The sequence below is a fragment of the Lampris incognitus genome, chromosome 1 (assembly GCF_029633865.1).
Source record: "Lampris incognitus isolate fLamInc1 chromosome 1, fLamInc1.hap2, whole genome shotgun sequence".
NCBI classification, from domain to species: Eukaryota; Metazoa; Chordata; class Actinopteri; order Lampriformes; family Lampridae; genus Lampris; species Lampris incognitus.
Genome location: NC_079211.1, coordinates 139,163,036 through 139,234,270, shown reverse-complemented (window position 1 = coordinate 139,234,270; position 71,235 = coordinate 139,163,036). Strand labels below are relative to the sequence as shown.

Below are 71,235 nucleotides of genomic sequence, written 5' to 3'. Positions count from 1 at the left end.
GTAAATTTCATTTGTATGTGTATACAAAATGACTAATAAAGAGTATTCTCTTCTATCCTACCATTCCCTCAAGGTATTTCATTATAGGAGAAAAGAAGTCTGCTTTTTTATGAGATTTGATAAAGCTGGTAGCATGCTGACATAATGTCTCGTCTTATGACGAGAAAGCGGCTTCCGGTCTTTCCGATTCCCTCAACCTTTTCGTTTTAAAATTGATAAGGAAAAATACCAGAGGCACAGCCGGGGTGGTTCTGCAAGAGCCATCGCCGAGCTTCGTAATGAGTCCCCTGTTGAGCAGCTCAGCTCACAGTGGGTGGGACAGTGTGGTGGATTGTGTCCAATTTCCCCTATGTGGATGGTGCTGCCATGCTATTTTGGAAGGAATCAGTCGTCTACCACCTAGGGGTGTCGGATAGAGGCATCTGGGTCAAACATGGAAGAACATGTGATGGTTGGTGTACGCACAACACACGTAACAGAAACAAGAACAATTAGGTGACTCAAAAAAAAAAAACTGTGCTGCCGCTCTGATGATGTTGCAGTCACTTCTAAATCCTGATACACGTAGACGGCTGAATCCCAGCGGCGAAACATCTCACCGTCACCTCACTGAGAGGGTGCACGGCTGAGAGAGAGAGAGAGAGAGATCCGAGAAGGGTGGACACGAATAGCAGTTGTGCATATTGTTCTCAGGGAATAGAGAAACAAGGTCAACTAGCTGTGTGTTTGCATTTTACCTTAATAGAATATGTGGTAAATATGTAAAGTTATGTGCTTGAAAGGGGTATTTAAAAGCTTTAAAATTAGGCAGTTGGAAACAGCAGACGCTTGGAGAGATGGTGTTCAGAGATACTGGCACGGCAAGTCTGTCGTGGTGTGCCAAGAATGTTTAGTGGGGGGAAAAAGAGGGAATGGGGTCAGTGGTCCACGCGAGTCCTTTTCCTTTAACCCGCCATAAGTAAGGCATCTGTCACAGGGGTGCCAGGTAGCTCCAGAGAACTAGATGTAGAGAAATAGAGACGAATGTAGAGATGGACGTAAAGGGAGAGAGCAGGAGGAAAAATTATATCAAGAAACAAATATAATCGGGCTACTTACTTAAAATACAACATGATCCCATGGTCATTTCTAGCTCGGGCGGGTGAATACAGGGAGAACAGGGTATAATTATGCCCGTGTATGGTGAGGAGAAGATTGGAGGGATTTAAGGAAAAAGTTTAGCGGAAAAATACGGAGAAAGAAATAGACGCTGAAACTGTCCATTTCTTTCTCCATATTTTTCCACATATTAGAGGGAGAGTGAAGAAATACAGAAATAAAATCTAAGTGGCATCCGGGTAGCGTAGCAGTCTATTCCATTGCCTACCAACACGCAGATCGCCGGTTCGAATCCCCGTGTTACTTCCGGCTTGGTCGGGTGTCCCTACAGACACAATTGGCCGTGTCTGCAGGTGGGAAGCCAGATGTGGGTATGTGTCCTGGTTGCTGCACTAGCGCCTCCTCTGGTCAGTCGGGGCGTCTGTTCCGGGGGGAGCTGGGCGGAATAGCGTGATCCTCCCACGCACTACATCCCCCTGGTGAAACTCCTCACTGTCAGGTGAAAAGAAGCGGCTGGCGACCCCACATGTATCAGAGGAGGCATGTGATAGTCTGCAGCTCTCCCCGGATCAGCAGAGGGGTGGAGCAGCGACCAGGATGGCTCAGAGAGTGGGGTAACTGGCCAGATACAACAAGGGAGAAAAAAGGGGACTAATCTAAAAAAAAAAATCTAAGAGTGCTTTAATCTGCTTCTTCTTCTTCTTTTTTTTGCAAGATGCTTGTAGAGTGTTGAATAGAAAAGTGTATATTTTGCACAACATCATATAATACATAGTGTTATTTCAGATAAACAGTCATGAAGATTAAAAAAGAAAAAATGAAGTAAAATGAACCAGTGAACAAGAGTGTTTGTTGGAGGGAGGGTGAAGCGTTTGGGGGAAATAGAGGGAGAGGCTTAGGGGGTGAGGTGAGAGATTGTGCACGGGTGACATGTTGTGTGGTTGGACGTACAGGGGTGAAGTAACAGGGAAAAGTGACTGGGAGCTTTTGGACACACAGCCAACCAGACAGACAGCTCTCTGCAAGCACGGCTGCACCTGTTGTTTTTCAGGGAAGAGCCACATAGAGGAGGTCAGCGCCGAGAGCCGGGGGGGGGGGCAGCGTGAGTGTGGTATCAAGGCACTTTGTGACTCAGGAGAACCTGATCATGCAGACGGAGAGGGAGGCTGGCAGGGTGAGAAAAAGAGCTAGAAAGTTGGAGAGAGAGAGAGAGGGAGAGGAACAGACACACACACACAGAAATAGGCACACAGACACACAACGAGAAAGAGAGCGAGAGAGAGAAATAGACACCCGCACACACACACACACACACAAACACACAGAGTGAAAGAGAGAGACACTGTGAGCAGGCCAGCGATTTGGAGAGCAAGCTGGGGGAGGGGGGCTAGACTATGAGTCAGCCGTGGCTAAAAAAGGAAAGTGAGTGACTTCCATCAGGGTCTGGCTAGATTAAACAGGCCAAGTGGTGAAACAGCACTCCGCAAAATGTTAGGGGACAAGTAATGCTAACGTAAGGCTCTTATAGAAGACACACCAAGGTCCCTCTTACATAACCACGCCACACACGCTGTCCTGTCATCAGGTATCGTGTTATGTATGGATTACGAAACAAAGTTGAAACCACATTTTAAAAAAAAGTTTCCTCATAAAAGGAAAACACACTCGTGGTGGCTCTGGCTCTAATATCACAAACGAGGGTTTCTCCTGAATCGAGTGCCTTAGTCAAACAATTTATAGATGTAATATCTTTAGAAACCCAAGCCATAGCATACAGGTCATGATTATTGGATTGATTATTAGATTATTATTAGATTATTACAGATCATGATTATAGCATACAGATGATGATTAGTGCATATCTATTACTGCAGATGCATTATCACTGAGCACTTGACAAGCCGTTTACTTGTCGCAACCACAGATTTCAGCCAGAAATCTTTTTCAATCCGATCTGATTTGTGCAATTTGTAAGGCCACATTTCAGTCTTCTTTTTTTTTTGTTCCTCCTTTTTCTCCCCAGTTGTACCCAGCCAATTACCCCACTCCTCCAAGCCATCCCGGTTGCTGCATCACCTACTCTGCCGATCCGGGGAGGGCTGCAGACTACCACATGCCTCCTCCGATACACACGGCGTCGCCAGCCGCTTCTTTTCACCTGACTGAGGAGTTTCGCCAGGGGGACATAGCGCGTAGGAGGATCACGCTATTCCCCATAGTCCCCCCCCCCCCCCGAACAGGTGCCCCGATCAACCAGAGGAGGCGCTAGTGCAGTGAACCAGGACACATACCCACATCCGGCTTCCCACCCGCAGACACGGCCAATCGTGTCTGTAGGGACACCCAACCAAGCCGGAGGTAACACGGGGATTCGAACCGGCGATCCCCGTGTTGGTAGGCAACGGAATAGACCGCTATGCTTCCCTGGCCGCCCCCTCAGAGTCGAATTCTAAACACTAAATCTCCAGGCTGTGGTGTAAATCTTTGGTGTCATAACCAGGGAGGAGGAGTGTTGCGTAGACGGCCATGTATCTCCCACCTTCCTGTAGCTCTCAGAACTCAGCAGAGCTGCCGGCATCGCCCATCATGGTGGGGAAACGGTGATATTAGTTGTGAGTTTACTTTTTTTTTCTGTACGAGTTATTCGTCAGGCCTGATATTTGTCAGAACTGATGACGTCAGTCTCTTTCACTTGGTTATGATAACAAATACCACATCCTGTCCCCATGCACTGTCTTTTCCATAGCTGTCAAAACCACAGCGGCTTCTGCAAAGTTTCTCCCACACATCTGGCAGTGAGGTGAGAGGTAAAATGGAGACTGTCACAGGAGGGAACAGTATCAATGCAACAAGGGGCTGCCCATCACAGGCAGCGGGGGAGGGGGGACGGCGACAGGAGGAGTAAGCCAGAGAGGGACCTGCCTAAATGCAATCTGCCCTGTCAAAACTGAACTTTTGGTGACTCGTACTGGCGGCTGGCCGTGGAGATGATTTTAGGGAGATATAATCAGGCTTGACAAAGTCTGCTGTTTACTGCTGCTGGCTGTGAGCAAGGCGTGTGGAGAGGAGCACGGCTGACATCCTAGTATCTATGCAACCAACAGCAATGGGATTTCTAATCCTTTGCAGCTTGCACCACACAAATCATCACGCTTGCTAATCTACCAACAACAAATGTCAGAATTTATATCAATCTCAGTTGTGTATTGGCAAGAGTAGAGGGTCTGGTTGCGACGGCATCCATAAGATTGGATTCATCCAGCATTCCATCACGCGTGTCAGAGAATAACTCATGAACCAGAGCTGTCGAGATGCACTTCCACCCCATTCTGCCCAGTGTCTTTCTCTTTTTCTGTCACCTCTCCCTTGGGCGGTTCAGATGACACCGTTTCATTAATTTTCAATAACTTGAACATGAGCTCCCCCTTTAACTGCTTCTATTTTGGCCACGGAGAGTGTATAGGTGCGGGCTATACAAGTCCACACTCAGCAGTAGTAACAGCAAGGTCTTTTAAAACTTTGTTGCGGACATCTGAGCAGAGAGAGAGAGAGAGAGAGAGAGTGTGTGTGTGTGTGTGTGTGTGTGTGTGTGTGTGTGTGTGTGTGTGTGTGTGTGTGTGTGTGTGTGTGTGTGTGTATAAAGAGGGGTGGGGATGGAATGTTGAACATGCCGGGATGTTGGTATGGCGGGGTTGGGAATCCAGGCATGGGAACATTACAGCGTGTCACTGAGACTATTGGGTTCCCCTCTATACAGCACTCAATGAAACATACCAGCCTATAAGGGCCCAGTGGGGTTATTTTAAGGGGCTTGCTATTAGCACCATCGCTTTAATTACTCCCAGCCTTAACTCCAACAGCTCCAATGCTATTGTTAGCTATTGCACATTTCCATCCTTTTATGAAAATCAGTCTGGTTTTCTCAGGGTACCGTACACATGACACACCATACAAGGGAGAAAAGACTCTGGGATTTATGGATTAGATGAAGAAGTTCTGGCATCTGGTCGGATATGTACTGCATACAGCCTACAACAGCTGTATGGCAGCTGCCGTTGACGTACCCATATTCATTTGCATGTAAACAGCCTCAGCAGTGATTTAGGCCCTTGTATTGCAAGCCATAACAAAAACAAGAAGAGGTACTGATATTTTTCCAATGTCTGTTTTTCTTTTCTTCTGCAGCAACATGGAAGCTGGCCAGAGTAAGAAGGGCCCTGCTCTGTCTCATGGTTGGCCATCCTCTACTTCAGCTTCCAGTATGTTCTGTTCAGGTCAAGTAAACAACTTGTTCCTAGCAAATTTGATGAAAATCAATCTCTACCTGTCGGCTCTGAGGCCAGTTCCAATTGAAAAAAAGAAAAGAAAAGGTGTTTCTGTCGCCGGGTGGAAGAGCTTCAAACTAGTATGAACCGGCCACTGTGACTGATCATGAAGAATCAAATACATTTGAAAAAAGGGAACTGTCCTTCACACTCTCCCTCTGTTTTTCTCTCCCTACATGTGTGTGTGTGTGTGTGTGTGTGTGTATTTATGTAAATGTCTATCCACCTTGCGTGCAAGTGTATATGTGTGTAAGGCATGAGATTTGCTGAAAGTTTGAGAATTTATGTCTAATGAGGAAAGTGTATTTTGGTATCTTTTTCCGCATCCGGCATGAGAAGATGGCGGTGCAAATTCACGTTTGCAGCAGCCTCACCCAGTACCGGTGGGGGAAGATAGCGGCACGGATTTACATTTGCGGCGGCCTCACCCAGTACCGTCCTTGCAGTGTCCTTGTCTAAGTTTGTGTCTTCGTTTGATGGCTGGGAGAGCTGGCGCTGGATCGGCAGGGAGAGCTTGGTCTGCTGCGTCCTGTGGGCCCAGGGACCACGGCCCTGCCTGGAGTTGTGCTCAAAGAGGAGACACTGAGGGCGGTCTAACAGGACGTGGAAGCGGGGCAGACTAAGCTAACTGCTAGTACATGCAGACTGGCAGTTCCGATAACACTGAGGGCGGTCTGGCAGCGGCCTCGCCTAGCGTTGACTGTGTTTTTGGTGGCATCGTGTGAGGAGTGGGGAGGTGTATCGAAGGTGTCTGGCTGGGAGAGCTGGCGTTTAATTGGCTGGGGGAGCATGGTCTGCTGCGTCCGGTGGGCCCAGGTACCACGGCCCTACCTAGAGCTGCACCCAAAGAGGAAACACCAAGAGCGGTCTGACAGGTAGAAGAAGCAGGGCAGGCTAGGCTAACTGCTAGCCCATGCAGACCGGCAGTTCTGACAGTCATCCTGGCATTCACTCTCTTGAATAATTTTTTTTTTTATGGATACGTTAATTCATTCATTCATCTTCAGCCGCTTCTCCGGGATCGGGTCGCGGTGGCAGCAAGCTAAGTAGGGCACTCCGACGTCCGTCTGCCCAGCAACGCCCTCCAGCTCCTCCTGGGGGATCCCAAGGCGTTCCCAGGCCAGATTGGACATGTAGTCCCTCCAGCGAGTTCTGGGTCTCCTCCCAGTTGGCTGTGCCCGGTAAACCTCCAAAGGAAGGTGCCCAGGAGGCATCCTAATCAGATGCCCGAACCACTTCAACTGGCTCCTTTTGACGCGAAGGAGCAGCTGCTCTACTCCGAGCTCCCGCCGGATGTCCAAGCTCCTCACTCTATCTCTAAGGCTGAGCCCAGACACCCTACAGAGGAAACTCATTTCTGCCGCTTGTATCCGTGATCTCACCCTTTTGGTCACTACCCAAAGCTCATGACCATAGGTGAGGGTTGGAATGAAGATTGACTGGTAAACTGAGAGCTTTGCCTTGCGGCTCAGCTCCCTCTTCTCCACAACGGTCTGGTACAACATCCGCATTACTGCTGATGCTGCACCAGTCCAACTGGATATGTTGGATATATGTGTTTTTGTAGGTTTTTTTTTTGTTTTTGTTTTTTTGGTGGTTTGGATGTCTGTGTTCTTGCAGTTTGGATGTGTTTTTGTCTTTGTGTTGCACTGCTGTGGGCTGGGGGAAATTATATCTCGTTTAATTTCATGTGCGCAGGTGCATGGAATGAAATGTCAAATAAACGTTCCTGATTCCTGATTCCTACTTGATGTAATCTCTCAACTGATATGCCTAAAAACCCAATGCTGACATATGTTGATTTATCAAATTAATCCAATAAAATCCCACGCCATGTGTTGAGTCTCACAAAGAGAGAAGAAATGTCCTGTCTGGATTGGATCGTGAGCTTGGTCAGGGAGGTTATTTTTATTGAAGTCATGCTACAGAGCCTGTTCTCCGTTCATGGATGATACAGTACAGTGAAGCTTAATGAGGCACACCTAAATTCCTTTGGTAATCATAAGTAAACGATGGCCCTCCGAGTCTGTCAATTATTTATTCCGTCAGCTGTTGAGAGCAGACTGCCACTTTAAGTACTCGGGCTTTTTGACTTGCTTCTTTTCCTGGAACTCAACACTTCTCCTCACCTCCAATATAATTCACCAGCATGATGTCGTAAAAGTGCAGTTCACCATAGCTTTACAACACAACAGCACCAACAGCAGCTGTAGTTTCCCTTATCCCGTTATCGCAGCGTGTAAATCATTTCATAAAATAAAGCGAACCACAACAAATAATAAAGTCGTTCAAGTCATTAGCATAAGTGCACATATCTTACTTTTGACATCATGTTACCTGACCTTGTGATTCTGCTGGCTTGTTGTTTCAGTAGAATGCGTGGGCTTTTACCGGAGCTGTGTGCAGTGCTTCAGTTCTTGGGTGTGTGTGTGCACTTCTATTATGTCACAGTGATGATGTGGCACTGGCCAGCAGGCTTACAGGGGCCTCTGTCCGGCCCCTCTCCATCCATGCCGAACGTGCCTGGTCACAGCAAGCTGCCGAGAACCTCTGGAGCACAGGGGCTTCTGGGTAGTGGGATTAGCCAGTGAGAGGAAACAGCTGAGGCCTGTATAGCGTCAGCACTAGTTAATCAACACTTTCACCACACACACACACTCAAAAGTACAAGCACACAAACACACACACATACACACATGTTGCCCCAACCAAAGCTCACCCTCTCTAATCCCTACCTCCTTTATTCCACTCCTAGGGGTCAACCACTCACAAAGACCTGGGCCCACAAATGTCAAAAGGACCAGGCGAGGGGTGGGGTGGGGTGGTAGCTGAGGTGTGGTGACTGGAGGGATGACAGAGGGGGACAAAATGGGGTGATGAGTCATCACCGATAATCAAAAATACAAAGGAACCGTTACAAAATTTGACCAAAATTAGTTAGATGTCAAATTTTAGACATCAAAACACTGACAGGTATTGCGTACATTTAGACTGTTTTGGAAAACACAACAAGCACTACAATTACTGTGATTGGCGGTGGAATTAAAACCGACCGCTTTTTGCAGAACAGAGGACATTAAGAGGGCAGAATACTGCCATGGTCATTATTCAAGAGACCGACGTTGTTCAGAGAGGATTCCAAGCATAGCATCTCAGTTGACATATATGACATACAATATATTTGTTCAGTTGTGAAGTGTTATAATCAGTCCTTTTTTCAGTCTGATAACTACCCAACAAATCAATTATTATGAAACAGGCACGATGCAGCACATAAATCAATTTTCTGCAATGGTAATTGATAGATTGGCTGCGTCACAGATGGCAAAGAGGTCATGTGCACAAAAAAAACCCCTACAATACTACCAGTGTGAGAAGCCGGAAATATGAAACAAAAAAATTATTATTCATATTACATAACAAGCGCAAAAGAACTTTATAAATGCGCATCAAATTGTACATTTGCGTGATGGATCAAGAAAAGGATTGTGACACCGAAAGGCTTATGCTTGGTGTCGGACATATCAGAATCATCCATCTTTGAAGTGGCCGTTGCATAAAAGGGACTTAACACAATGAAGTGAAGCCTTGGGACTGTAAGAGTCCCAGTCTGAAGCTGAAACCAGAAGTAAGGCTTGTGCTGACAGCCCTTTCATCACAGTTTAGCAACGGGCCAGCATGTTCCCTTCTTCTGCATGCGTGATTCAGGAGGGGTCAGTAAATCATGTGTGTTGCTGTATGTTGACCAGCTGACGTTGCCGGCTCGCCTTGTAAATATCCACCTATGTCAGGTTTCCCCATCTATTCTCGGAGCGGGACATTGTAACTTTTCACTCACGCATCTGTCCAAAAATACAGCTTGTTTATCTTCCGCAGTAATGAGACTGATTTATCACACTCCATATTAACATGACAACATATATTATATGCACTAATATTCAAACAATTATGTGCAAATAATACTAATGTTGTCTATATTTGTTTACAGATTGTACAAAGAAGTGTCTTAAAAAAGTTGGACTGCTAGCAACAGAAACCACGACAGGTAAAATGATTTCCAATTTCACTGTTTACTTAAGATATTGGATTATGCTTGACATTTGTTTTATCTCAGATGAATTAGTTTCACCTGTTCTTTGTCGCGAGTTGTTGGTAGGCAGTATGAGACGCCATAGTGCCCATTAGCTATAAGGAAGCAACTACAAAATAAGTTACCTTTTGTCATTCAGAGACCTCCCCCCTTTTCTCCCCAATTGTATCTGGCCAATTACCCACTCTTCCGAGCCGTCCTGGTCGCTGCTCCGCCCCCTCTGTTGATCCGAGTAGGGCTGCAGACTACCACAGGCCTCCTCCAGTACTTGTGGAGTCACCAGCCGCTTCTTTTCACCTGACATTGAGGAGTTTCATCAGGGGGATGTAGCACGTGGGAGGATCACACAATTCCCCTCAGTTCCCCCTCCGCCCCGACCGACCAAAGGAGGCGCTAGTGCAGTGACCAGGACACACACCCACATCTGGCGTCCCACCCGCAGACACGGCCAATTGTGTCTGTAGGGACGCCCGACCAAGCCCGAGGTAACGGGAATTCGAACCGGCGATCCCCGTGTTGGTAGTCGGTGGAATAGGCTGCCACGCTACCTGGACACCCATAATGCAGACACTTAGATGTTGAGACACATCAGCAGATCACTGAGAAAAGAAAAAAGGAAACTTTTGGATCAGATCTTTGCTGTTCCACTCCACTTGGTTCAAACAGAGCTTGTCTGCTGTGCATATAGACAGACGACAGAAGCACGTGTAGTGTACATCTCCCTAACTTTACCTCTGCCATTCTGACCTGAGCAGGTCCCCAGAGTTAACCTCTGACCTCCACAAAGGTCATGGCCCCTCTATAACCCCTGGAGGATGGCGGTGGTCTGGTAAGTCTCAGGTCCCTGGTGTCTACATGTCCACCATCTTATATATTGTTTTAAGTCTGCTCACTGTGATTTCAACCTTAAAATGACCCTTGACCCAAATGAGATGGAAATACCCCCTCACGCTCCCAAAATAGACAGTCTAAGTAAACACAAGACAAGGCTGGTGTCACACTACTCATGTAACACTACTTAGCAGCCTTCAGCGCTTTGTTCACTTGAGGCTATGCCTGCATATGTAGACAGAATCCTGATGTACCTGTGGCACATCTCTTAGACCTTGTAGGACTAATCTGACAGAGAACATTTCTATTCTGAAAGACCTCAGGCTGTTGATCTAAAAACCGATAATGTAACCGAACAAGTAGCAATGGCTCAGTGATCTGTTCTCATAAGTAGACCTCAAGTATGTGCCCTCAGGTTCCACTATCATACGAGTACTGCAGCAAAATGAGGTGCAGTTTTTCATGTAACTACTAGGGGCGCTATTGCACTAATTATTTGAGCAGCGTTTGGGCCCTGTATAGAGACAGCGTGTCCTTAAAACGAAGTGATGCCATGACCCAAATAAAATAAATGGCATGATTTATGAATTTCAACTTAATTTTGAATTTGTATGTATTTGATTTTATTTGATTTGATTTGAATGTAAACTACAACTACGTGACTACAGCAATCCAGATATAGCCACCTGTAATGCATTTGGACATACCATAATAAATTCATCATATTTTGTCTGTTCGCTTTGCAAAATATGTTTGATCTTATGCAACAGTAAAGGAATTTGCATCAGAGCCATTTTAATTTAGAACAAGTTTATTCAACTCAAAGGAACTAAACAAAGATTAAATCGTTCAGAACATATATTCATAGAATATCTATACATGAAGATAATGAACAATACTAAAAACAACAAAAAAAAGAAAAATAAACAGGACATACAAATGGAGAACAAAGAAAACTGAAATGAGTAATATTGCACTTTGTTTCTAGAACATTTCAGATCCCCTCTCGATTTTTTTCTTGACATTTCAGTTCCTGTCTTTAACCAAGTCAGGAGTTTAGCTTAGCTTTGACACTGGACTACTCAGAGGCCCAAACAAATGGACTATGGAATCAACCCACCTGAAACAAATTTGTAAGCTTATTCATTATAGTAGAGCTTTGATACAGATTCCCTAAGATAAAGTCCAAAAAAAAAAGAAAAGAAAAAAAAATGCAAACATCAGAAAGTGATTTTTGTCTTGGAATAGCCAGTTTGTCTACTGCTCCATCGTAACTAACAAACAAAGTAACTAACAAACTAAGTAAGTGGTTCTAAGAGTGGGAAGGGTGCTGATCAACAGCTAGTATTCCCCAGGCCCCAGGGTGCTCAGAGAGGCGAGACAGACTAACTAAACAGCATCGATTGTTTGACTGGAAAGCAAACTATATCAATGCCCGAAAAGAACACGAAAAAAAGCCCAGTGAGCTCTCGTCAGCTTTGGACATAATACACAATCAAAAAGGCCTGTCCAGGGATCATCATTTCTTTGAAACACTCGGTTTTAAAAAGGACTTTTTTTTCTCTTCCCTTTTTGTCCTTTTGAATAAACATGGAAAGGTCTCAAGTATACAGACATATACAAGTAAATGAAGGAAAAAAAAAAAAAGGGAGAGGAGAACAAGAGTAAGGTTGTTATTAATGTAGACACTGAAGAATGAAGAATCATATAATCAGGTCTATTCTGTGTCAAGGCCACTATGATAAGATCACTTTCAAAATCCGCAGTTCACCGATTACTGTCAGAAGCTGTATATTTTGAAGTTGCCAGCTGGATCACCTTAAGAGCGTGCAGACACACACACACACACACAAAACACAAACAAAAACTTGTGGTAGCCATGTTCAAAATGTAGGAAAAAAAAGCTTGTCACTGATTTTACAGGTTGAACGCAGTTATGTCCTACACAACACTGCTTGGCTGAAGACTGTCTTCAGCATCAAAATGTTACGACCAAATGTTTTTCCAGACCTTCACCATTGAATACCATTTTCTCCGAAATGTCTTATCAAAAAAAGTGCTACTTAACTTTTTTTTTTTTTTCCTGACGATGCAAAACCCCTGTTCCAGCTGGTCTATTGTGTTGAATGAGTTTGAAAACCAATGTATTACTCATGTCAACCTAACACTAACTTGTTCTGGCCAGTTTGAACCGAGGTTTCCGCAACGTTCCCAGCCATTCACTTGTGCTAGGCTTCTTTACTAATGCAAAAGTCATTTCCTGTTCACCTTCCCGTTCAGTTTTTTTTAGTTCTAGCATTCTGGCTTCACTGGTCTGGCAAATCTAACAACTGGTTTGACGAATTGGGCAAGTGCAGCGGGACAAAAAGGGAATGTCATTCGTCTCAGAAAGCTGCCTTGCGTCACTGTATATGTCTCTTCTCTCTTGTTTTGGTAGCGTTTTTTTTTTTTTTTAAGAAAAGGTTTTCGTTATTCTAAACAGTGCAATTTACAAGGAAAACCGTTACATTTATTTCTTTTTTTCCAACCGTTTGGCAAGTGAGAAGACCACCTGAGACAATGCTTTGTAGGCAGTAATGTACGCCCGAGTTGCCCTGAGATTATGAGTAGAAGAGCTGCAGGCAATTAGGATGAGGGAAATCCCTCAACGGTAATACCACTCTTATCACTTACACACAAACATACATACAAAACCACACTTTCCTCTATTCAGGTACAATCTGAGTGGCAAATGCACAGCTGCAACCCTCCTAGTCCAAATCCAGAGTAACAGCAATACAAAGGGGAAAAAAAAAATTGGCTGAAGGGCATTGTATTTTTGGAGCTAAATACTAAAACAAGACATGGAAGCCACATTTTGATCCAAGCTGAGGAGGCAACATCTGAACGAACTTCCAGGTGGAGATAGTGTGCTGCAGGTGTAAAAGTCCTGTGTAGTTATTAGAAGTCATCAAGGAAACGTCATAAGGAGAAAAAAAGGAACATATTAAACAGCTTAGAACAAATTCAGTGCATTTTTTGTTGTTTTCAGTCACTTTTAAAAAAAAAAATCAAATCCTGTTCTCTGCGATGGTCAAAGTTGTGCGGATAGGGAGTTTAGAAGTTAAGCTTGCAGTCTCTTATATTCTTAGTCCAGCGCAATACAAGGCTGAAACCAAACTATTAGTGATTTTTTTTCCAATTCTCATCAAATGGAGCCACACAACTCAAGCTAATATAATGTGCAAAACAAAATCCCAAATCAGGCAGGAGGCTAGCCTTTGCTCCATTGTTGACTGCTGCGGCTGAGTACTTTCAGACAGACTAGGGTGGTTATAATGTTATTGGTTGTTTCTCTCTTCATCCTGTTTTCTTTTCTTGATTCTGCTCAAGTCCAGACATGAATAGTCCTCCCCATTTGTGTTGAGAGCCATGTCCTTATGTGCCATTGGTACAGAAGAATCAAAGATTGAAGTAGAGCTCGGCAGATGGAGCCCTGGTAACTCTTCAACATCATCTTTAAAACTACTACCAGGGCCGTCTCCACTACTGGGGCTTTTCTCACAGAATGACTATATGTTCACCCTTCCCCTAAACCCTCGGGCAGATTAACAAAGGAAGGAATTGATGCCCCAAACTACTGCCTTCCTGTTCCTCTCATCTGGGAGGGTTTGGGAGGTGGGGGGGGGGGAGGATTTCTTTCATCCAGCCCAACTCATCATAGTTCCAACTCTTTATGTCGGTTGTTTTTTTTAAAAGTTACTTTGTTTGTATGTTTTCTCTCAACGTCGACGGCAAAGTGCCAGCGCTGTCGCCGGGGAAAAATGAACAAAGCTTAACGTTGGTTGCTTGGAGGGAAGTTCTTGGAGTTCTTCGGGTTGAACATCAAGGGTTACCTTCAGCGCGATGGACAGGAGTCCAGCCTGCGCTCCTCTGTGTGGCTGGCATGATCAGGGTTAGGATCAATCTAAGGTAAAGAGTGTGAGGGGAAAAGAGAGGATTTAGTCATGGAAAAATTGCTCATTTAATTTCTAACCTCCGATAAATGCGATGCAGCACTATGACAATATATTGATTGTTACTTTGAAAATGCGCTGAATGCAAGATATATTGTTAGGTAGTACAAATATATATTTCCTTAAGGTGATGCTTACCTCAGAATACAGAGGAGGGGGTTGGAAGCGAAACTCATGGATGTAGGCAAAGAGAGGTCCATCCAGCTCCTCACGAGCTGAGGAGACATCAAGACTACTCTGTCTCTGCTCTTCAGTCACAATCTCTGCATAGCTTGGAGGAGCTGAAAAGGGAGAACAAGCCACCAGTTAGCACACTAGTGGTGTGCTCTGACATGAATTTAACAATGACTCCCAAAACCCAGTTTTATATGTTAGGTGCCATGTAATTAATACCAAAGCAGGGTGAGATCAGGTTTTGTGTGTGTGTGTACATGTTTGATAACCTACCTTCAGGCCTTTCAGGGAGAGCCATACCCAGCCAGCTCATGGTCATGCTGCACTGGCTGCTAACGCTTGAGGTGCGGGAGCCAAAAGGGTGGAGAGGGATGGTGCCGATGACCAGGGGCAGGTTAAGGGAAAGGTTTATCGCCCCAGGAATATCTACATACACCTGAGCAAATAGGTGGAAAACACAAGGTTAGCGAATGGGCAGATTTTATATACAGATATAGCTAATTTTGAAGTGGCACATGTGGTAGAGAATTAAGTATCTTTCTCCTCACGCTTAAGATTAAACCCACCACCCACAATTTGGCAACGTTTTTCAGATCTAGTACATAGGGCCATGCTAGTGAGATTTATATGGTTTTTCAGTAGTTCCATTATATGTGGGTCAATCATATGAAGTCTTTAGTGTACCCACGATAGGAACAGTGTCCTTGTCCGGGTTGGCCAAGTAACAGGGTAAAGAGGTCATTAGCACCTCTAATGCAGGTATTGCCAGAGAGATTCTGGGCCAATCCTCTTAACAATGTGTGGACATAACACCTGGCCAAATCCCAGGAAGGGCTTCTGAAAGGCTCACTGAGGGAGCCGGGCCCTTTATTGGCATGATATGAGCTCGCTAGTAATTATCGATTCCATTCAAGTAATGATACTACATAACAGTCAGAATCATTTTGATTACATGTGCCACTTATCTATAGAAAGAGGCAAAATGAATAAAAATACAAAGAGAGAAAGCAAAATAATAAGTCAAGTAATTGATCCCTTATAAATGAGAAAAAGAAGAGAAGAGGAGCCTGACTAGCCAAAGACGCAGTGTCAAGCTACTCACCATAAGGGAGTATTCCACTCGGATAATGCTGCAGTCCAGGATGGAAGGGGACACAGGGGGGATCTTTAGCATCTTGCCGCTCCATGTCTCCGTCTTACCAGAGGACAAAGACTCTCCGCGCAGGTTTGCTACCAGTTGCTTGACCTCCTTCATCTTTCCTTTGGCATAAAAGGTCTGGGTCTGGTAGATGGCTGCCTTTGGCACCACCATGCGGGAGGAGCAGTTTTCGATCTCTGCAAAGATCTGGATCGACTCTCCTACAGGGGTGGAATGTTTTACAGAAAGGTTAAGCCAGTGTATTGCCATCTAAACTTATCTATCCACATAAAATAATCCTCATTTAGGATTATCTTGTGAGTGTGTGTGAGTTTAGTTATCCATCCATCCATTATCCAAACTGCCCATCCCACTCAGGGTCATGGGATGCTAGTACACCCTTATCTATGGGGTCTGATAATTTCATTTATGGAACTTGGAAGTGATAACACATTTTATTGCTCACTATTTGTGACTTTCTTCCTCACCTGGGGTATATCCCTTCCTTTCGATTTTGGCACTTAAGGAGATAGGACCTGAGGTGCAGAACCAGCAGCAAAGTGTCTTGTCTTTTGTGCCTGCCTGTGGTGACTGATTTAAAAACAAAAGGAAAAAAAGCAGACATTAGCCAAGCACCAGGTATTCCTTTACCTTTTTTTTTTTAACTCCCCCAGTCGGTAACAGGCCCCGGACTTGATTAAAACAAGTGATTAGCTAAACTTGAATCTAATGGATTAATATTGTCTTTTGAGTTCAGATCAAAACAAAGTATCTGTCGAACACTTTTTAAGAGTATCCCATTAATCTTGAATCTACAATTTCAGACTTCCGAATTCACCTAGACACTGATTCTCCAAATCTTCTGGGTATAAAACTCAACACTGATGACAAACTTTCAGAAATATAAGGCAAAACTAACTAGCCGCGACCAGGTGCATTATTTTACGATAATCTTTACAAAGTTTGCTGGTAATTTTAGGAAGCTACTGCGCCTTGAATGAGTCATACTCATGACTCAACTGACACACTCCCTGCTCCGAGGGCCAACATAATAACAGATTAATGGAGGGAACATGAGTTGCTGTTGAGGGAAACAAGACAGCGCAAATGCTTACCAGCAATAATGGAGTGTTGATGTCAATGTGTTCAAAGACTGTGAATTCCTTCTTGGTCTTCATTGGGAGGAGCCATGGCCTGTGGAGTTCTGCCTTTACCCAATAGCGCACACTGCCATGCTTCCCTTCAAAAGAGGTAGCCAGAGGTCTGCAAGAAAGGAGGTAAATGGAGAGAAAGAGGGGAAAAAAGCAGGTCATAATCCAAATTCAGTTGGGGAAACAAATGTAGTCGCAACTGCAGGTTGTAAATGTGGATAGTTGGAAACATCCATGTTCCTGGCTACAGCCGACTACAGATATTAGGACATGGAGGACTAAGACTGCTTTTGAATCAGACGTCATTGCTGTGGAGTAGTAGAAAGACTCACGTCTGTGGAAGCTCAAAGCTGAATGCATACTCATGTCTTCCTGAATGGATAGTGGTGAGTCCCTCCTCAGAGTTGTCATCATCTGTAAGACAAGGAGGAGAATATTCCAAACACTTGTATACTGTACCTGGATAACATGTTCTACGAAGGCATCTGAAAGTCATATCAAAACACAGGGCAGGGGAGACAAGAGAGGATAGATGGACTTTATTATCATTATTATTATCTGTTAAAAATTAAATACATCACACCCACTAAGATGGAACGAAATCGGTACAGGCTTTTAACATTGAGGAACAAAGAAATACAAGCCCCGGGGAAGCTGAACACAGGCCTATTTATTTGGTGAAACGCTTATGGCTATTAAATGTATTCCCTTAGAATTGATTAATAATAAAATCATAATGTGGATTAAAGTGTGCATTAGGATCATTTCACTTAAGGCAAATAGTGCCATCTGCATCAGGAAAAAAATAAGCATTGCGTACGGGCCGTTTAATAGAAATGTATTTAAATTATTATTTTTTTCCAAATTTGTATTTCGAAGAGAACAGGCCGTTAAACGAAGTCGACTTCTGCCAGCTCAGCAGCAGCACCCCTCCCACACCCCACCCTCCCCTCCCCGCCTTAGCAGTCGCACAGCCGTGTGGTAAACAACTCCATGGCTGTCAATCAAACGGCAGACTTCAGCAGGAGGAGACCGGCCTAAACCGGCGCGAACAGCTTCCCCAAGCCGGTCTCCCTCATTACGCATTCACTGTGCGGCAGAGGGCTCACTGAGAGGAACGCCCCCCAATGACACGACTCGTGTAATGCAGCGTGGACCACGGAGCGTTTCCTAACTCGTTGATACACCACACGTGGGAATAATCGTAATCACAAAATCCTAATCCCCGATTTAGAAAAAAAAATTACCCAACGATGTGTGCATTTATATCAAACGAGGTCTAGAGTACGTTGCACGAATACGGCTACCAAGATGCAAAATGACACTCGGTGCCTAAAATGTCAAATCTCATCATCAACCTTGTCTTTATTTCCCCCCGAGCACATTGAGAACAAGGTGCCGAGCCTGACCCCCCCTCCTCTCTTATCAATTGCTAAACCGTGCAATTACGGTTGTGCATGAACCCTGTTAACCTAACGCCTTGGGAATGAACCAACAAAGGGGATTTGCTTTTATCCGAGTATAAAGAGAAGCACATTTGGGTGGTTTCGGTCCATCTAAGCCAGCGCTCGGTGCTTTCAACAAACATAGCTGAGCTGTGAACGGCGATCATACCAACGAAAAGTCTTAATTGGTATGCCTCAAGTCTGAGACATCCTCGGAATGAAGCACCGTTGACTTCAGGGGATGTTTGACGTTTTTAAACCACTTCCAACCACTGCGGCAGTAGCCTCCGGGCACCTCCAGCAGCCCCGACTTTAACAGGTCGCTTGCAAAGTTGCAGCCTCTTCTGTCACTTTCTGCAAAAAGCATGATGTCATCGCCGACACACGAGCACCTCGACCAATGAGCGCGGCGGACAGAGAAGTCCCTTCACCCCCTTCCCTACCGGTTTCTGAACAGGATTGAACCGCTTTGAACAATGGGTGGAAACTTAAGAAAAACTACAAAGAAACACCCAGTAGAATATTGCTTTACAATACACTTCCACGTAAACCTTCGACTGCACCAAGGTAAAATGCGTTTTCGACCGAAAGCGAGTCTCGAAGAGGACTGCAATTTCATTTTTCCATAAAAAAACAAGAGAGTACGCCATGGCTGTCATTCATTCAACGACTGACAAGAGAAACAACCAAACGCCTCTAAAATGGCCAATGTCACAATCCACGTCGAAGGATCATTCCAAAGAATGTAAAATGGCAACCACACGAGTCTTCATTTTATTCGTCTCACTGCATTTAATGTCACCCCGCGTCCAAGCTGGACAGCAGCATCAGACGGAGCTGACGGAGCAGCGAGCATCTCTCTCCCAGGTCAAACTTCAATTTCTGCTTAAACGACACACGCACATGCCGGTGCCTTACCTCGCTCGTGTCCAATTAAGATGTCTTTGTGGTTTAGATATTCCACTTCTTCCGTGTAGTTTTGCGTGTAGGCAGTATTGGATCCAGCATTTCTCGATTCGGTCCAACGAACTTTTGCAAATCCCTTTGCGTGGATTTTGAGAGATTTCACGCGGATTTCTCCCGTGACTTCGATGATCACCCTCCCTGAGACGGAGTCCCCGCTTGAGAAGACGGGGACGTTGCTGTCATTGAGACAGTCGTAGCTCACTGTGAAGCTCTTCACCTTTCCTAGCACCATGGTGGAAAGAAATAGGCTACGGAAAACCTAAAAATGAAAAAAAGTCTATGAAAAAATAATCTCATATGAAAAAAGAGAAGGGAAAAAAAAGGATGCAGTATTCAGACACTGATCAGTATCTCTGCCCTGCATAAGCAGTAGGCACGATCAGTGCTTTCTTTGCCAACAGTTCATTGAGATGTTGAGGGCTGAATAACAGCAACGGATGCTGTTATCACCGACCTCTCTGCGAGCTGGTCTCCAGTCAAAGACAAGGAGCTTCGGTCGTTCCGGCTCACTTTAAGCGACGCTTTGGTGGAAAAACAACCCAACGCGCATGCGCAGGATTTCACTGCCCCCACCTTCCGTCTTCTGGCCCAAGGGAGGGAGAGCTGTGTGGCAAACGGCCAGATGACAGTTTGGGCTATGCAACTCTGCAGACATCCCAAGGCTAACCGTGCACACAACATAACAAGCCGTTTGATGGAGCGCAGTAAGCAGTCTGGACACCGTCCATGTTAAATATAATAATAGTTCTCTAGCGGTCGATGATCAGATTAGAGGCTCTGATGTCATCGCATTTGCATTTCCATTTGGGTGCAAAGTCTGTACGTTCACTTGCTTATTATGCACCCACACCCATACGTAGTGTTTCACATGCAACCTCCAACGAGCACTGCATATTCTGCAGATTCTTGTAGTAGATCTATATTTGAATTGTGATGCGTAGGGGGGATACGTGCTGACAGTTGATGTGGGCTGTATACACGTTGGAAAAGATTAGGCGTGGTGGACGGTACCCGCCCATAAAAACATCTACCACGTTTTTTGTTTGTTTTTTTTCCTGTCAAGAATAAAACTGATCATCTCAAGCCGGACACAAGGAAACGAACGGGGTTGAGGCTTGTCATTTTGTGTTGTAGCAGTCACCGCCACATACAGCAGGCGAAACCCCGAGGCTTGAAGCGCCCCCCCGTGGACGACAAGGCTTATAACATGCCAGGCCCTTATTACCTGGTGAGATGAGGCCCACAGTCGGCCCAGGATAAACAAACACAAAACAAATAGGATTCGGAATAAATCATAAAAATAGAGAAAAACCCCATAGTATGTAGGGGTGTCTTGTAAATAAGTTCAGTAAATGTAAATGGTTAAAGATGACAAAAAGCGATCGTTTTCTCTTACCTGTTGAGACAAGTCATTTTGTCCAAAAATATGACCTGAACTCCTTAGCCACATTACTAAATTAAGATAGCTGACGTCATGTTGGCTAACAGAGTCAAATCTAATGGCGCGTGTAAGGTATTATGAATGCAAACAGCATTTCTGTTTTTGTTGCTTGTCGTCATGTCGGCTCTTGCGGGAATAGTTTGTAGTGATGTTTTCCCACTCACCTCTTTCACCCTGTCAGAAAGTGTAATGGTCTGCCTGCCCTACCCAAAGCCATCCTCCGTTTAGCAAGAAAGGTTGCAGGTACCTTGTATGGCAAAAAAGGTTTTTTTTCCAGATACCTTAAATGCTGTGTGCACCTCAAACTCTCAGAGATTGTGTATAGAAGATAATAAATGAATCAACTTGTGATTATAGCAACTTTGACAGAAGATATCTTCTTCTTTGGGATAGGTTAATATTGATTCCTTCTGGTGTTTGCTGAACACTGTAACCTGAAAACGAATGGCACACTGATACAAAAGGCATCGTACTCCGAGATCAAATATCGCACTGCTATTAAAATCAGACTAGAATGAAAGCAAACTTGAATTGAAAACACAACAGCTAATTCATATACACAGATCAGCCAAAATAACATTGCTTATCTCATTACAGTGGCACCTGTCAAGGGGTGGGATATACTATTAGGCAGCAAGTGAACAGTCAGTTCTTGAAGTTGATGTGTTGGAAGCAGGAAAAATGGGGCAAGCATAAGGATCAGAGCGACTTTAACAAGGGCCAGATTCTGATGGGTAGAGGACTGGGTCCGAGCATCTCCAAAACGGCAGGTCTTGTGGGGGTGTTCCCGGTATGCAGTGGTCAGTACCTATGAAAAGTGGTCCAATGAAGGACAACCAGTGAACCGGTGACAGGGTCATGGGCGCCCAAGGGTCACTGATGCGTGTGGGGAGCGAAGGCTAGCCTGTCTGGTCCAATCCCACGGAAGAGCTACTGTAGCTCAAATTGCTGAAAACGTCAACGCCAGCTATGATAGACAGGGGTCAGAACACATGGTGCATCGCAGCTTGCTGCGTAGCTGCAGACCAGTCAGACTGCCCATGATGACCCCCGTACACCACCGAAGGCGCCTACATTGGGTGTGTAAAGAGTAAAGCACCAATACATGGCTACAGGTGGTCACATGATTACATGAACTTCACTATGAATTTAGTGGCTCAACGATGGCACGCACATGGCCCCATTATTGCTCTGCTGCTGCCCTCTAGTGACAATGTTGGTGTAAAGTCGTGATTCATTTAATTAAGTCGTAACTCAAATTTTTCAATTATATATTTCTATTTAGTGCTATTCACGTATGAAATACAATAACAAAGTTAAGATTGTCAGCAGTTGAACACAAATGTACCAGCAAGACGTGTGTTGTGCTGGCAGCTCTTACAAACTCTGACTCAGTATGCCATCCAAAAGTTGAAATGCACAGAAGGTACTTGTAGTTCAGGTATGTCATCAGGTTACTGCTGAAAGTATAAAGGTATATTTCTGAAGGTGCGCAGTCATAATCTCACCCATTTTTAGGCATGATGAGACCCTGATGGGGAGAAATCCTCCACCTCAAATGGCCCCTCTATTAAAATTCTGCGGTGACTCAATGTCACTCTCTATCTTCTATAAGACCTGCAAATGTTTTATTTACCAATACTTGCTTGTGCATGAGGTGTGTGCATATGCCACGAGCACTCACGTGACTGCACCCTATTGGTCTTCTGACGAACCAGTTCCCACCCCAAACCCACCTTCTGGCATTTTTCTGCGGAAGTCAATTTAATTTGTGTAGGCCAAACTCACAAAGTAGTCCTGAAGGGCTTTACAATCAGCACAACATACAACATATGATACCCTCCATCCTTGGACCCTAGACACGAATGAGGAAAAACAAGAGAAAAACCTTTATTAGGAAAAAACAGGCGAACCCTCAGGAAGGTGGTAGGCAGAGACAAGCACAAAACAACTGTGGAGTTGAACTTTAAAAGTCAGTTCCTAAAAATAATGCAAGTACAAAAAGGGGGGGCGGGTGCACTTTACGATGACCATAGCCCGTCTCTCTAAATGTCGGAACACAGACTTGGCCCTAGTGCAATTACAGTCTTGGGAGGTGTAAAGAAAGACACCGAGGTCTGCTTGAACTAGATGTGGTCTAACTGCTTCACTCAACCCATTCACATGGGTCACAACACACATACACACACACACACACACACATCTTCCAAGTGTACCACCATTAAAATAACAAAATTATATCAGAAAAACATATTTACATACAGTATCTCGGGTTTTTCATCTTTTACCATTTCCTTTTTTTACTATAATCATCTGCAGTGTTGGTTAGTATTACTGCTCCAACATACATTCTGTACATCTGTACAATATTTAACTTCTGCACATTTTATTTAACATGCCCGATGACTGCTGGAAATAGGCTCCAGCATCCCCACGACCCTGAGAGCAGGATAAGCTGTTCAGATAATGGATGGACGGATGTTCTGATCCAACATCCTGTAACATTGTGATTTCATTTGTATCCATATCTGTATGCGGTTTTTTTAATCTTCCTCTCATTTTTAACTTGACATGCCCCTAATTTTGTCATGCTACTTTTGTGACGTTTCATGCCCCTTTTGCTTTTTTCTATTTTACATTTTTAGTCGTACCCTTTTCACCTTACTATATGAAACTAAATGCTCCTGCAGATTAATCAACAAATTGATATGATGTAACTTGGAAGCAGACCGATTACAAGATATTGTTCCTCAGTATAAACAATTCAGTAAAATTATCATGACTCCTTAAGCCATTCATCAATAGCTCTTTCATTGGCTGACACGTCTTTCTGCCAGTCCACATGCCACCGGAGGTTTGCAATCACCTGGCTGTAATTTCTCCCCAGACTCTGGCGCCAGGCAGTAAACTGCTGACGGTTGTAGTGATGTACAGCTTCAGAGACTCTTGGGTAGTCTATGATGTTGCGCAGTAGCTTGTCCAGTTGTGTTCGGACAGCTGGAACTTTGAGCACCACGTCATGAAGTTCTTCCCTGTCCCGTGTAAGGTCTGAAAATAAGATTGAGGATATAAAAAAAAATCCAAGAAGCCCGTGTGTTGTGTCTTTATTCAGATTATATGAAGAATTCTGTTCCAAGATGTCCACAAAAAATTACTGACAGCAAACAATTAAGAATTAATGATAGCTTGCAAACAATTCTAAGTTTATTTTTTTAAAGTGCATGTATAGGGGTTTGGGAATCAACTCGGGCATTTTCCCAATTTTGGTCAGTACAGTTGGTTACCACAAAGTCCTGTTTAGAACCATCAAAAAGTGTCTCTGAAATGAATTGTGATATCGGGAGAGATACTCACCAAAAAGCTGTGGAGGGACACTTTGACCATCTGCATAGGCAATGTACTTCCATCGGCCGGTTCTTAGCATGTATGTAGATGCATTGGCATTACAGCCATGGTATTCACTTAGAATCCAACTTGGATGTAGCTTCTGTGGCTTGTCACTAGACTTGGACAGCAGGGAAACGAGGGATTGGCCACTGATATTACCAGGTACTGAGATGCCTGCAGTCTCTGCAAAATTAACAGCTTTGGTATAATCCAGTGAAAATGTCTGACATACCTTTGTAAATTCAAGGGCATTTTGAACCTCTCAATACCTAGCCAATTTGTTCTGAATAGTATGACTTTTTCCAGACATTTTTATCTACGGCTGCAGAACTTTTCAATTTTTCCCCCTCACCTAGAATAGTAGGGTAGAGGTCGACAAGAGACACAACTTGGTTGACCTGCAAACCAGAAACCAGCCCAGGGCCCATGAAGAGCAGGGGAACATGAGAACTGCCCTCAAACATGGACATCTTGTAGAACTGCCGGTGCTCCATAGCCAGTTCTCCATGGTCGGCTGTGAAGATCACAACAGTGTTGTTTAGCAGCCCAGTCTCTCTCAGTGCTGAAAGTACCTGACCTGGAATAAGGGAATGAGAAGAGAAACTGAGACACAGACAGAAAAAGATGGTGCTCAAGAGAAATTGGGGTGGGGGGAAAAAAACATTAGTTATACTTTCTAGTAATAGTGCCAGAGACAATAACAGTAACAATAATGATAGTAGCAGGATAAAGCAGTGATAAAAAGGTTGGATCTCATTGCTGTGCATATAGTTGGTGACTTAACAGTGCGTACCAACCCAGCATGGCATCTGCTTCAGCACACATGGCATAATAGAAGGCTCGGATGCTTTTAACCTCCTCCTCAGTGAAGTGACCACTGCAGTTCTTGGTGAAGGTGGAGTAGTAGTCAACGGGGTGCATGGCAGACTCAGACAGCCATTTTGGCATAGAAATGAGATCGGTAGATACCTAAGCATACAAAAAAAAGGTTTGGTGTAAATCTTAAAATATACTGCTTTGCATACAGCAAGAATGTTGCAAATAACTACTCCACAACTAAAACCAATTTTCATACGACTTTCAGTGTAATTTCACAACAGCTGAGAACAAGGAAGAGGGCGCCGGTGAACAATGAAGTACCTTTTTCAGCCAGTGTGGGGAGGTACGGAAAGTGGATCCTCCTGCGGTGGGCCCCAGGGAGTCAGTTCTGTAGGTATGAGGCAAGTTCAGGCCGATATAAAGGGCGAAAGGCTGAGATGGAGATGCAGCTCTGTTAAATATCCACTGGGTGGCCCTGTCAGTAGTTTCCCAGTCTTTTGTCATGATCCGCACGGTTGATGCATTGCCAACAAGCTCCACCACAGGCCTGCCTTCTTGACGTAAGAGGAAGGGCACATCTCGCGTCCAGGCCTCAACACGATTACTGAGATGGTGGTATACACAAACATGAATATCCAAAATATGCATACAGAGGGACACCATATAAACACATACACAGGTACTGGAAAGTGTCACATGATAACAGGCGTCCAAACGTCTTAGGCAGGAGTATAATTATAACATTGTAGAGATATTTTAAACACATAATACAGTCTTTTACTGCATTTTATCAATGAAAGTTCACTTAAATTAAATCAACTAAAAAGAAGAAAATTGCACTTTTTTAATAAGCAGCTTCTTGTTGGCCACTTGTGCCCTCTGTCCAGATTTGTGAGACCTGCCTACCTGACAGAGTGACTTCCAGAAGTATAGTCCAGCTTGCCCATCTGCTGTGTATGATACCCACTCTCCTCCAGCACGTCCATCCATGTTGTGGCATTGGCATCCAGGCACTTGTAGTTGTTCCATGACTGAGTCAAATGAACAAACTGGCCACTCCACATTGCTAAGAAATTAATATTCAACCTTTATATAACCAGCAAGTCAATTCAAGAATGACAATCTCGTTGTCAAGGGGGACCTGGCCAGTGAAAGGTTTTACAAACAATTTTGACACATCGCACTACAGGTAAGGTACAAGTGAAATTACTACTGGGCGGTACAGAAAATATCATCAAAATAATAATAGGGAATTTCATATATCTATTATATACACATTACATAATTTGCTTACATATGCAAAAATACCATACTTAAAAATCCAACTGAGGTTCATCACATTGAAATGTTTAGTAGTAATGTAATCAAACCAAAACTAGTTTTCAAATAAGGTTCTCACAGATATTTCAGACCTCACTTTGTGAGAGATTTTAGATGATAGAGATTCACTATCATTCACTTAGACAACACAATCATGTCTCACGTTATGACAACATCCAAAATCTCATCCTGACACACTACCATTCAGAGGCGATAAGTGATAATACTGAATTATTTTCCAGCTTTAAGTCAATATATGTGAGGGATATTAAGACATATGTGAAGGTTTGCACATTCAGCGAGTAAGGCCCAGGTGGGCCATCCACACAGTAAAGCTAGATATCATAGGGATAAAGGGAAAGCCCTGCCTGTTAGTGTGCAACTAGCTGGGTGTTATTACCTGCTCTTGAGGGGCAGCAGATGGGTGAGTTGGTGTAGGCATTGAGGAAGGTAGTGCCGAGCTCTCTGAGGTAGTTGATGTACGGCAGCCGCACAACCCTACTGCCGGGATCAAAGGTCAGCCGTCCATCCTTCATTTAAGAGGAAAATGGCATTTATTTGGTATCCTATACGGTCGAGCAAAATCAGTGTCATATATAACAATAGCAAAATTGCTAACATTTATAAAATCACATTAAACAGCATGAGCTTGATTAGTGAACCACCTTTATGCGGTAGTCGAGTAAGGTTGATTTAGCAAACGCTTACAGTTTTAAATGTGAGGACCAGAAGTGGCACTTACAAACGCATCCGACATCACCATGACAAAATTGGGTTTGGTACGGTTATCACACGTGCAGTCGCCGCAACGTTGAGACAGCAGAAGCAAAGCGAAAATCAAGAACATGTTTCGACACTTATCCAAAACAAAAACAAATCTGACTCGTTTTATTAAAGCAAACGTGAACTTTGAATGTAGTTTGGCGTCAACGCGACGGCGGAACACGTGACGTGAGTTGACATAAACGTTCCGGTTTTGCTTTCAAAATAAGAGGCCTCACGATTTTTGCCCACGTAGGCGGAACGTTCAAATTGGACGGAGGATTTCAAAGTGACAGCCAGAGATTCTTAATCCTCATCTTTCGTCGATTTCTTGAAAATGTATCAATCAGATTAGTTGGTTTATACTCTCTGTGATTACAATTGTGCACCAAAAATTCATTTTACAAAACTTTTTTTTTAATTGTTCTCGAGCAGGACTGACTTTAGCAAAGAATTCGTAAAGCATTTTTAACTATGCAATTTGTATACAAGGTTGGCAGTCCCTTTACAGAAATCTGTTTTCACAATTTGTGCATTTTTCCCTCAACAGTAGTCTATTTATTGTTTCTTTCTTTGTTTGTTTTTTTTAACAAAAACTAAAACTACATTTGCCAAGACTGGAAATATCAGAAGCCCCCCCCCCCCCAACAATTGCAGAACCAATAAAATTACCTATAAGTCACATACCTGTGTTCAAAAAGGTGACGGTTGTCAACTTTGGCAACCACTTTGCAGGGTTTACTTTTCAGTCAAGTAACCCCAAATTCTTATTCCGCAATGATGTTTGTCTGCTGCTTTTGTTAAATAATGACAGTGACTTCTATACAAAATATCCATCGACTGATATCCCCTTAATCCAATTCATGGTTGTTGGGGACTGGAGCGTATCCAAACAGGTACTGACTGAGCAGAAGGGAGACACCTTAAAGTAGTCTCTAGTTCATCTTTGAGTCAACACATAGGCAATTTGGAGACTCCGGTTCATAGAAGACTGTGGACTTTGGACTGTAAGAGGAAGCCTGCACAAACAATGGGTGAATATGCAAGCGTCACGAAAATGGGCTGGAAATTGAACCAAGGATCCTTTTGCAGTGAGGTGACAGGGCTAACCACCATGCTTCCCTTATATAATGTACACTACATGGCCTAAAGTATGTGGACACCCAAAAACCACACCCATATGTGCTTGCCGAACCTCTCATTCCAAAACCATGGGCATTCATATGGAGTTGGTTCCCCCCTTTGCTGCTATAACAGCCTTACATTCAGCCATCAGAGCATCAGTGAGGTCAGGCATTGATGTTGGGGAGAAGATCTGGCTCATTGTTGGCATGAAGATCTGGCTCATTGTTGGCATTCCAATTCATCCCTAAGGTGTTGGATGGGGTTGAGGTCAGGACTCTGTGCAGGCCAGTCAAGTTCTTCCACACCAAATTTGGAAAACCATGTCTTTATGGGCCTTGCTTTGTGCACAGGGGCATTGTCATGCTGAAACAGGAAACGGCCTTCCCCAAACTGTTGCCACAAAGTTGGAAGCACACAATTCTCTAGAATGTCCTCGTGTGCTGTAGCATTAAGATTTGCCTTTATACATACATACATACATGTATACATACATGTGTATATACATAGTGCCAACTTTACAGTTGGCATTATGTATTCAGACAGGTGGTGTTCTCCTGGTATCCACCAAACCCAGATTCACTCGTCAGACTGCCAGACAGTAAAACCATGATTCATCACTCCAGAGAGTGAGTTTCCACTACTACGGAGTCCAGTGGCGGTGTGCTTTACACCACTCCAGCCCACGCTTGGTGGTGCGCATGGTGATCTTAGGCTTGTGTGCGGCTACTCAGCCATGGAAACCAATTTCATGACGCTCCAGATAAACAGTTATTGTGCTGATGTTGCTTCCAGAGGCAGCTTGGGACTTGGTAGTGAGTGTTGAACTGAGGACAGATGATTTTTACTCACTTCAGCACTCACCAGTCCTGTTCTGTGAATGTGTGTGGCCTCCTGCTTCACAGCTAAGCTGTTGTTGCTCCAAGACATTTCCACTTCACAATAACCTACTTTTTTTGTGTCTTTTTACACAGTAACAGACTTACAGTTGACCAGGGCAGCTCTAGCAAGGCAGAAATTTGACCAACTGACTTTTTTTTAAAGGTGGCACCCTATGACAGTGTCACATTGAAAGTCACTGAGCTCTCCAGTATGATCCATTCTACTGCTAATGTTTATCTAGAGATTGCATGGCTGTGTGCTTGATTCTATGCATTTATCAGCAATGGATGTGGCTGAAATAGCTGAACCCACTAATTAGGAGGGATGAACGATGTTTCAAAACTCAATTCAAAAGGACATTTTAGGACTGACAGGGCAAACACACAAGGGCCTAAAACCAGTACTTGCACCCTACCTGTGCATTGCTATGAATTATGTTTTGTGCTGATAGTGGTTTTGGACTTACTTCTCCATGGATTGTCACCTTGTCATGATGGAGAAGTATGCGTGGTCCGGAGACCCTGACGGCAATGCCATCTGGAGCTATGCTTCTGGTAGGGTCACCCATGGCAGTAAGGTCAAGGGGGAGGTCCCTGACAAAGAGCAATCCAACCAAGACCTCAACGGTGGAACAGACGGAGGATGATGACTGACTTCAGGGGAGCATCACAATGGCTAGGAAAGCGGATGAAGGCTGCAACAGAAATGGGCCCCCAGTTGTCTTGGACTCCATGCCACTGGATCCTGACCCAGATCTGTCAAGGACCGTGTGGTGGCTATCTGTGCACCAGTCTCCCCACGTTAAACAAAGTCATGCACATGTGTCCTTCAGAGGACAGTCATACCCGCTTCGAGTGACCACCGATGATGATAATGATGATGATGATGATGGTTTTGGATTTGAGGTTATGGTGGGTAGACATAGACAGAACTACGTCTGTATTACAGTATGTTTCAAAGTTGTTTGATTTGTTCTTGACCCAAAGTTATATTATTCATTTACTCATAAACATATATTTTGGGATTTGGATGTTACTGCTGCTGCCAATGATTATTATCGTTGCTCCTTTTTTTTCTTTACGTTTTGTACTTCTGTCTGCCCACTACTTTACATGCAACCTGAAATGGAGGCGCGCTTTTATTTTGAAAACGAAGGGCTCTTCTTCCACGTCACTCGATGAGGAAAGCCAAATTGCCGTTTGCGAACAGTTAAATGGTTGCTGATTCAGCAGGGTGGCGCATCAGGGCAGGTTGCTTATCGTAAGTACTTACTAAATTAGTCAATCACGATCGATAAACGTTTTAAGCCGATTGCCGTCTGAAAGGAAGCAGAGGCTAACAGCGGCTAACGTAAGCGACAGTTAGCTGCATGCTAACCTAGGTTATTGCTTGCTACCTAATTAAACGTGAACGTTAACTTTCATGTCAGCTGGCGCACAGGGCGCACTAGTTACGTCACCTGTCTGTAGGGAGCGTTGACAAATAAACACTGGACAACAAACTTTTTTCAAACGTTTTGCTTCCTGGGAAAAAATAAATAAATCGGAGATCGCGATAGACAATGTCAAGCTGAACACAAAAATAATTTCAGAATCGATGTATCACGTAGGAATTTGGAGAAACATTAAAATAACTTCTATTGAATTTAACACGTTTAATCGCATAATGAAACCCGGTCCAGAAAGTAAAAATCCTAACCGTGTCTTTACTCCACCCATGTATTAAACCCGCTGATTTGGGAAACTAGTCGGTGCAATCTGATGGTTTAGAACATGGGTGGAGTAAAGACACGGTTAGTGTTTTTACTTTCTGGACCGGGTTTTTCCCACCTCTGCATATTGTGTTAGTTCCACTGAGCTTAAGATGTTGTGCAGCGGATTTTCATTTGTACTCGGCATCTGGTGCCTTTCGTGTCAGTGTCCAATAATAGTCGGCCAGTATTGATGGATTCCAGTTGCCCTGATGCATCTTTTCCATGGTCGCAATGTCCTGGTGAAACCTTTCACCGTGTTCATCCCTGACTGCACCAAGAAGGGAAGGGAAGAAGTCCCAAGTTGTGAATGCTGAATCCTCAGACAACATTGATGAGCTAACAGACGTTGTGTGTAGCTATAATCTGCTTTTGTACAGACAATGTGATTCCGACCAAGGCTGTCAAGATTTTCCCTAACAACAAACCATGGGCTTCATCGGCCCTTAAGGGTCTGATTCATCAAACGAAAAATGCGTTTAAAGAGGGCAGTGATACTGTAGTTATGGAAACAAAGAAGGAGATCAGGTCAGAAATCAAAAAGGCTAAACTGGTACAGAGATCAAATAGAAGCTGAGTTGAGCAGCAACAATTTAAGGGTAGCCTGGAAGGGTATGAAATCTATGACTGGCTGTAAAGACAAAGGCAACAGGAACATTGCTCTTGCTGGTTTTAATTCAGATAAAACAGTTGGCTGATGAGTTAAACAAATTTTACTTAAGATTTGATAGTCATGTCTTCACAGATAAAGTGAATGCATTAAAGAACAGCACTAGAGCTCCCCCAGCGTTGACTGTTGATATCAAAAGTGTGGAAAAACACTTCAAAGTCACCAAGTCTAGCAAAAGCCCTGGATCTGATAATATCTGTGGCCAAGTTATTAAAACCTGTGCTGAACAGTTGTGTGGAATCTTTCACACCATTTTCACACTATCCCTTCAGCAACACAGGGTCCTTAAATAATAGAAACATTCCACAATTGTACCAGTTCCCAAGACTAAAACCCCTGTGACATTACATGACTATAGGCCAGTAGCGTTGACACCTCTAATCATGAAGATATTTGAGAAGCTCATTAAAAACGAGGTTTTATTGCAGGTGGAAAAATCCCTTGATCCACTGCAATTTGCATACAGGCCCGATAGGGTGTACAAGATGCCATGCACACTATTAAATTTTCTGTACCGCCATCTTTAGGGGACAAATGCTCATGCTAGGCTGTTGTTTATAGATTTCTCCTCAGCCTTTAACACGATCCAGCCACATCTGTTAGCAGAAAAGCTAATTCATCTCTTCAAACTGGATCATAATCTAGTTGGCTGGACTTCTTGACTGATAGGTCCCAGTGTGTGTCCTTTTCCAATCAGCTGTGCTCGTCAACCGGTTCCCCTCAGGGTTGTTGCCTCTCCCCGTTACTCTACATCTTGTACATTGACTGTCGCAGCAACCATACCAATAGATACATATTCGGATTTGTGGATGATTCAGTGATTGCAGGTCTTGAAGGGGAGGAGGAACAACATGGACTAGTAGTCGATGATTTTGTATCTTGGTGTGATGAGTCCTTTCTCCACTTAAATGTGTCTAAAACTAAAGACATGATAATCAGCTTGAGAAAGACTCCTCCTAGTCCTGTACCAACCAGCATTAAAGGTGCTGACATTAAGCTCGTGGACAGCTACAAATATCTGGGGGTTGTTCTCGACAGCAAACTGTGCTTTGAAATTCACGTTGCTTCCATATCAGAAATGGTCCAACAGAGACTTTTTTCCCTGAGGAAAATGTGTACATTTAATGTCCAGATGATGACTCTCTTTTACAGAAGTTTTATTGAAACTGTTTTAATGTACTGTATTGTTGCTAGGTGTGGTATTTTTGACTGTGCCCAATAAAAAAAGGCTTGATAGACTGATCAAATGGGCTATTTCAGGGAGAAGGCAAGCCCAGCTTACCGACCTTTATAATAGGAAGGTGTTCAGAAAGGCTACTTCCCTTCTGGAGTGCCAAGGTCACCCCCTTCGGCCAGAGTTTGAGCTGTTACCCTCGGGTCGTTGGTAGAGGATGCCCTGCATTAAGACTAAGAGATACAAGGCTTCCTTTGTCCCCACTTCCATTCAATTGTTAAATGGTAGATAGTATTTATCTGTTGTCTGCAGATCTCTTGTTTCCATGGTCTGTATATTTGAACTCCTTTGGTTCTCCTTGCGCGCTATGTCCTGTTGTTTTTTGTTGTCCATCAGTGATGTGTCAATTGTGTCTTGGTGTTTGTATGTTTTGTTTGTGTGAGAGTATTATATATACTGGCTGCCAACTCATTTCCTTGTAAGGGACAGTAAAGATACTTTGACCGAATTTTCAATGACATGTTGCACTTCATGGTTTTGTATGCTTTAAGCATGTTGTCCAGCAGCTCAGTGTAGTTTGGTGCTCTGTAGTTGCCAAGAAAATTCGCAACAACATCCTTAAGTGCCCTCTGCTATTTTCTCTGGCCCCACTAGCAGCTCTTCTAACTCCCTGTCATCGATGACCTGTCTGATTTATGGACCAACAAAAATGCCTTCCTTCATTTTTGCAAACATCTGTCTCAATAGCGAAACCCATCATCTTCTTTGTTTATTGCTTTCACATAGTTTTTCATCAGTTATATGACGAGGAGGCAGAAATATCTTTGTGGGGTCGACAAGTGGCTTATGCGCCACACTTTTCTGCCCTGGAACGAAATGCTTACGGAGCCGCCAGTTCTTTTTAAAATGTAATTTGACTCTTTAGCACGGCTATCCCATTCACAAAAGAGACAACAGTACTTTGTATAGCCGAGCTGCATTCCTAGTAGCCATGCCAATGTTTTTAGATCACCGCAGATGTTCCAGGTGTAATTGTTGTACTGTAAGTGTTTCAACAACAGTTCCATGTTATTGTAGGTTTCTTTCATTTGTACTGCATAGCTAATGGGCACTGAAGGGTGGACATTGCCATGTGTAACAGGACAGCTTTCAGGCTTAACTTTGATGAATCTATAAAAAGACGTCATTGTTGTGGGTCATGCACACAACCCAAAGCCATGAACAATCCCATCAGTGTCAGTGCAGAAACAGAGGTTGTCAACCTGCGTAAAGAAGTTTGTCAAATGTTCTTGACGGTTCTGAAAGACAGAAATTTTTGTACCTGGTGATGGCAAACCCCATCCTTGCGATCTTGAACCAAGTAGTTCTGCTTTAGCTTTTGACAAATCTAAGTCCTTGACCAGGTCATTTAATTCTGGCTGTGTTATCAGATGATGATAACCAGGCATAAAGGGTTCACCATCTGGATCAGTGTGGTTTTCAACATCTGGTTCATGCGTTGTGGCATCTTCATCTGCCTCATCTAGGCTCCATGTTTCTGGTGACTTTGGTACTGGCAAACTCATCATGTGGCAATGGTCTCAAGGCTGAAGGCAGATTGGGGTATTCAATAGATTTCTTATTTTTAGTAGAGAAGCCAGATACATCGGTCAGACAGAAGTAACAGTCCGTCACGTGATCCTTCTGTTCTCGTCATATCATTGGAACTGCAAGTGGCATTGACTTCTGAGTACCTCTGAGCCAAGCTCTCAGGTTGACTGCACATGTTGCACAACAAATGTGAGGAGCCCAGGGTTTCTCTTGGTCACCAATTTTACATCTGGAGTAGAGCTCATAGGCTTTCTTAATAAGGGCAGTCATGATGCGTGTTTGAGCCTTAAGTGTATACTCGCCACAGGTGTAACAGAATGTATCACAGCTGTTGCAACATTGACGAGATATTTCTGCTGTATTAAATCTTCCTGAAGACGGGAGCGTCCGGGCAGCGTAGCGGTCTGTTCGTTGCCTACCAACACTAGGTTTGGCAGTTTGAATCCCCGTGTTACCTCCAGCTTGGCTGGGCGTCCCTACAGACACATTGGCCGTGTCTGCGGGTGGGAAGCCGGATGTGGGTATGTGTCCTGGTTGCTGCACTAGCGCCTCCTCTGGTCAGTCAGGGTGCCTGTTCGGGGGGAGGAGGACCTTGGGGGGAATAGCGTGATCCTCCCACACGCTACATTCTCCTGGCTCAACTCCTCACTGTCAGGTGAAAAGAAGCGGCTGGCGACTCCACATGTATTGGAGGAGACATGTGGTAGTCTGCAGCCCTCCCTGGATCGGCAGAGGGGGTGGAGCAGCAACCGGGACAGCTCAGAAGAGTGGGGTAATTGTCCCGATACAATTGGGGAGAAAAAGGGAGAAAAGAAAATATTCTTTAAGACAATAAATGCTGTTAAGTATACTCACTATGCTATTGCCTGAAGAACTTGTGCATCAACTTCTGTAAGTGTGAGCAGCTTTTATAGCCTGTCTTCCAGCATCTAACCTGACTAAGCGTGTCCAGGCATGCCCAAGACAAGTGCATGCCCAGGCATGCTTGGAGTGACCACAAAACAGCTTGCTTTGTGGGCAATATACTAGTAGACTCTCTGTATGACGGGAAAACACAAAAATATATATATCTACAAAACGGTATGTGATCGGAACATTTTACGGTGATTTTCGTGATCAGCACCCCAAAATCCTTAAAATACACCCAAAAGTGTTCAGGAAGCAAACTCTTCGTTGTCCAGTGTAACCTTTGACTTAAAATGCAGTCATACAAATGTTACCTCGCCAAAGTTAGCGATGCTTTCGGATCCATGTCTTTGATATTACATTGCTTATTCTTTATTGTTTCACTTGGTTCTCAGCAAGATGTCTAACAAGGAAGTGAAAGCGGCACTGAAAAATGCCAGAGAGGCTATCAAACACAAGGAATTCAAAGAGGCTCTAAAGCACTGTAAGGTAAGGAATTGTTAGCGATCCCGTCTAAATAGGCTATTTCAGTGATTCATGATGCGTCTACCTTCAACCTAATGTTCTCCAGTGGAAATATTTAACCATCGGCTTCTTCCCCTTCCACCTGGCTGTAGGCTGTGTTGAAACTTGAGAAAAACAATTATAATGCATGGGTGTTCATCGGCTTGGCAGCAAGTGAGCTAGAGCAGCCGGACCAGGCACAGACAGCCTACAGGAGAGCTGTAGAGCTGGAGCCCGAGCAGCTGCTGGCATGGCAGGTAAGATGGAGAAATATAAATCTGGCCAGTTTGTAGTGACACCGGTTACTGGTTTGTGTAGTACTTTCCATCTTGTACTGCGATCACATCAGCTGAAAATGAAATGGTCACATTCAGTTTGTTGACTTTGAACACAGCCACTGGTGTCACTGAATATTGTGTGTGTGCATATATACTATATGTACCTGTGTATGCATGCATGTGTGTCAAGTCAAGTCAGTTTTATTTGTATAGTCCATTAGATAATATTGTGTTCCTATATAATTGTCAGTGAGGATGCTTATTGATATCATGCCTTATATCAGTCTGGATAATGAGGCCCATGTCAATCAATACACACTGGATTTGAGCACATTTATTCTAATTGTCAAGTAATTGTCAAGTCAAGTCAGTTTTATTTGTATAGCCCAATATCACAAATTACAAATTTGTTTCAGGAGGCTTTACAGCAACACAACGTCCTGTCCTTAGACTCTCGCATCGGATAAGGAACCCCCCCCCCAAAAAAAACCCTTTAACAGGGAAAAAAATAGGAATAAACCTCAGGGAGAGCAACAGAGGAGGGATCTCTCTCCCAAGATGAGGATAACAGAATTATAATGGAGTTATGAAATATATGAAGAATATGATGAGGAGGATGCCAAGCAGTGTCCAGACGCCACCAGAACAGCCCAGGACCCGAGCCACACGACCACCACCATCACCGTGTAGACAAAAAAACAAAACAAAAACACATCAGTCACAAGTCTGAGTGAGAGAAGGATGTAACATTGAAACAGGATAACAAAATTATATGGATTTATAAGATATATAAAAAGAAAATGTGATGAGGGGGATGCCAAGCAGTGTCCAAGTGGTGACCACCATCACCATGGAGACCTGGGAGGACAGACTGCGCATGCACACAAGGGAGACTCATATCACACCATTCACACACACAGAAGAAGAGAAAGGAGAAGATGTCATTCAGACAGAGAGAAAAGACGTGAGAGAAGAGAACAGTTTGCAATAGTCAATAATCTATACTCTATAATCTCGTCGGCAGAACAGTGCTTGGTAAATTCATTGAGACAGAAACCGACCGCCATGCAGCACAGGTTGTGAAGTACTTGTGACGGCAACTAATTGAAGGTTAAGGCAAAAAGATGAATAATCTGAAATTGATTTTTCTTCCAGGGGTTAGCTAATCTCTATGAGAAAATTGACCGTTGGGATTTCAAAACTGAACTACCTGATGTCTACCAGAAACTCGTTGAGCTGTATGCAAGGTATGGCAATGAAAAATGTGATTTTAAAACCTATAATAGGGTACAACTTTTAAAACGCGAGCCATGAGGAAAAAGGTTTGAAAGGTTAAAAACCAAATCCTCCTTATTAAACTTTTAATTAGATTGAAAATAGATAAATAACTGCTTGGTTGTCTTTTTTTTTAACTTTTATGTGAGGTTGTCAGAAATAATGTTACCTAGACTATACACCATGTCATTACTTTACAGAGCAAAATAACTTTAGGTAGTTGACCAATATCATGAACAATTCCTTACATTATTGATCCTCATTCTGTTCTCCATTTGCAGCTCAGATAAAAGCAAATGTTATGAGGTTATCGGAAAATTGTCAGACATCTATCAGTCGGACAGAGAATATTTGATGGTATGTAACTCAAGTACATTTTTTAAGACCAAATGAGCAAAGGGCTTTGGGGCTAAATTTAATACACTAATGCATGTATGTGTTCAGTTGGCAAAGATTTGGCTGCGGCTCATTCAGCTGAAAGAGGAAGATGCTGAGGACAATACAGAAATACTGCGGTTATGGCAACAGATGACATGTCTCCTCTCAGACTGCATTGATGGAGAAGGGCAGGACAATGAAACTCAACAGCACGTAAGATTTCCCTGAGTGCACAATGAATTTCAATGGCATCCTCCTCCATTCACAATGAATATTCTGTCTTGTATAAGTCTTATATAGAATTGTTATTTTGAAATGAATGTATTGACTTTATATATCAAACATATGATACTGCAAATTATCACAGTGACTAAGGCGAGAGACATTAAAAATGGGTTTGTGTCAGAGACCATTAGAATTTGGAGTCAAGACTGGATTATACCCCAGAATTGAGGCTGATGATTAGTCCATGAAACAGTATGCATTCACACAATGCATTTGCTCTACGTTGTCTACCAAGTTCCTCACCACTTTGGTCACTCGTTTGTTTTTTGATGACAGTTGATCACAGCTTTTGAGAAGGCCATGGCTCTCACTGATCCTGTCCCGGGAGAAGAACACAGGAAGCTGTCTGCTGACTACATCAAATGTCTTTCCAAGGTATGTTCCCTCACTTTCCGCATCCAGGACATGGCATGCATGTTCAGCGACGAGACTGAGATTGTTAAAACTTGTGGATCCAGTTGCAGTCTTTTGACTTAATCAGATGTCTTGATGCATGCTCAGTAATCCAGGTAAGAAAATCAAAGAAGGTTGAATCAGTTCATTTGGATACAATGTTAATTGACAGATAGGTGTCATCACTCAGCTAAGTGACATCTTCAGTCTCAACTGAACTGAATGTTCTGCAGTCAGTTTAGACTGAAGATGTCACTTAGCTGAGTGATGAAATATATCTGTCAATAAACATTGTATCCAGATGAACTGATTCAACCTTCTTGACTTAATTAAATGTTGATCACAAGTCTCTCCTCTGTCTAGTTGTCACATGAAGAGTCCAAAATGAAAGGGGCGTGCGAATCCATGCTGTCCCTCTACCCAACTCAAAGTTATCCGCTGGAGGTCCTCTGCGATCACTATCTCAAAACGGGTAATATCTCAAAACAGGTTCCAACAGATAACTTTGAGTTATCCGTTGGAAGTCCTCTGCAATCAATATCTCAAAACTGTTTTCTCATATATTAAGCCCAAAGCCACAGTATCCAGTAATTATTTGCTTAAGAGGGATTTAAATAGCAATATCACTCAGTATGTAATCGGGTGTGGTTTGTAGGTATTGAGAAAATGTTTTGTGTTCTGTATTATTAATTGCCATATATAGCAGAGCCAACATTATAACCTGAAATTTGATTTTTAGGTGACCAGAGTGAAGAAGCAGGCAGCAGTTTCTCTCGTCTGCTGGAGCTGGCCCCCGACAGTGGGTTAGGTCACTTGGGTCTGGGCATCAAAGCTCTGCAGGAGGGAAAATTTGAGCATGCCATTGAAGAACTGGCAAAAGGTTGGTATGTTTGAACAAGCAATGCGTAATGTTCATTAGGGAGGAGGTACTTAAACACCCTGATAGCTACTATCTAGGATTTTTGGCTGAACACAGAGCTAGGATTTTTAACAACTAGTGAAAGACCGATCGATTGCTGTTGACAATTTTGATTGAGCATGTCAAAATATGAGGCCCTCTGATGGGCTGGCGGCCTGTCCAGGGTGTCTACCCGCCTGTCACCCAGTGACTGCTGGGATAGGCTCCAGCATCCTGCGACCCCAATTGGGGTAAGCAGCTTGGATAATGGATGGATGGATGTGAAAATATGATTAGATTGAACAATTTGTGGTTTCGGCTTCATTCTGAAAAATTAAATTTTTAACATTGTCTAGAATCATTATCTAGAAGTAAATTGCGGGGGCAATGTAATTCTTAAAGAAATAATGTTACCGTTACACTGAGAAAGATGCACTCAACCATTAAGTGAGCAAAATGGAGGCCCTCGAGAACATTTTATTATAAGAGAAGACAACGTTGTGCATTGCCAAGGCTGGCAAAGTTGTTATTTATGTATACCCAGGACATCAATCCAATCGGAGTGTTTTCAGCAGCTCGCCTTTACTGTTAACGGGCTGCTCTCCAACTCACCCCTGACCATGTAGACATGCTTATATTCTTAAATAAAAATCAGTAGGTTTGTACATTTGCCAGATATGGGGGAGGGGCATTTTCATTCTGTGATTGGAATATTATTTTCAATTTAAAGATGGAGAATATAAACTTCATTTAGTTCATATTTATATTACTAAAAACATCTTTTGAATATTTAGTAGGAAGTTAACATACATAGTTCATTGATTCAGTTTGGAAGGGACATACAAGAGTATAAATTACTGATCCTCATCCAACTAATGGAATGTGAAATTCTAATTTTGTTATCATATTAAAATAGGTTGTTCTAATCTATTTCAAAAAAGCTTTGATGGAGAAAAACACATTTTGTTCCCTATAAACTATAATTAGTTGTTTTGTTAAAGATTAATCAACAATTGCTTAGTAACACTGGCAGCTGTCAATCAAGGAAATATTTCCATCCCAACCGTGAACAAGTCATGTATATTGGGTTCTTTAAAGTCTCTTTTGACTGTCTTGTCACTTGATTCTCTTTGTTTTTTAAGGCTTGAAGAAGATGGGCTCCATTATGGGATGTTATAACCTAGCTCAGGCCCAGCTCAAATTGCACAGATACTCTGACAGTGCTGCATCCAGCTCCCAAGGTATGGCTGCCTGTATCCGCTTCGCCTTTTAGCTTGACATGACAACACAATGTAACTTTATGCTACAAAACTAGAAGAGGGATCTGAGGTAACAAAGAGAAGGATGTGAACCACAACATCAGGTGCAACATGTCTCGTGTCATCTGAAGTTACCATCATTCCCTTAAGCAGTGTGTGTGATCTTTTGTGTCGTCACAGGCCTGAAACTGTGCGGGTCTGGAGATGAGGAACTGAGGATCAAGCTCCTAAAGCTGAGGCTGGATTCCCTGGTTAGGTGTAGGGAGGAGATCGCTGCAGACCAGGCCCTACAAACATTTCCACAGGTAACATGATATTGTTTTGCATCCATGTCCACTCGTGTGTAGACTGCTGCAGTATCAATGAAAAGATTAGATTTAAACTTGATTACGAAGAGAAATGCACCATACTCTGGACTTCCTTGAAACTAGTCTCTCATCTGCCTCTTTGTTAGTTTGTATATCCCTTATTTTCTTAGATTCCAGGTGCTGAAAATGAACCATTGCTGGTAGCATTTAAAGGAAGAGCATATCTGAACAAAGGACAGATTGATCAAGCCCTCCAGGTAAGATAGTTATCCTGTGGAAAGGTATGGCCTGCTACATGATACAGTGTGAGGTAATATAAGCTAGCTGATAGAAAAATGCAGATGCTGCAGTACAGATGCTTACACTGCACAATAAACTTACAATATTTTGCAATACAGCACAACATTTAGAGCTTCAGCTAACTGTCTCCATATTCTATTGATACATGCCAGAGAAGACAAGACTTCTGCATTTCTTAAGATACAAGAAAAGTGGATGGACAAAACAATATTGAAAAATGACATTAATTTCCTTCCCTGGCTTCCTCTGCAGGTGTCATCTGAGCTACTGGCCTCCCAACCTGGCTTAGCTCAGGTTTCGGTACTGAGAGGACTAGTTCAGTTAGCCCAGGACCAGCACCAGCTGGCAGAGCAGAGGTAGGCTAAACTTGTGTCTTTGTCTTCTGTGTGTGAATGCATCTGTGTCTGTGTGTCGGCCATCTTCTGTACATATTGGCCAAATTAACACAGGCAATTTAAATAGTGGAAACTACTTTGTACTAAGTGGTCTTTCCTGTCTTACTGTTCCATATGCTGTGTAGTTTCCTGCAGGCAGCAGCCCTGAACCCAGACTGTGGGGAGTACTATTTCCTCCTGGGGAAGCTCTACTGGGACATGGGAGGAGAGACCCGCCGAGACAGGAGCAAGGCCCATACAAATTTGCTTAAGGTTTGCAGGATTTACATTTAGGGAAAAATGGTTGAATTTTTTAATGGCTAAGGATAATCTCTTCATAATAGTGCTGCGATTAAAGAGTTCTATCACAAAACCCATTCATACATAATGGGAGGGGGGAAAAAGTCACGACCTAAGGATCGTCATTCAGTCTGTCAAGAAAACAAAGCACCCAGTCTATGAAAGTACTTCAGCCAAAAACTTTAATTACTTTCTAAGCCACGGCTACTATAATTAAAGAGTAATTAAGCACTAGTTATCTTCGCCAAGCAGTAGCCTGGAGGGGATTATGTGTTTGGTCGCGCGCGCTTGTGTGTGTGTGTGTGTGTGTGTGTGTGTGTGTGTGTGTGTGTGTGTGTGTGTTTGTCCGCGGTTAATCTCGCAAACTACTCGACCTAAGCATTATGTATTCGGGTATGAGTCTTAAAAGTAAACGAGAAGTCACTCGTATTTTGCAAGCTAGCAAACCATTCACTGCTGATCTCAGCACAGGAGAGCTGAAGGAACACCGGATGAACCAAAAATAATTCGCCTTATTCGCTTCACCGACACGCGGAAGCGCCATAGTTTCCAATGTTAAAACTCCCCACTGAAAATACAATTTCAAGAGTAGGATTAATCACAGTCACAGCTGGAAATTCATCTCAGCAGGTACAATAAAATATTTCCTATGGCTGAGCTATGTTTTCTTACCATTGTTTATGAATGGAAGTCAGTCAACAGAGCAGCCATTTGTCTTGATTCATTTTGTATCATGAAAGCAGTGATGGTTAAAACACATTTTACATCTTTTAATAAGGGCTTTGAAATTATGATAGCCTGATCTCTGTTATTTCATGTCAGACTCGGTCGCTTTTGTGCGAGGGTCCGCCTATAGGAGGCTGCACAGCCACAGGCTGACAGGCAAAACATTTTTATTAGGTACATTTTTTAGCTTGAGCACTGCATAACAACTTTTTTTTTCTCCATATTTCCCGTTCAGTCGATTTGGGTGCTGCACAAAAGTCATAATGGCAGGAAATACATTGGTTTTTCTGTCCATGTATGCGTGTATTTTACTTCTCCTGGTAGGCGAAAAAAGGGGTGGTTCGTTGCCAAGTCAGTGCACCGGAGAAGGGGAGGTGCTTATGGCTGGCAGAGATCTGCATTCTACTGAGTGCACTCCTCTATTTCTGTGTACTCACAATCTGAAAAAGGCAACAAATAAAGGGATTGAGAGCAAGAGGACAGTTATGGTTTTGTTGGGGGCTGAAGGGGTTAGTGCGTGAGTAGAACAGCATGCCGCAGCTTCTCGGGCCTACCCAGAGAATTTAGATGGCTATCACCAGCTTGTCGCATTTCTACTGGGGTTATCGGCAGTGCAATACAGAGGTGTCGGTGTCTTCGATGACCTCATATGACATCGCTGATGATTTGTAATTTGATCTCAGTGCGTCTTGAGTGAATTGACAACTGCATTTTTATGCAGTTAATCGCAGTTTTCAAAGTCAAAACTGAGTAATGCACTCTTGATAGACGCCTCTCCACTTGTCGCCATTGCAGCGCCAGCTTGAAGGTATAATGGGTACTCTGCCTAGTTGGATTGCTATCCCATCACCCGAGACACATTTTAATGTCAGATGTAAATGGGGTACATGTCTCTAATCATTTATTAATTGATACATTAAATGTTTTTCTGAGCTGTTAGTAACATTCATACCCACAAGCGTTTCTCCACTTTGGTTAAGGACTAGTTTAATTACAGTTGCGGCTATTTTTAGTTTTATTTTTGTACTTTGATTTAATTTGTTAGAGTTGGTGCCATTCAAATGGCGGTACATTTAAAACTGAACCTCTGGAACTGTTCACTTGTTTATCAGGCTGCCAAGCTGGACCCATACCTTGGCAGTGTTTTCCGCTACCTGGGGCATTACTACAGGGAGGTAGCTATTGACCATGGCCGGTCACGAGGCTGCTACAAGAAGGCCTTTGAGTTGGACAACAGTGATGCTGAGTCTGGAGCTGCATATGTGGATCTCAGTATGGAGCAGGGGGATATGGTGAGTGGGCAAACATCAAGGACAGTTGTTGGGTGAATGGGCCAAAAACAAACTTGAACGCTGTGATGGTCAGCTGATCAGAGAGTTTACACTGGTATCGCTTTTTCCTTGCACCTCTCTCTCTCTCCTTCCTTTTCCCCTCTGTCAACTTTCCTCTCTCCCCTTTTCTCCTTTGGATGCTGCAGGACACTGCCTTGGTAGCGCTTCAGTCAGTAATAGAGAAAGCCACTCCAGGCTCAGCCAAGTGGGCTTGGATGCGACGAGGCTTATACCACTTGAAGGTTGGCCAACATCCACTGGCTACTGCTGAGTAAGAATCTAAAACCTGAAAGATTATAAAAAGATTTTTAAATGATCGATTTTTTTCAGTACAGCTCCATGCATATATGTAATAATGGAGTCTTTGTTATGTCTTTACTTCCTGGATCCCTAACATGTGATTCTAACAGGAAAGGCCAATTCTTTGTTGTTTGCTTCTAGTCTGCAGGCAGCTCTTAGGGCAGATCCTGAAGACTGGGTGTGTTGGGAGTGTTTGGGCGAGGCCTACCTGAACCGCCGGAGTTTCACGGCAGCGCTGAAGGCGTTTGGCAAAGCCCACGAGCTTCAGCCCTCTTCCATCTACAGTGTCTACCAAACAGCGGCAATCAAACAGACCCTGGGAAAGTTTAAAGAGGCTGCTGCAGAGTACTTACAGATCACTAAGCAGGAAGACTACATCCCTGCTCTCAAAGGTGTGATGATGTAAAATGGTGTGCGTGAGCTCACATAGTGTTTGTATAATTCACGACTTTTGTTTTTGTATTCTCTCAACCACAAGACCTTAATTTAATTTGGGTGTATGTTGTGCATTTAATTGCCTTTACCCAAAGTGGATGATAAAGAAGAAATTCATCTTGCACGGTCCAGCTCCCAGTTGTCTAATTAGTTGTCTGTGATATATTGATCAGGTCTCGGGGAATGTCAGTTGTCCTTGGCCAAAGGGTTGTTAGAAGATTACAGAGATGGAGGGGCCATAGACCTCATCCAGCAGGCTATACAAAACCTCTTCAGGTAATAACTAGGTGTTTGTTTTGGATAAGTTATGGGAGGGAGAATGGGGGGAAATGTTTGCGGTGTTTTATATAATTGTTATTCATTGTATATAGAATCTGATGTGATTTGCAACCTGAAAACCAATAAATATATTGTTAAAAAACTAGTTACTGTCAAATCTTGATGAGAAACGAGGCATAATTTGGAAACTGGTCTATCCCGACAAAACAAATCAAATCTCACTGAGAGTTTATCCCATTTCATCCATTCATTTATCAACCTATTTAAACTTCCTTGTCTTTTTCAGGGCAGTGGAGCTGCGTCCAGACCTGTCCTGTTTGTGGAAGCTGCTGGGAGATGCCTGCACCACCGTTAGCACTGTCTCTAGCAACAGAGCCCTGCTTGTGGTGCCCGGCCTGTTGGCTGATTTAGATCCCACCGCCGAGACACACACTCTCAACCAGGCCCAGACGCTCAAAGTTGGCGAGAGGTAGGATCATCAGTGCGCTTGGAATCACAGAGCTGCAACACCTGACTGCACAGGTTTAAAATCTTCCTTTAAACATTGCTTTTCTGTAGAGCAACACTATTCTATACCCAAAGATAAAAATACTGGGTGCTGTACTGTGAAAATTATGGGGGCGGGGGGAAACAAGTGGTCTGACTCGGGAAATTAAGCAGTCTTGTATTAAAAATTGCTTTAGGGGTTCTACTCCAGTTCAAAAGAGTCATTATACCAAATCTTCGAACTGCTGGAGACGGTGTGGTTTCTCTGAGGCAAACCGTCATCATATATTCTGGTCTTGCCCAATATTAATTCCTTTCTGGCAGGAGGTTCATAAAGTTTTGCAAAAAAGTAATCCAGGTGGACATCCCATTTAAACTAGAGACCCTGTATTTTGGCGCCCTGCCATCAGAAAATATTACCTCGTGTGATAGATATCCATTTCGGGTTTTAAGCACAGCTGGAAGGAAAGCCATTACTAGAGAGTGGCTAAAACCAGAAACACCTACCGTTGATGATTGGATTGACATTATTTATGATATCTTTAGGACGGAAAGAATTACTTTTTCTATGAGACTGCAACAGGACAAGTTTTTGAAAAGATGGGAAAGTTGGATTGGATATATTACACCTGTACGACCATAATTTGTTTAATGTGAATTTCTTTGTCTTTTTTTTTTTCTTTTTCCTTTCTTTCTTTCCTAACCTTTCTTTGTAAAGAGACTTGAAGGTACTCCCCAACATTCTGGTTCTGTTTAAGTTTGGTTTTCTATTTTTATTATGTATTTTATTTTCTATTTTTATGTAACTCAATAGAAAGAGAATTCCCAAAAAGAAAATCACTTTAGGGGCGCTGTCGTCTTCCTGTATCTCAGATGGGACCTAGTTATTAAATGTCTGTGTGTTTGGTCTGTAGGTGTTATGGGCACGCTCTGAAGCTGTTGCCTGAGGCCCCGAGCCTGTGGTATGACCTTGGGCTCAACTACTATCGCCAGGCCAACCTGAAGTGCCCTGCAGAGATAGACCTGAACTACCCAGCCCTAGTCCTGGAGAAGGCTCAACAGGTAACACTCACCTGTATCTTCTAAAACCATTTATTAAACCAAGCCATCCACAAGGTTTGAATGGTTCATATTACAATTGTTTTTATTTGTCTGTCAGAATTCTAACATTTCTATCAATTTTTTTTAATATTTCTATCTCTTTCCTAAAATATTATTTATTATAACTGACCATCTCTTCTCAGTGTGTGAAGAAGGCTATCATGATGGACAGTGGGGACCATAGCTACTGGAATGCCCTGGGAGTTATTGCGATGAGCAAAGGTAGTCGTGAACTATCTTACTCTTTTTTAAATGATGTGCAGCCTCATATTTTTTAACAGCACTGTTAAGAAGAACTGACGTTGTTTCTTCTTGTCATATTTTCTTCTCACAATAGATCTCGAGAACTTTGCCCTGGCTCAGCATTGCTTCATTAAGTCCATACAAGCTGAGGCAAATGTAAGTACTATAAACTATTTTCTTTATGTAAGTTGTGTTAGATGGATTCTTTCTAAAATATTCATTCTAAATTCATTGTTGAACATAACCTTGTTAAGTTTTTAAGAGTTAATTTTTGTTTTTGTTTTCTTAACTCTCATTACAGAATGTTGTTGCCTGGACCAACCTTGGTGCCTTGTATTTGAAGAAGGAAAATATAGAGGTAAGCGGTAATTGGTTTTCTTCCATCATTTTTCCATTTATCAGAATTGGTTGTTGATGTCTCCCCCCTTGATGATTAAAATGCACAACTCTTGATTTCCTAGCTTTCACATGAGGCCTTTAAGATTGCACAGTCCTTGGAACCGCTCTATGTAAATTGCTGGATCGGACAGGTATTGAATCCCAACTTATACGGATCTTTATCCAGCAGAGCCCTGATTTGGCACAGTTTTTAAAAATTGGTTCATTTCCACTCTGCTGCAGCCATACAGCAGTAACTGCTGCTCGCTGCAATGTTGAGTTGTGAATATTGTTCCTCCCTTTCTCTATCTTCATCTTTCTTTCTGTCTATCTAGGCACTCATAGCAGAGACAGTTGAAAGCTACGACACGATGGATCTCTTCAGGCACACCACTGAGCTCAGCACACATGTGGGTCCCAAATGTACTGTTAAATTTTATAAATATTAATACCACCTGACCCGTGACCCTGAGAGCAGGATAAGCGGTTTGGATAATGGATGGATGGATGGATAATACCACCTGTTACATAGCTGATTAGAATCACATTGTCCCTCAGCATCTTTCAGTGCTGATCCGCAATCAAGTATTCTGAGTCTTAAGTTATCACTAATTAGTTATTAGGGGTAACACTGGAATCAAAAGGAATTGAGTTAATTTGTTTTTTTCACTTCATTGTACCCCTCTCCCCAGTCTCTCCCTTCTCCTAGTGTCTACTTCTCTTTTTGAGTTTATTTCCATTTTGTGTCATCCCCAGACAGAGGGCGTGAAGGGCTATGCGCACTGGGTGTGTGCCACTCTGCTTGATAAGGGCAACAGAAACTCTGAGCTGTATCGCTATAATATAGTCCAGATGAATGCCATCTCCGCTGCTCAGGTTGCTCTCAGCAAATACACAGGTATTTCATTCTGTGTGTGTGTGTGTGTGTGTGTGTGTGTGTGTGTGATTGCACCTATACAGTACATAAATCTCACGTGTTATAACTTGGATGATTTCTCAGTTGACTCAGATAAGGTATTCATGTGTATGTGTGTACTTGTGTACGACCATGTTTGTGTCAGTTTGATCTGAAATGGCTTCTTTTTTTTTTTGTCCTCCTCAGAGAGGATCCAGTCTGACCCTGCTGCCTTCATCATGTTGGGTTACCTGAATGAGCACCTGCAGCTAAAGAAGCAGGCTGTCCAGGCTTACCAAAGGTGTCTATCTCTTTAAGCCTCTCCCAGATTCAGAAACGGAAGTAATAACAAAACAGGAAACTAAAATAATACCTCTTTTTGTCCTTTAACACGTCATATCTCACATTGTCTCTTCTGACATGCTGAACAGGGTAAAGTGTGATTTCAGTTTACTCAGTTCCAGTTCCAGTAACGCTTACCAAATGTGGTTCTTATTGAATACTGGTGGCAATCCTAATAATTTTTGAGGAAGAAATGAAAAGCAATAATTGTTATTTCACTGAAGTATTAGGAGTTTAGCATGTTGATTATCTCTCAGCAATCAACTGCTACTATTACTACTACTACTACTACTTGTGGCTGTTCCCATTAGGGGTCACCACAGTGGATCATACACTTCCATCTCTTCCTGTCTTCTGCATCTTCCTCTGTCACGCCAGCCAACTGCATGTCCTTCCTCACCACATCCATAAACCTCCTCTTTGGCCTTCCTCTTTTCCTCTTCCCTGGCAGCTCCATATTCAGCATCCTTTTCCCAATATACCCAGCATCTCTCCTCCACACATGTCCAAGCCATCTCAATCTTGCCTTTCTTGCTTTGTCTCCAAACCGTCCAACCTGAGCTGTCCATCTAATATACTTCATTCCTAATCCTGTCCTCCTTCATCACTCCCAACGAAAATCTTAGTATCTTCAACTCTGCCACCTCTAGCCCCGCCTCCTGTCTTTTCATCAGTGCCACCGTCTCAAAACCATTCAACATAGCTGGTTGTCTCACTACCATCTTGTAAACCTTCCCTTTAACTCTTGCTGGTACCCTTCTGTTGCAAATCACTCCTGACACTCCACCCTGCCTGCACTCTCTTCTTCACCTCTCTTCCGAACTCCCGCTACTTTGAACAGTTGAGCTCAAGTATTTACTCATACACCTTCGTCACCTCTACTCCTTGCAACCTCACCATTTTGCTGTCCTCCCTCGTTCACGCATATGTATTCTGTCTTGCTCCTACTGACTTTCATTCCTCTTCTCTCCAGTGCATACCTCCACCTCTCCAGGCTCTCCTCCACCTGCACCCTACTCTCGCTACAGATCACAATGTCATCCGCGAACATCATAATCCATGGAGACTCCTGTCTGATCTCATCCATCAACGTGTCCATCACCACTGCAAACAAGAAAGGGCTCAGAGCCAATCCTTGATGTAATCCCACTTCCACCTTGAACCCATCCGTCATTCCTACCGCACACCTCACCACTGTCACACTGCCCTCCTACATATCCCATTTTCTTCATTCATCAGCCCTTTAAAGTACTCCTTCCACCTTCTCAACACACTCTCCTCGCTTGTCAGAACATTTCCAGCTCTATTCTTGATCACCCTAACCTGCTGCACATCCTTCCCAGCTCAGTCCCTGTCTAACCAATCGGTACAAGTCCTTTTCTTCTTCCTTAGTGTCTAACCTGTCATACAACTCACCATACGCCTTTTTCTTTGCCTTTGCCACCTCTCTCTTCATGTTACACTGCATGTCCTTGTACACCTGTCTACTTTCTTCATCTCTCTGACTTTCCCACTTCTTTGTCAACCTCTTCCCCTATATACTTTGCTGTACTTCCTCATTCCACCACCAAGTCTCCTTGTCTTCCTTCCTCTGTCCAGATGAAACACCAAGTACCTTCCTAGCTGTCTCCTTCACTATTTCTGATGTGGTTGCCCAGCTATCCGGCAACTCTTCACTACCACCCAGTGCCTGTCTTAACTCCTTCCTCCCTGAACTCCTCACAACAGTCTTCCTTCTTCAACTTCCACCATTTGATCCTTGGCTCTGCCTTCACGCTCTTCCTCTTCTTGGTCTCCAAAGTCATCCTACACACCCCCATTTGATGCTGCCTAGCTACGTTCTCCCCTGTCACCGCCTTGCAGTCTCCAATCCCTTTCAGATCGCACCTCCTGCATAAGATATAGTCCACCTATTTGCACTTTCCTCCACTCATATTCGTCACTCTGTGTTCCTCCTTCTTCTTAAAATATGTATTCATCACAGCCGTTTCCACCCTTTTCGCAAAATCGACCACCATCTGTCCTTCCACATTCCTCTTGACATCATACCTGCCCATCACCTCCTCATCACCCCTGTTCCCTTTACCAACATGCCTATTGAAGTCCGCTCCAATCACCCTTCTCTCCTCCTTGGGTATGCTCTCCACCACTTCATCCAACTCACTCCAGAATTCTCATTTCTCTTCCATCTCACACCCAACTTGCGGGGCATATGCGCTGATAACATTCTTATCACCCTTTTGATTTCCAGCGTCATACTCATCACTCTGTCCGACACTCTCTTCATCTCCAATACATTCTTGACACACTCTTCCTTCAGAATTATCCCTACCCCATTTCTCCTCCCATTTTCACCAGGGTAGAAGAGTTTGAACCCACTTGATATGCTCCTGGCCTCACTCCCCTTCCACCTGGTCTCTTGTGCACACAGTATACCTACCTTTCTTCTCTCCATCATATCAGCCAGCTCTCTCCCTTTACCAGTGATAGTGCCAACATTAAAAGTTCTGACTCTCACCTCCACACTCGTGCCCTTACTCCTCTCCCACTGCCTCTGTACATGCCTCCCCCTTCTCCTTTTCCTTCGCCCAACAGTAGCATAGTTTCCACCGGCACCCTGCTGGCCAACAGTACCATTGCCGGTCATTGGTAAGCCAGGCCTCGACCGATCCGGAATGGAAATCTGATTTATGATCCGCATATTTGATCTGGCAAAGGTTTAACGCCGGATGCCCTTCCTGACACAACCCTCCCCATTTATCCGGGCTTGGGACTGGCACTAAGAATGCCCTGGAGCTTGTACATCCTCAGGGGCTGGGTTGATGATCTCCCTACAATATTACTCTCTCAAATTACTACAGCTAGGTAGTGTTGTTCTTTAACATTTTGTTCTCCCATCATAAAATATGTTAATTTTAGACTTTATACAGAGAAATATTGAATACAACTATCATTGTACATGTATATAAAAGTTTGATGTCCGCTGTTTGGTTGTGTCACACAAATAGGACAGTTTGTACTGGGACTGTTAGTACAAGTACTAACTGAATCTGCAGCATTATAATGACTCGGAATAGGAGAGAAATGAAATGGTTAAAATCATGCTGTAGTAAATGTTTCACCGTATTTGTGGTGTATCCTCTTGCATGAAATTGTCTTACTGCAGTGATTGGGGTTTGCTGAATAACTGTTTACTTCAGTGAAGTAAGCTTTCTGCTTTCCTCAGCCACGTCTTAAACAGTCTTCATGATGTGTTAATAAAGTAATAAAATCAAATAAAAAATAAATAAAATAAGTAAAACACACCGTGACCTATGATGGAGATATTTGGGCAGCAGCAGATTTTAAGGCAGACCATTAGCTAAAACATTTTCTTGGCTTTTTCAGTGCTCAATGCATTTTGCTAGTTTTGCAAATATGATGTAAATCACAATATCAGGATGTGATAAGCAGCTTCTGAACTCACGTTTTCTCAATGAATATCTGGTTGTCTTGGAAAATTGGGACTGGTTTCAAGCTGGAACAGTTTATAGCCACCCAATAAAAATTCTCATAGATGTTTGTTGTTTCTTTTTCCTCAGGGCTGTGGAGCTGCTTCAGTCAATGTCCTCTACAGAACAACTGGCTTTTGCTCTGGGCAGTTACGGCCGTGCATTATGGTAGCAGCCAGTTGGCTTTCTTTCTTTAACTGTTATTTACATGATAAACACTGTTTATTAACCCCCAACGAACAGTCACAGAGGAATGATTGTAAGGTTTGCACATTGGTTGACATGGAAACAGCATGGCTAAAAAGAAAAGACGAATTTGCTGGATAGTAGCAAGCCTGTTGTATAGGGTGCAGGTTTCAATACAATTATCCCCACTTTGCTCCACAGTACCGCAGGCCAATGGGAGGAGGCAGTGCGTGTTTACTCCTCCACTCCTCTGCAGGAGCTCTGTGATTTGGCCGGCCTGGCTTTGGCCTACTTCAGGGCAGGACTCATCCCACAGAGCATTAATGGTAGGAGGCTACGTCTAACTCTGAGATTGTGCTTGCGTGCGTGCACGTGTGTGTGTGTGCATGTGTCAGATGGTAGACACATTTCCACTTATTGAAAAAACACAATCTTCCTGCTGCATTGTTCTTTTTGTTTGTTTTTAAGCTGCAGTGTTTCAGTATGACCCTGATGGCAATGTTGCTGTTTTAAAACGAACAGTCCTTTTCTTCACTTTTTCATTGGTCTAAGGACATTCAGAGATTTGAAGGGCTGCTCGAAGATGTGAAATACACGATAGATACAATTGTAATAGTATAAATGCAGATATGAATTTTAATGAGAAAACCATTTTGTTTAGCTTCTGCTCAAGGTTTATATTAATTAATTGGGTGAAGGAAAGATTAATTATTACTAAATCAATATATTAGCTACTCTGAAATCACTGTAAAGTGCAGCCTATTATGGCTTATTGCTTCAATATATCACCCTTTTCTATGTCCCTCAGCATATGAGCGTGCGCTGGCTGTTGCCTCCAGTGAGAAGGAGAGAGCCTACATCTTGACAGCCCTAGCCCTGCTGCAGCACAAGCAGGGTAACTTGGACTCAGCCAAAACTCTGCTCTTCAAATGGTCAGTTCAATTGCTGGTATTTTCTATCTGATGTTTACTTCACAACCTCGTTCATCATTAGAAATACACGTTCGGCACACTGAAATGACAAGGAGTAATTGCTTAGGTTTTCCTGATATACATATAATGTAATGCTGTTACTTTAACCTTGTTGGGAAAATGCACTGTTTTTGATTGGTGCCTTCAGGGTGCGCAGAGTCCTGGGGCAGCTACAGAGCATCCCCCCAGGAGGCGGTAGGGAGTCATTGTCTTGCTAAAAGCACCAGCAGGACAAATGCTTGCCAACAGGGAGAGTTTGAACCAGGCTGGATGAGCTTATCCATTACCCTGTTGCCCTGTGGCAGTAGATGTGCCCGGAGGTGTGCTGGTGTGTAAGCATTTGTTTGTCTGCCAACTTAAAGCTGTGTTGTGTTTTCTGTTTCCACAGTTCCATTTTGAAAGAACTAATCCCAGAGTCTCTGCTGTGCCTGTGTGCCCTGGGTTTGGTCCATGGCGATACTACACTAGCCAGTGCCGCCCTAACGGAGCTGCTGAAGCAGGGCTCAGCCACAAACGGCACCGTAGAGCAGCGGTGTCTGCTCACCTGCACCTTATTGGCCCTTCAGGGCAACTACAGTGCTGTGCAGAGAGAGGCAGCCAGAGCTGTACACAGGTAAGCATGTTAATTGTTTGATGAACGTTACTGCTACTACAAATTTAACATTGTGCAAGGGTCTTTTCTCTCTTTTTGGTTACTTTGTCCTTTTTATAGCAATCCAGGCAATCCGTCTCTTTGGGCCCTACTGTCCAGACTGGTACCACAGTACTACCCCAGGAAAGCCAATGTAAGCACACATAGACAAACAGCACATATACAAAGATACAGGCCAATAACACCAAGCACAAACTCAGGGAATCTAACATAACCTGCCTACACATGATTGCTGAAGCATCATCAGAGACCATGTACACTTTTGCTGTTATGCTATTGCACACAACATTCTTAACTCAACATTACTCTCCACGCATACACTCTTTATGCATTTATCTTTAAGGTTCATGCCTCTGTCTTTGCATTTCAGGGGGGAGCAATGGCAGGCCATGTAGCTTGTCTATCCAGTATGACTCAAGGAAAGGTTTGTGGGTTTTAGAGTAACAGTGAAATGGTTAAGTGTCTCTTAGTTGTTTTATTTACTAGAGTATTCCTTGACTGTCTGTGCACCCCTTGGAGTCAAAGTCTTTGTTTTAGTATACATTTTGTATTAATTTACACTTTTTGCCTCAAATTTGTCAGTTTGCATTGTTGTCCTGACCCATCAAAAATGATTGCCTACAGAGGGCGCTGTTGTACAGTGGAGTGAATCAGCTTGCGGGTGGGAGATACTCAGGAGAAAACGTTCATAGGAATACACTGAGGACTATGCAGAGAGCTGTGCTGCTTTGTCCCGGTAGACAAACACACGGACACACACCTAATCGTCTCTCATGCATACACGTTGATATTAATATTTGTGTGCCTGTATCTGATGTGTCCCTCTCCATTTGCCATTTCTATCTCTCAGATGACCCAGCAGCATGGGCGGGATTGATGGCTTCCTGTCACACAGAAAACACTGCTTGTTTGCTTTCTGGCTCTGCTCCTCGCAGATTAGGACTGGAGAGGATCCTGATGTCAGTAATTTCTGAAAAAGGTCAGGAGGGTGTGTTTAATGAGTTACAATTTTGCTCCTTTTAGAGTGAGTGTCTGTGTGTCTAAATTACTCCCCTCTGTGTTTTAGTGCACCATGTGGAGGAAATAGAGCACCCCTTAGCCCAGGCCCTTGAAAGCTGGGTGCTACAGCAGGCGGTGACTGGTCTCATGCTTGGGGGAGAGCTGGATCAGGCAGAGGCCCTCTGCTCCCAGGTAAAATGCATACACACCCCTCAACAGGACGGCCTACTGAAGCATGGTGGTGACAGTTGGCATAGAATCTGCACACATTTTCTACTCGTCGTGCACTTTTACTCTGCCTTAATCCTAGCTTTATTCCTGATGATGCTGTTGTTCTAAAGGCATTTGTGTCTGTCACGTCAATGGAGGGCAGCAACCACTCGGATTGTTAATAGTGTGCTGGATGAGAGGGAGAGACACTTTCAGAAAAAGGATTAGAATTAACAGTCGGAATATAAAGTTGAATGCCTCGAAATGTAAAAATATTACAGAAAAATCAAGGCAAAAAATGTGACATTGTTGTCTCTCTGCCTCCTCCCCTTCCCCATTCTCCAAGGTATTGAGCGTTTCCCCAGAGCACCCAGAAGTGTTGTTGTTGCTGAGACAGGTGCAGTGTCAGCGCCTCCTTCTGGAAGGCGGTGGTACTGCTGTAGCAGATTCAGTACTGGAGCAGCTCAGTAGCACCGTCATGGCTAACCCAAACAACGTTGGCGCATGGCATGTAAGTGAACGCCCCTTCATTTGAAGTCCAGAGTGGATGTATATAGTTTGTAGTACACTGTCTGTGAACAGGGGCTGCTAATGTCAGGCGACAGTTACTCTTTTGTTTTAAGTTTTTGAAAAACTAAACTAAACACGTTCCATCACATCTCTACCGAGAAATGCACGGTAACACCGAGTGTGGTTTGTGCAGCAGTTAGCTCACCGTTTTGATTTTTTTAAGGCTGTTATTGACTGAAACTGTAAGATGGCTTTCTCTCAGTCCAGAGCATTGCAGTGTTCTCTATCCCCTGCTGGGGGACAGGGCTGATGAAAAACCTTGCTGTGCCTCATGTGAGACATTAGGCTTCTGCTCTTGACATCAAATGGCATATCCAGCAGGGTGCCATTAATATGTAGGCTATTCTCTCCCTTCCAAGCCTGAGGGATATTAGTAAATTGTAACGATGACCCTATATATACAAATTGGTTTCATTTATCATAGGTGGATAAAAACATTTTTGACATCACATGTTCTAATTATAAATAACCCAGTTTCTAAATCATTCCAAGCAGTGAGTCCATGTGCACCTAATCTTGCTACCACCTAATGGAGGAAACAAGACCTAATAGGTTTTCTATCATGTAGTCGAATTTGTTCTAAACTTCATTGGACTCTTTGTGTGAAAATATGATATTGTGATGCCCATAATGTATATCACCAGCACAGCATATTGTTCGAGCCATGTGTAGATTTATATGTTTTCTAAATTGAAGTAATAGCTCTTTCTGGCAAGGGACTGTGGATACGTTTCCTCAACACCTTTTTAAATTTGGATATGAGCTCAGAAATAAGTGAAAAAATGTGATTTCTTCTTCTATTCATTATTTCTCCTGTCTCTCTCTGTTCCTTTTTTTTTTTGCTCTTCTCTTGTATCATTTCCTTGTCTGATATTTTATTGTCTCATCCTGTCTCCCCACCTTATCTCATCTGTCTCACCCCCCCCCTTCCTTCCTTTACTTTCATCCCCTCCTCTTTCCCTGCTTCCTCTCTCAGTGGTTGGCTGAGATGTATCGTAGCCAGGGTCTGCTGACACAAGCAGTAATGGCTTACAGACAGAGTCTGAAAATTGCCTTACAGTTGGGCCTGCACAGTAGCCAGCTGGCCAGCTTGCTTCGACTGGCCTTGCTGGCCCTTGGACCCTGTATGGTGAGTTTCTCTCCAGCATATAGGATGAAAATAAATCCAAAGTGTTCTTGGTAAGGATCAGGAATCAGAAACACTTTATTTGTCATTTATTTGGATGAAGAGAGATGTCTGATCAATGATCAGTAACCTTTAGCTCTGCAGTGCCAGTCAGGGACATGTGTGCATTTGCAGCACAGGATTTTTGTCAAGTATGATGGGATGGAGGTAAATTTTACTTTTATTTGGAATGGTATATAGATAGACCACAAGTCTTATGTTTCCTCCAAATAACTATAAGGCTATTTTAGCAGCACCCTCCAAAATGAGGTATTAAACAGTTGGAGGAATCCATAATTATATAGGTGTGTGTGTGGTAGTATGATAATAACTAGATGCTCCTTCTCTCCATGTACGGTCATATGGTCATAATCGCAGTAGAGGACATCAAAGGTGGGCAAATAATATCCATTGGTCACCATGTCTAGAGATATAATATCTATTGGTCACCATGATAGTTTACTGACAATGGTTAAAAAAAAAAAAGGAAATTAAACTGGTTTGGGCACGTTTGCTGAACGGAAAGGACACTTTGCAAGGATCCTCCTGCAAGGCCTGTAGTAGGGACTAGGAAGAGAGGGAGACCAAGAAAAACCTGGGTAAACAACATTGGAGAATGGCTGCAGATGAGCGTAGTGGAGGCGGGGAGAGCTGCGATGGATAGGGAATGGTGGAAGAGACTTGTTGAGGCATCGGCTGTGCTCCTATGACCTCCATAGGTTATGGAACTGATAATGATGATGAAATAATATCCAGATTTCATGCAGTGAAGGCCAAGTGGAAATAACAAACAAGGGGTTGGCATTTTTTTATTTTACAAAGATCCATGGCTCTCTGTGCTACTGAAACCAATGGTGGCTTGCCACTGTACACAATTCAGGCAGTCTAATGGGTAATAATGGACAGGTTGACTGGCTCTATGAATGTTGTCTAATTTTGTGTTCCTTTGACCTTGAAAAGGCCCAAACTTGAAGAATTAGAATTTGTATGTTTTGAGATTAGCCCTATATTTGACTTTCTTGTTAAACAGTGTGTCCCTGTTTACAGCATTTTTTATTTCTCTGGTACGTATCTGTAATTCATTTAAGTGTGAGAGAAACAGAACTGATTTTGGATTTTTAGTTGAAGCAATATTTCTGACAGGTTTTCAAAATCCATAATTATTTTTATTTCCCATCAGGCTGGTGTGCCTGGTAATGACTGGAAGAATCTGGTTGTGGAAGCCTCTACTGAGGCACTGAAGCTGGGGTCATCCCCTATGGCCCTCCTCTTCCAGGCCCTGTTACAATTTGCAACCAAAATGGGAGCCAGGTTAGTGTTTACACAGTGCTCTGTAGCTGCCCCAAAATGTTTTTCAAAACTGCAAGAGGGAGCTGCGTGTCTCATTTGGGTGGTTATGCACAAATATTATATTAAAATAATATAGAAATGTAATGTCATTGTAGGTGGAATGCACTGTCCATGTGATTAGATAATCCTGAAATACCTAACTTTTGAGATATATGCTTCCCTTCAAACTCTTAACACAGCGATGTGAAAAACAAAGTACATCTTCAAGTCAAAGGTTTACATATTAAGACATGACTAATACTCATCTAGTCTTTACAAAGTCCTAACAGCATTGATAAATCTACCTTACATGAACCTTACCAGAATTTACATGGTCATTTATTCAACCAAAACATAAGCCAATGTGTAGAGGCCTTATGTGACAAAGTAAGTATACTCCATGATTTAATATTTTGAAGAGCCCCCGTTAGCCGCTATTGCCTGAAGTCAGCATTTTCTGTATGGCTGTATCAGCCTCTTTCGTCTTTTCACAACCCAAATCCGCTTCTGAGTATTTTATGCTTTCATTAACTTCACACATGAAGGTAGATTTATCAGTGATTAAGACTTTATTTATTAGGGGTGTGTATTGGCGAGAATCTGGCAATACAATATGTATCACAATACAGGGGTTACGATTCAATATATCGCGATATATTGCGATACATTGTGATTTCATAGGCCTGTGTTCTTTGTGCTTGTATTACTTCCTGTCTCGGTTTACATTGTTGGGTTGGAGTGGAAGAGTGAAATGGCTGAAGATAGATTACAACACTGTTATCTAGCGGCCGTGGGGTTACACACAACACAAAATGTTTGTCACGAGTCTTTACATCTAAACAATTAAAAATCGATATAGTAGTTTTGAGAATCGATACAGTATCACAAAAGATAATATCGTGATACTCAAGTGTATCAATATTTTCTTACACCCCTATTATTTACTTTCTTTTTAAACATCACTCTACACGTTGAACATCAGCACAATTGAAATGATAGAATACCTAACTGGACTGGATATAATGGTTCTGAGCCCAATTGGCTTGAGAGATGAAATGGGCTCAAACATGGTTTCGACCTGTTCCCATTGCAAAACTATTTGGTTTTAGTGGGAAGGTGTCAAATACTCAAAGTACAGATAATGATTTAGACTTAAGTGATACACCATGCATCCTATATTGTTTATGAGAATAATCAATAATGAAATTTGCTCTACCATAGCCGGAGCCATCATGAATGCTGAAAAAGTAGTTTCATTTAACCTCCTTTCCTCTCACATATTGCAAGATGGGTTGTTGTTTGTTTTTTTTGTGGTAACACTAAAAAAAAAAAAAGGCTGGGGAACAAGTAATATCAGTCCCTAAGCAGTCATCACATTGTTTCTGGGCTCTACAATCATTCACTCATCCACACACCATTTCTGTGTTTGTCTGCCTCAGGGAAACCAGGCGTCTGCTTGAGAGGCTTGTGTACTTCTCCACTCGGGAAAATCCAGTGACAGCGGTGCAGGTGGCCAGCTGGTACCTCCTCAGACACTTGCATGCCAAAAACGACGAGGAGCTGATGGATGTGAGTAGGCAGTTGTCTCATATCAACACTAGAAGCTGGGGGTCTCCTCCCAGTTGGTTGTGCTTGGAACACCTCCAAAGGGAGGCGCCCAGGAGTCATCCTAACTAAATGCCCAAACCACCTCAACTGGCTCCTTTCAATGTGAAGGAGCAGCGGGTCTACTCCGAGCTCCTCATGGATGTCTGAGCTCCTCGCCCTATCCCTAAGGGTGTGCCCAGCCACCTGGCGGAGGAAACTAATTTCTGCCGCTTGTGTCCGTGATCTCATTCTTTCAGTCACTACGCAGACCATTGGTGAGGGTTGGAACAAAGATCGACTGGTAAATTGATAGCTTTGCCTTCTGGCTCAACTCCCTCTTCACTATGACGGTTCGGTAAACGACTGCATGGCTACTGCCACAATCCCAGTCCGCCTGTCGATCTCCTGCTCCATTTTACCCTGACTCGTGAACAAGACCCCAAGATGCTTGAACTCCTCCACTTGAGGCAGTAACTCACTCCCAACTCGGAGGGGGCAAACCGCCTTTTTCCGGCAGAGAACCATGGCCTCGGACTTGGAGATGCTGATCCTTATCCCAACTGCTTCAAACTTGGCTGCAAACTGCCCCAATCCATGCTGGAGGTTACAGTTTGACGAGGCAAACTGAAACTGTGAAGAGCAGAGATGCACAGAGCACATCTGGCCATCTAATATCCCTTTTTTCTTTTTCTTTTTTTTTTTGTAGTATAGGTGCAGACATGATTTAAATTGAAAAGTGTTGCAGGCAGGAGTGTCATAAAAGCAGGCAGGACATGTGAGAGCAGGCGGTAATGGTCAGAAATCATGCGGATTAAAAAATAGACACATGCAGACCACTAGCATGCAGTGTTTAAATTTGTTCAACTACATGTGAGGAGGCCCGATTCTGTGCTGGATTCTTCTACAAAGTTAGCGGAACAGGTGCAGAATCTTCCGAAAATGGGTACAAGTTAAAGAAAGACTGGTGTTACGAGCTTGAATTTTTTTCAATTGTCTTTTTTGTCCATTCATGTTCACTATTCACATTTTAAAGGTCTTAATTGTGGGTTTTTTTTGTTTTTCTGTCTTTGTAGAGCCTTTTGGAGCATGCCAAAGCAAATGGGGACCAAAGACTGCTAGAGTTTCATTCACTGCTCATCTCCTCATCAAGCTGAACAGTCCGTGAGCCAGGGCCCCAAATTCGGGCCACCGGTACCATCTGGGGAGAATAATTCTCATGCTGGTTTTTGGCAAGTTGTACACTCCTAGTACTAGAAAATATGTGATAACCTTCCAGCAGTGGCAGTTATGTAATATTGGATCATTTTCCTCAATAAATAAATGGCCAAGTATAATATTTTTGTCTCATTTGTTTAATTGGGTTCTCTACTTTTAGGACTTGTGTGAAGATCTGATGATGTTTTAGGTCATATTTATGCAGAAATATAGAAAATTCTAAAGGGTTCACAAACTTCCAAGCACCACTGTATCTCTAAGGCTGAGCCCAGACACCCTACAGAGGAAACTCTTTTCAGCCACTTGTATCCACGATCTCATCCTTTGGGTCACTACCCAAAGCTCATGACCATAGGTGAGGGTTGGAATGAAGACTGACTGGTAAATTGAGAGTTTTGCCTTCCGGCTCAGCTCCCTCTTCACCACAACGGTCCGGTACAACATCTGCATTACTGCTGATGGTGTGCCAATCCACCTGTCAATCTCCCGCTCCATCCTACCCTCACCCGTGAACAAGACCCCGAGATACTTGAACTCCTTCACTTTAGGCACTTTTAGCAAGCCACCATTTTCCGGTGGAGAACCATGGCCTCAGACTTGGAGGTGCTGACTCTCATCCCGGCCATTTCACACTCAGCTGCAAACCGCCCCAGTGTGTGCTGGATTTTTCTCTCCACATACAATTATATTCATTTTCTCATTATTTCTTGTTTATCGCTTGTTCTTTTGTACCCCACCACCACCATACCCATCCCTCCCACTTTGGGACAACTTGCTGCCACCGCGACCTGACCCCGGAGAAGTGGGTGAAGATATATGAATGAATGAGAAAAATCCCTTTCACTACAAGCTTTGCATCTGAAAAGTTTTAAATTGGCATTTAAGCTTCCTCATTTTGAAATGGGCCAGTTTCTCTCTCTCTCTCTCTCTCTCTTTCTCTCTCTCTCGCTCTCTCTCGTATAATATTTACGACCTTTATCAATTATGTATTGTTCTCTTCCCCTCTTCTACCATCTACTTCAATTTATTCATCCTTGACTCCTACTAGTGTAGATGGATTGTTCCTATGGTGGCAGGAGATTTAAGGGCGAGAAGTGATTCACACACTAGTTTTTGGACACCTGTATTTACAGAGTGAGCCTCTCTTTTTTTATGTATTGTTTTTCCATACAAGCTGTGTACCAAGAAAGTGTGTGTGTGTCAGTGAGCGAGAGAGAGACACACAGACACAGAAAGGGGGAGAAAGATCTAGTGCCGGGGCTCTAGCGATATTAAACAAAAACTTGGTACACCGATGACATGGGGATGGATGCCTTTGTGTGTTTCATGCAGAGCCGGGCTGTTGTGTTCATAGTGTCACAATATCAACATTTTTGTTTCGATACCGTTACCAAGTCATGAATTTCAATACTTTGATACTTTTTTTTTAAGGGGAAATAGTGGGCGTCCAGGTAGCGTGATGGTCTATTCCGTTGTCTACCAACACGGCGATCGCCGGTTCAAATCCCCATGTTACCTCCGGCTTGGTCGTGCATCCCTGCAGAGACAATTGGCTGTGTCTGTGGGTGGGAAGCCAGATGTGGGTATGTGTCCTGGTCACTGAACTAGTACCTACTCTGGTCGGTCGGGGTGCCTGTTTGGGGAGAGGGGGGGAATGGCGTGATCCTCCCACGTGCTACGTTCCCCTGATGAAACTCCTCACTGTCAGGTGAAAAGAAGTGACTGGCGACTCCACATGTATCGGAGGAGGCATGTGGTAGTCTGCAGCCCTCCCCGGATCAGCCGGGGGGAGCTGCAACCGGGACGGCTCGGAAGAGTGGGGTAATTGGCCAGATACAATTGGGGAGAAAAAAGAGGGGGTGGGACCCCCTGGGACCCCCCCCCCAAAAAAAGAAATGACATTCAACACAATGAGATCTATGACAAAAATAATAACCCAACTAATATAGCAGCATAACTGTCTTGAATGGTATTCTGCCACTACTCAGCCTAAACAGTAGCCCTTGGGTGGCTGGCTGTTTTTCATTTGTTCCTCAGTCCTTTTGCCTTATTTAGATTTTTGGCCAAGAAAACAAGTGTGTCTACATTTTCCTCACTCAGTCTAGAACACCTAGGACTGCAGATATTTCCAGACGTGCTAAAGACGCACCGCTTGATGCTGGAATACACAGATATTGTTTTGCAAAGTGAGCCAGGAAGGGCAGGGGTGCCTCATGTTGAATCCACCAAGTCAGGGGGCCCTCTGCAGGGCTGACGTCTCTTAACTGTTTATAGTCAGTGATCTCACCATTTAGTTTATCTACTGGTGTTGTGGGTGTGGAAGAATCTTCTCTTGTTCCAGAACTCTCTGCCCCCTTCTTTTCTGAGGTGAACACAGGGATTCGAACCGGCGATCCCCGTGTTGGTAGGAATAGACCACTATGCTACCTGGACATCCGGCTTCTGCCTCTTTTACACTAGAAATCTGGCCATGCTGTGGCAGTGTAATAACCAAGGTGCCTCCAAGCCTCTTCTCTGTACACTGGATGGCATTAAATGGAGATAAATTTCAAAATTATTAAACAGTTGTCAGGATATAGTGTGAATGACTGCTGTATTCATCATGCATTATGTGGTACTTTTATGAACTGTCAAACTGGAATGAGGAGACAAGAGTCCTATTCTGGCTCTGCGCCAGGTGGGTCATTGTCGAGTAAACAGCAGCCCAGCCATGGACAGCATGTTCACTGATCTGGAAGAGCTAGCGGGCTTCCACCCTCCTCTACCCCCTCCACCTCCTCCATACCACCCCCCTGCCACACCCGGCCACGCACAGCTGAAGGGTGAACAAATAGTGACCGAATAGTGGCAGGTATGTAGAATACGCGTGATGGAGGTGCTTTTAGTTTCCCTCAGTATATCACACGTGCTTTCCTCCTAATGGAATGGCTCCTACGTCAAGGCCAGTCCTTGGACTCTCTTTCCCTCATAATTAGGTGTGTGACCTTCTTAATTATAGTTTGTCACAAAGTGGTTGTTTTTGAGGTTTTTTTGTTTGACCCCCCCCCCCCTTTCTCCCCAGTTGCACCCGGCCAATTACCCCACTCTTCCGAGCCTTTCTGGTCGCTGCTCCACCCCCTCTGCCGATCGGGGGACTGCTTCAGATTACCACTTGCCTCCTCCGACACATGTTGTAGCAATTTCAGGGGGCAGCTGGGAAGTGAACTCGGGTCGCCCGCACCACGGGCAACTGTGCTAACCAATCAACTAAAGGGTCTGACCCGTTAGCCAAGGGCTAGTGAGCCTAGTCATCCGTGGTCATTACACCCCCAGCCTTCGGGAAGTGCGTCCCCGCGCTTCAGCATCAGCTCCCTCACGCCTCTGGGCGCACACACTTCCGATGGCCTCACGGTCTCACCGTCCCATTTCTGACACCAATGTAGCGAATTCAGGTAGCACCCGGGAAGCGAACCCGGGTCGCCCGGGCGACTAGAGGTAACCAGTCAACTAAAGGCAACGACCCGTTAGTCAACGGCTAGTGAGTCTAGTCATCCGTGGTCGTTACAGTGTGCAGTCACCAGCCGCTTCTTTTCACCTGACAGTGAGGAGTTTCACCAGGGGAATTTAGCGCGTGGGAGGATCACGCTATTCCCCCGAGTTCCCCCTCCCCCCTGAACAGGTGCCCCGACCGACCAGAGGAGGCACTAGTGCGGCGACCAGGACACATACCCACATCCGGATTCCCACCCGCAGACTAGGGTTGGGTATCGACAACGGTGCCACCGAAATATCTCGGTCCTACCGAGTACCAAACTCTTTGGGGGAGGCGGGGGAAACGGCGCCAAATTTCGATTATTTACGGTAGACGACGTGAACGCTATCGCAGCCAGCCAATCACTGCCGGCGTTGTTGTACACAGACTGACAAATCAGCATGGAGCTATTTGGTACGCGTGTGCGTCTCGTGAGTGACCGGTTGGAGCTGAAAACTCGCGGGCAAGGTACGTTTCCACAGCGTGGCGACACTTTGTAAAAATAAACAGCAAACCTGACACAGTAAAATGCAACCGCTGCAAAGCGATCATCAAACGCAGGTCTGGGAATACGTCGAATATGATGAGACATCTGATCACGCATGGGATAAGTTTACGAGTGGACAACTGCTGTGTGTTTGATACCGTTAATGTCCGTGCTGCCGCCAACGTTAACGTTAGCTCTGGGACAACTGCCGCTGGGCCTGCTGGTGCCACTGCTGGCAACGATGAAACGGGTAAGGACGGTTCTGTCAAGTGTTTCTGGTTCTAACCTCAGCAGTATGTCTGAGGTAAAAAAAAGAAACGAAGCTAGTCTAACGTCATAGAACGCTAGCTACGCTATCCAAAGGAGCTGAATCAAGTGGACTTGGTATATATCCGTGAAGACGTTTCGCCTCTCATCCAAGAGGCTTCCTCAGTTCGTGTCTTTCTGACTAGACCAAGCTAGTCTGACTGGCTGGTGATGAGACTCAGATATTTATCCTCTTTGGAGTCGTTATCAGAGCTATTGAGGTCCATGGCTCTTTGTGTTCCGATGTTAAGCCACGCCCGTCGTTATCAGAGGTATTGATGTGCGTGGCTCTTTGTGGTCCGATGTTAAGCAGCGACGGTCGTTGGGGGTGTTAGTTTAGACTTCGTTAGTGCTCCATTCAGTGGTCATGAGTCGTTGGAGCCGTTAGTGACCGACTGTTGTTCTTGGAGGCTAGGCTTCTTGCGTCTCCTGGGTAGAGATGAAAGGACGGCATTGTAAGTGGGAGATAGGTGGTGTCGCAGACCTCCTCCTCTGTTGAGGGATGGTTTTTCCAGTTTTGCATAGATGGCTTCCTTCACCCCTCTTTCAAACCATCTATCTTCTCTGTCCAAAATGTGTACGTTGCTGTCCTCGAAGGAGTGTGTCTTCTCCTTTAGGTGTAGATAGACTGCTGAATCTTGTCCTGAGGAGTTTGGCCTTCTGTGTTGGGCCATCCGTTTGTGTAGTGGTTGTTTGGTTTCTCCTATGTACAGGTCAGTGCAATCCTCATTGCACTGTACGGCATACACCAGATTGCTTTTCCGGGTGTGTGGTACACGGTCTTTGGGATGAACCAGTCTTTGTCGGAGTGTGTTGCTGGGTTTGGAGTATACCGGGATGCGGGATGTTTGTTGAAAATTCTCCTGAGTTTCTCGGAGACCCCAGAAACATAGGGGATGACTGTGCTATTCCTTCTGTTCCTTTTCTCCTCGTCGCTCACCTGGAACGTGTTGCAGTTTTCACAAAGGTCCAACTGGGGTAGCCGTAGGCTTTTAAAGCTCCCCTCAGGTGTTTGTGTTCTTCTCGTTGGGCCTGAGTGCTGCTGGGCACATCGTCAGCTCTGTGTTGTTGAGTTCTGATGACGCTCAGTTTGTGTTCCAGCGGGTGGTATGAGTCGAAAACTAGATATTGGTCTGTGTGTGTAGGTTTCCTGTAAACCCCAATGTGGAGGCTCCTGTCTTCCCCAATGTGGACGTCACAGTCCAAGAAGGGCAAACTGTTGTTCTTTACGTCTTCCCTTGTGAACTTAATGATGTGTTTGGTAAACGCTTGCACCTCTTGTGTTTGGATTTTGACCCATGTGTCGTCCACATACCTGAACCAGTGGCTCGGAGGTGTTCCTCTGAAGGAGTTCAGGGCCCTGTGTTCTACCTCTTCCATATGAGAACATTCACAGACACGTTAGCTACGCTAGGTTATAAAAATGAAGCTAACGTAGCTGGCACTAGCTAACTTTAGTTAACAGTTACCAGTCTGAGGTTCAAAAAGAAAAAAAAAGATAACGTTAGCTCTGCATTTTTCTGGCTTTATCTCCTATTTCATTCGTCCCTACTCCAAGCCTGCAGTAGTGTAGATCGCCAAGTCGAGCCAAGTCAAGTCTCCGTGACTCCATTCTCTTTGGCTAGTACCAATGCTAAGATGAGGAAAGAAAAGAGAGAGGAATGTCACCGGGCTGTAACCCACTTCATAGTTAAAAAAAATTCTGATTTTTCCCTTTTTCTCCCAATTTAGCGGGCAATCGATCCCTATTTTAGTTCAAACACCCACCCTCGTACTGCATGCGTTTGCCAACTGCATCTCTCCGGCCGGCAGTCTCGAAGGATTCGCCTCGCCACTTTCGTGACAAGGTGAATCCAGGCCGAACCACTGCTTCCCCACACCACACCACACCCCACCCCACCCCACCACACTACACCACACCACACCCCACCACACTACACCACACCACACCCCACACCACACCACACCCCACCCACACACAGAGACGCGTTCATGTGACGAACACAAGCCGACTCCGCCCCCCTCCCGAAGACAGCATTGCCAGTCATTGCTGCTTCATCGAGTCCGGCCATAGTCGGATTTGACGAGACCGAGGCGCGAACCCCGGTCCCCAGTGGGCAACTGCATCGACACAAAGCAGATGCTGAGACAGCTACACCACCGCGGACTAACCCGCTTCATAGTTAAGGGGTTGCAGGCCGTCAATACAGTTGAATCGCCAGCTTTTAAGTAAGTTACATTTGCAACGATCTACTAGGAAAAGTAACAGTAACTACATGAACTCTGTGAGGACGAAGACAGGGCCCTAACCATCAGCGGAAATGTGGAGGGTGTCAGCACAAACGTGCAGACTGAAGCAGAGAGGGCAAGAAAGGAGTTGGAGCTGTATAGAAGTCTACCTAATGTGTTGACCTCAACAAATCCAGTAATCTGGTGGTTTGAGAGAAAGGAGGCTTTACCAGTCTTGTTTGGTCTAAGTGCTAGGTATTTGTGTCCCCAAGCATCCTCCACTTCGGTTGAGCGAACATTCTCAACAGCTGGGGACACAATTAGTGTAGAAAGGACCCGTCTCCTGTCAGAAAGGGCAGATATGCTTATCTTCCTGCATAAGAATGCTAAATGAGATGAGCAAACATACATTAAAGATGTCAGCCTGCACGTTGACCTCATTGTCATTGTGTCCTTTCAATCTCAAAGTGCTAGAGTATAGAACCAAAATAACACAATGTGTCAATGAATTATGGTGGGTGCTGTATAGAAAAGTAGTTTGCTGATAATCCTATGCCTTGTATCCTCCTGAAGAGAAAGGAGGAGATCGTCGTCTCTCTTTATGGCTTTTTGTAACTATATATAGCTGGCACACACCCACTGCTCACCAGATCAACTGATCTTAAAATCTCAAACATGCAGGCTGTCTCAGTTTTGGCTTTATTGCACTGAATCACAATAACTTGCACGGTGACTCATCTCTTGTTCTGTCTTGTGCCTAATTTTCACTGTGTGGAGCCCATGTGGGAATTCTATTTCTGGTGTCTCTTATTCTTCCTATTCATAGGTTATTTTTGAATGATGTAAGCAGTGAGGCAAGTAATAGCTGTATGTGTATGTCTAGGTGCACGTGTGTGTGTGTGTGTGTGGGGGGGGGGGTGATCTCTATGAAACATACTCTTGTTAAAAATTAGTATATCTCATAACCCACTACATGCACTAATATACACAAATCTCATTTATTGCCTCATGCTGGCATGTAGCTCTGATATGCTGGCATTCCCTGGAAGGATGGGAAATTGATACATCCCAAAAGTAAGTGGTGGCAGTGAGCAGTAGCTATATTAATATGATACTTGTTCATATCTATTTAGATTGTCTATGAAAGGCTTTTTTTTTGGAGGGGGGGTTCCCCCCTCTTTTTCTCCCCAGTTGTACTTGGCCAATTACCCCACTCATCCGAGTCGTCCCGATCGCTGAATCATCCACAAATCTGAATATACAGTGCATCCGGAAAGTATTCACACCCCTTCGCTTTCCTCACATTTTGTTATGTTACAGCCTTATTCCAAAATGGATTAAATTCCTTTTTTTCTCATCAATCTACATACAATACCCCATAATGACAAAGCGAAAAAGGTTTTGTAGAAATTTTTGCAAATTTATTAAAAATGAAAAACTGAAATATTGCATGTACATAATTATTCACAACCTTTACTCAGTACTTGGTTGAGGCACCCTTGGCAGCAATTACAACCTCAAGTCTTTTTGGGTATGAAGCTACAAGCTTGGCACACCTATATTTGGGGTATTTCTCCCATTCTTCTCTGCAGATCCTCTCGAGCTCTGTAAGGTTAGATGGGGAGCGTTGCTGCACAGCTATTTTCAGGTTTTTCCAGAGATGTTCAATGGGGTTCAAGTCTGGGCTCTGGCTGGGCCACTCAAGGACATTCACAGACTTTTCCTGAAGCCACTCCTTCGTTTTCTTGGCTGTGTGCTTAGGGTCGTTGTCGTGTTGAAAGGTAAACCTTCGCCCCAATCTAAGGTCCTGGGCGCTCTGGAGCAGGTTTTCATCAAGGATCTCTCTGTACTTTGCTCCATTCATCTTTCCCTCGATGCTGACTAGTCTCTCAGTTCCTGCTGCTGAAAAACATCCTCACAGCATGATGCCGCCACCACCATGCTTCACTGTAGGGATGGTATTAGCAAGGTGATGAGAGGTGCCTGGTTTTCTCCAGACGTGACGTTTGGCATTCAGGCCAAAGAGTTCAATCTTGATTTCATCAGACCAGAGAATCTTGTTTCTCATGGTCTGAGAGTCCTTTAGGTGCTTTCTGGCAAACTCCAAGCGGGCTGTCATGTGCCTTTTACTGAGCAGAGGCTTCCATCTGGCCACTCTACCATAAAGGCCTGATTGGTGGAGTGCTGCAGAGATGGTTGTCCTTCTGGAAGGTTCTCCCATCTCCACAGAGGAATGCTGGAGCTCTGTCAGAGTGACCATCGGTTTCTTGGTCACCTCCCTGACCAAGGCCCTTCTCCCCCGATTGCTCAGTTTGGCTGGGCGGCCAGCTCTAGGAAGAGTCCTGGTGGATCCAAACTTCTTCCATTTACAAATGATGGCGACCACTGTGCTCTTCGGGACCTTCAAAGCTGTAGAAATTTTTTTGTACCCTTCCCCAGATCTGTGCCTCGATACAATCCTGTCTCGGAGGTCCACAGACAATTCCTTTGACTTCATGGCTTGGTTTCTGCTCTGACATGCACTGTCAACAGTGGGACCTTATATAGACAGGTGTGTGCCTTTCCAAATCATGTCCAATCAATTGAATTTACAACGGGTGGACTCCAATCAAGATGTAGAAACATCTCAAGGATGATCAGTGGAAACAGGATGAACCTGAGCTCAATTTTGAGTGTCATAGCAAATGGTGTGAATACTTATGTACATGCAATATTTCAGTTTTTCATTTTTAATAAATTTGCAAAAATTTCTACAAAACCTTTTTCACTTTGTCATTATGGGGTATTGTGTGTAGATTTATGAGAGAGAAAAAATGAATTTAATCCATTTTGGAATAAGGCTGTAACATAACAAAATGTGGGGAAAGTGAAAGGGTGTGAATACTTTCCGGATGCACTGTACACGTGTGTAAATTAAAGGAAGCACTACAAGAATTTCTATAAAAGACATTAAATTGGCATACTGTAATTTGAAAGCCAAAGACACCAGGATGGCAAAATGGGTTATCTGTTCTATAGCTACTCTGTATTTGTTCTTGATCAGTTGGCTTGTTTTCAGTACCAAGGCATATAAGTGTGATAAGCAGAACCAATTCATCATTCATGTCGTCGAGTTTCCCCTTTCCTTTTGCATATTGCTGCCAACAGATGATTTATGTGCTGGGTAATAAAATCAAATAAACCAACAGCTCTTTTGAGCCGAAGGCCTAAACATGTACAGTTGGCCCTGGAACTGGTATTTCTCACTGGAAAAGGAACTACTACAACCAACAGGGAACAAACAGTCTTTGATAAGTAAACTAATAACTAATGTATTTATAAAGCTCCTGGTCTGGAAATGGTAACAGCTTTTGATGGCTAATTTCATTATTTTCATTTCTTGATGAGTTTGGGAATTGAATTAAAAAGTCTCAAAACGTGTAGAAAATAAATAATGTTCAGTTTCTTTTTTTTGGGGGGGGTTCCCCCTTTTGGTAACGCTTTAGTATGGGGAACATAAAAAAACTTAATTACTAGTGAATTAGTAATGATCAAGATGTCACTTTAGTATGGGGAACATATTCTAAGTAACAAAAACTTAATTTACAGTAATTTAACACTATTAACACTTGTAGTTTTGTGTTTTGTTATGTAAGAACAGACCATATTCATTAAGTGTTAGTAAGGGAGAATAACTCTTCTTGTGGTACTACCACCTTATGAAGTCCATACTAAGCAAAGCATATTGAGATGGTACTACTAATAAGCAATAATTCTGAGGTTATAGAGGGAAAACTCATAGATAATGGCTTACTGGTTGTATAATAAGGCCATGCAGAATAAGGCATTAATGAGTACGTAATAATGACCAATTAAGAGCCATATGTTGCTAATTTGCATGCTAATAAGCACCTAATTAATGGTGACTACATTCCCATTCCCCATACTAAAGTGTTACCCCCCTTTTTTCTCCCCAGTTGTATCCGGCCAATTACCCCACTCTTCCAAGCCATCCTGGTCGCTGCTCCACCCTCTGTGCTGATCTGGGGAGGGCTGCAGACTACCACATGCCTTCTTCCGATACATGTGGAATCACCAGCCGCTTCTTTTCACCTGACAGTGAGGAGTTTCACCAGGGGGACGTAGAGCGTGGGAGGATCACGCTATTTCCCCAAGTCCCCCCTCCTCCCCGAACAGGTGCCCCGATGACCAGAGGAGGCACCAGTGCAGCAACCAGGACACAT

The 71,235-nt window shown here is 43.7% G+C and overlaps 3 protein-coding genes across 4 annotated transcripts; 1 reads left to right on the top strand and 2 right to left on the bottom strand.

The window, feature by feature from the left end:
* Positions 1-11,137: 11,137 nt before the first annotated feature.
* Positions 11,138-19,683, bottom strand: arrdc3a (arrestin domain containing 3a). Its single transcript, XM_056273635.1, has 8 exons — positions 19,166-19,683; positions 17,135-17,216; positions 16,767-16,914; positions 16,140-16,242; positions 15,616-15,872; positions 14,787-14,949; positions 14,478-14,620; positions 11,138-14,290 (listed from the first exon to the last, which is right to left on the bottom strand). Exons 1-8 carry the CDS (start codon positions 19,443-19,445, stop codon positions 14,222-14,224), a joined length of 1,245 nt encoding a protein of 414 aa, XP_056129610.1. The 5' UTR covers positions 19,446-19,683; the 3' UTR covers positions 11,138-14,221.
* A 2,328-nt stretch (positions 19,684-22,011) lies between these two features.
* Positions 22,012-27,100, bottom strand: arsk (arylsulfatase family, member K). The gene is made up of 8 exons (XM_056291630.1): positions 26,923-27,100; positions 26,581-26,710; positions 25,767-25,926; positions 25,182-25,464; positions 24,839-25,010; positions 24,394-24,618; positions 24,009-24,224; positions 22,012-23,702 (listed from the first exon to the last, which is right to left on the bottom strand). Exons 1-8 carry the CDS (start codon positions 27,025-27,027, stop codon positions 23,431-23,433), a joined length of 1,563 nt encoding a protein of 520 aa, XP_056147605.1. The 5' UTR covers positions 27,028-27,100; the 3' UTR covers positions 22,012-23,430.
* Positions 27,101-30,126: 3,026 nt separating this feature from the next.
* skic3 (SKI3 subunit of superkiller complex) lies at positions 30,127-60,592 on the top strand. 2 transcript variants are annotated; one of them, XM_056282503.1, is made up of 41 exons: positions 30,127-30,206; positions 35,432-35,525; positions 35,654-35,797; positions 36,974-37,065; positions 37,375-37,450; positions 37,538-37,684; positions 38,033-38,131; positions 38,513-38,621; positions 38,889-39,029; positions 40,190-40,288; positions 40,487-40,611; positions 40,785-40,871; positions 41,167-41,270; positions 41,435-41,561; positions 43,427-43,606; positions 43,792-43,916; positions 44,087-44,337; positions 44,554-44,656; positions 44,946-45,128; positions 46,060-46,207; positions 46,390-46,468; positions 46,584-46,645; positions 46,791-46,847; positions 46,951-47,019; positions 47,203-47,277; positions 47,624-47,765; positions 47,970-48,063; positions 51,686-51,763; positions 51,983-52,107; positions 52,590-52,713; positions 53,141-53,365; positions 53,465-53,537; positions 53,775-53,828; positions 54,029-54,140; positions 54,255-54,383; positions 54,471-54,595; positions 54,960-55,124; positions 56,160-56,312; positions 57,529-57,659; positions 59,117-59,246; positions 60,338-60,592. In XM_056282503.1, the coding sequence occupies exons 1-41, from the start codon at positions 30,160-30,162 to the stop codon at positions 60,416-60,418; spliced, it is 4,764 nt and encodes a 1,587-aa protein (XP_056138478.1). In that variant the 5' UTR covers positions 30,127-30,159; the 3' UTR covers positions 60,419-60,592. The 2 variants fall into 2 exon arrangements, with proteins under 2 accessions (XP_056138478.1, XP_056138485.1); XM_056282510.1 differs by lacking the exon at positions 53,775-53,828.
* Positions 60,593-71,235: the final 10,643 nt, after the last annotated feature.

Coding starts and splice junctions, on each gene's coding strand:
- arrdc3a (XM_056273635.1), bottom strand. CDS start 19,445: ATGGTGCTAGGAAAGGTGAAGAGCTTCACAGTGAGCTACGACTGTCTC. Junction 17,217..19,165: donor CTTAATTGGACACGAGCGAG/GTAAGGCACCGG, acceptor CTTGTCTTACAG/ATGATGACAACTCTGAGGAG. Junction 14,950..15,615: donor GAGTGGAATACTCCCTTATG/GTGAGTAGCTTG, acceptor CTATTTGCTCAG/GTGTATGTAGATATTCCTGG.
- arsk (XM_056291630.1), bottom strand. CDS start 27,027: ATGTTCTTGATTTTCGCTTTGCTTCTGCTGTCTCAACGTTGCGGCGAC. Junction 26,711..26,922: donor TGGTGATGTCGGATGCGTTT/GTAAGTGCCACT, acceptor TCTTAAATGAAG/GATGGACGGCTGACCTTTGA. Junction 23,703..24,008: donor TGTCCCTCCACAGCTTTTTG/GTGAGTATCTCT, acceptor TCTTATTTTCAG/ACCTTACACGGGACAGGGAA.
- skic3 (XM_056282503.1), top strand. CDS start 30,160: ATGGTTGCTGATTCAGCAGGGTGGCGCATCAGGGCAGGTTGCTTATC. Junction 37,685..38,032: donor ACAATGAAACTCAACAGCAC/GTAAGATTTCCC, acceptor TTTTGATGACAG/TTGATCACAGCTTTTGAGAA. Junction 39,030..40,189: donor CATTGAAGAACTGGCAAAAG/GTTGGTATGTTT, acceptor TTGTTTTTTAAG/GCTTGAAGAAGATGGGCTCC.